This window comes from Lactuca saligna, chromosome 9 (genome assembly GCF_052625555.1).
Source record: "Lactuca saligna cultivar CGN05327 chromosome 9, ASM5262555v1, whole genome shotgun sequence".
NCBI lineage: Eukaryota > Viridiplantae > Streptophyta > Magnoliopsida > Asterales > Asteraceae > Lactuca > Lactuca saligna.
The window spans coordinates 10,135,244-10,207,332 of record NC_136425.1 but is presented as its reverse complement, the minus strand read 5'-3'; the positions used below and the strand labels follow the sequence as shown (position 1 = coordinate 10,207,332).

Below are 72,089 nucleotides of genomic sequence, written 5' to 3'. Positions count from 1 at the left end.
TATGAAAGAGGCGGGAGAAAGGAATATAGACAATGCAAAATGTGGGCGTATGATGTGTTGGTTGTGTAAAAATTAATAACAATAACAATATATAAAAAAAGATAAAATCTTGGTAAAACAGTCATTTTTTTAAAGATTTAACCTCTTATTTTTACCGAAATTAATTAGAGGTTGTGAATTTGTAACAAATGCAAACATAAGAACTAAACCGAAACAAATTCAAAATTTAGACTAAACTTATAATGTTATATAGGTGGTTGTAATCCGTGGAAATGATAGGTTGATAAAGTTATTATTATTATTATAAAAATTGAATATTAAATATCGGCGCTACATGGTAGCTAGTTGTTGATAACCTCCTCTAATTAGCACTCTGGAAGATACACTACAAAAGCAAGACAAATACTAGGTTAGAAAGTCATACCGAGGGATGAACCTCGGTACTTTTCTCTGATGTTTAAGTTATATGTCACTACAAGAAAAATGTGATTTTGTTAGGAAATGACGCGATGAAATGTATTTTCGTTATTAATCTGCAATGTATCGTACTATGTAATGTCGTTCCATAACATGGTTGCTATCATATAGTCTACGAAATTTATTTTCAGTAGCGAACATGGGACTTGCAAGGGAAAATGCTACAAACTCCATATCTGTTGGTATTATGCTACCAATATTTCTATGGAAAAAACATTCGTAGCAATTTTCCAACGAAATTTTTTACGAAATCACGTTTCGTTGTATTGCTGCTATGAAATTAATTATCTTGGTTACTAGAGATGCACAAGCCCGTGATCCGATCAGGTCAACAATCCGACCCGGCAAAATCCGATCCGGATCCGATCAAAATCCGATTCGAGTTAATTTTTAAAAATAAGGACTAAACGCGCAATTTGACCTTTCGACCACGGACGAAATGTGTAATTTACTCAAGAAAGATCAAAGTATAAGCATTTTTTTCTCAAATATAATGTATAAATAAATTTCAAAAATGGTCCTTGTGATTTCATTAGGGTAACATTGGTGGTCCCTAACGTTTCAAAATATAACACGTATGGTCCTTTAATTGTTAAAACTAACTTTTAACTATTTACGAATCGTCCTTCGTGCATATGCCAAAATACGCGTTTGGTCCCTATTTTAAAAAATTAACTCGGATAGTCCCTTATTTGATTAAAAGTTGTACATTTCATCCCTCGTTAGTTTAAATCTACACGCTTCATCCCTTGCGAGATTTGAAAAGACTATATTGCCCTTACTTATTTTCTTTTTGAATTTCTTTTTAATTGTTTAGTTTTTTTTATAAATTATAATATATAAAAAATAAACTAGCCCTTCACCATTACACACCCCGACCGCTATTTAGCTAGATAGTCTAAATCTTCCCTCTAATTTCTCTATCTTCATCTCAAAATCTCACCCCCTGTAAAGTCATAATCTGGCCACTGGAGTTGGATAATTGCATTTTACACTCCCACAACCCTTGAACTTTACCCTTACATCACCCATCCAATCTACACTCCTCTGTCTTCCTCTAGTCCTACTCATGTCTTCATATCCAACCACCCTAATTGCACATTTCACCTATGGTTCCCAAATATGAAACTTGTAACCCAAATGGTTTTAGAAATCAAGAAAGAAAGTGGGACAGGAAGAAGATAGGTGACGAAGGAGGAAGGATAGTAGCATAACTGTTGCTGGTTGTGGTGGTTTTATTCACCAATTTTATTCATCTGATCCAGTTGGTAATTTGTGGAGAATATGTGGTTACAATCGAATCGACACCTGTATTTCAAGCCACTATCTAGGGTTTAGACACAACTCCACCATCGCCATCGTTCACAAATCGTCTTCTGTGTGCCGTCATCACCAGCGTTACCTGTACGCCGCCTAGGGTCAAAACCCTAGATCTTATGTAGTGATCTTCATTTAGAGATAGAGAGAGATGGAGAGAAGAATGATGAGGATGCAAGTATGAGATCGGAAGACAAGAACTAGAAGACGAGAGTGAAATAGAAATTGAGGTTAGAGTCGATTGCCTCTGTTTGAAACCGAAGATGCCTGGTGATGGTGGATAACTGGATATGAGATGTATCAAAGAAGAAGAACCGAGAGAGGGGGGACAAGTTATCATATGTTATGGACTTTTTCTTTTTTAAAAAGAAATAATAATTATTTTTTTTATAATAAATAAATCAATAAATAATTAAGAAATAACAAATAAATAGAAAATAAATCAAAATTAAAATCAGTAAGGGCATAATGGTCTTTTTATGTGTAGAGGGATGAAGCGTGTTAGTTTTAAACTCACGAGGGACGGTGCGAGTTAATTTTTGAAAATAAGGACCAAACGTGCATTTTGACATATGTATGAGGGACGATTCGTGTAATTTACTCTTTTTTAAATGATAATTTTATACAAAAACTTTTTCTGTAACCCTATCTTTTATTATTATTATTATTATTATTATTATTATTATTATTTTTATTATTATTATTATTTACTTTTTACAACTACATTGTTGTATTATATCAAAATTATTTTTTAATAATTTAATAAAAATGGATTTTTAATAAAAAAATAAGTTTTTCTTTTATAGTTTAATACTTCAATATTTTTTTTTCAAAAAAAGTAGAATACATTAAGTTATTATTATTTATTATTATTATTATTATTATTATTATTATTATTATTATTATTTTCATGTTCTTATAACACATATGTTATGTTTCATGTGATTTAAGATCACAGTTATTATCGTTAGTAATTTGAAGTTGTGTATTTATCATTATTATTATTTGATTTTTTTTAATTTTTTTAGATAATTTTAGTTATTTATGATTTTTATAATGTTTTTATTTATTTTGATTCAAGTAAATTTAAAAAAAAAAAAAAAAAAAAAAAAAAAAAAAAAAAAAAAAAACTCAAAAACCAAAGTTTTAATATAATCTAATATATTTATATATTTTAAACTCTTTTTAAAATTTTTTTTAGTTTTTTAATTTTTTCATTACTTAATTTTTTTTTTTCATATTTTAATTTTTTCGTTTTATTTTTCATTAATTAATTTTTTTTTTCATATTTTAATTTTTTCATTACTTCAATTTTTTTTTCATATCGTAGAATATTATCTTCATTTGGAAAGCTTGTTCCATGGAATTTGGGAAGACCATGATTGTCATAACTAGACATCTACAAAACGGGAAAAAATTCAAGTTAAGTTGATTAGAATCCTTGATGTGACACCTAAATGAAACATCAAGGTAGGATCCAACACAATATTCCACAACTTGGGAGAGGGATGTCGTAACCCAAATTGCAAAACATTTGAAGGTAAGTGAATGACGATTCACTAATTTTCCACCATGAAAAACGAAAAAGAGATTAGGTTTTAAATGTATTGAAAAATTCCTAGATTCTTTGAGATCCATTGAACTTTTCAATGACATGTTTAAATCTCGATATGCCCCTCGATTTGTGACTGGGATGTCGAGGATCACAAAACAGGGTGTGAATAACCATGCAAACTTACATGGTGCCCCCAATGTTACAGTCACCTATTCGATGTGCCGGTTAACCACACATGCTCCACCGAACTATGACAAACATTGAGTCACCCTTTGCTACCTTTGCTTAGAACCATTTAGTGTGCCGGTTAACCACACACGCTCCACTAACATCTTCGCAAGGGCACAAAGTGTAATTTCATGGAATTGCATCAATTCACTTTTGCCTAAAGTAACTAAGATTGAGAATTTTGTAAAAACATTTAGTTACTTTATACTTCATTATACTTTTAATGGAAAGGGTTTGCCCTATCCTACCCGTTCGGCTAACGACCCTCCACCAATCAAGTAAGCGATGGGTGAGAGTGGACACCCATTAAACGGTCATTTTATAGGCCATAACCTTATACCCCCTTATAGATTGGTTTCGTGAATAAGGCATACTAACGGTAAGACTAGCAGTTTAAGTTATACATATATGATATTAGACTTTTAATGTTATATATAGTATAAGGTGTATTTTACACTTTTAAAATATTAGGTGGTCTAGTTTAATAAATTATACTTTTAATTTAATTAAATGTAAATTAAAAATTTATGGGTTTATTAAATCTATTTTAATTATACACTTTAATTAATTAATTAAACCATAAGGGTGTAATTTGAAATTTTCAAAATACAAGGGTTTTAGAATTTAACATTTCAAAATTATATTTTTTAATCAAACAATTTAAATTCCAAAACTTGAGGGAAAGTTTTGAAACTTTTCAAAACATAAGCAAGAACATTCTAGATCAAATTACAAATAATAATAGTTAACCAATTAATTAGTAATTATCTAAATATGACCTAATTCAATTTCTTGCAAGATAATCTATCTAATAAATCAAGTTTATCACATAAGTAAATGATTATCTAATTAATTTGATAATTATCTTTTATTTTGGTAAGGATATCCTTAAATCCCCTAGAATTTGAAATTAGGGGATGGGATAAATCAAAATCTTTAATTACCGAATTTAAACATTTAAAGGATAATTACAAGCTATGGCATTATCCAAATCCCTAAAATTTAGGATCTAATCTTGGGGACATATGATTTTTGAAAAACCCTAGGGTTACATACCCTAATTTCAAAAATATGGAGGCAAAGGAATGGGTTTAAAAACCCTATCAAAAATTCGCCAACTAGGGTTTTGCAACCCTAATTGCGAAAATTACCAAGCCCTAGGGTTTACTAGCTATAAACCCTAATATGTTAAGTTCATACATTTGAATAAAGCTAATTGAAAACAAAACCAATGGCTCCGATACCACTGATGGGTTTTATACAAACAATACTATGTGTGCATGCAACCCTAGAGTTAGATCTATGTTTTCACTATTAGTTATACAACTTTATGAACAAAAAAAGAAACCTGGCATGCTAGTATGATTTTCGAAATCCACATAGAAGAATAGAATACATACCTTTTGTTGTTATATAGTAATAACAACTAGTTCCTTGAATTTCCTTAGCTCTTGAAAGCAAGTACCACAAGTGTAGTACCTCTAATGGCTCACAAACACACTAGGTGAAAGGATGAATATGGGAGAGAGGAGAGAAGGGTATCTTGCCCTAGAATTCATCCCTTTTAGGGTTTCCCAAAGCTTTTTCGAAATCTTAGTGCCTTAGGGTGTTATTTATACTTAAGGCTAACTAGGGTTTCAAGGTGTAAACCCTAATCCCTTAGCTTAGGGCCTAAGCAAGTCCATGGACTCCTTTCCTTAAGCCCTTGGACGAAAACTCCTAGATTCTTCTAGGATTTTCGTTCAAGCCTTAATAAAGGTGATCCAATGGCCCAAAACCTCAACTATTGAATAATTACAACTTTCAGTTAGTTCCTTTAATCCCAAAATTAATTCTAAATTAATTTCTGATTAAATATTAATTAATAATATGATTCCAAATTAATATATTATTAATATAACATATTAACAAATCATATTATACCCTAATTTATTATTCTTAACAATAAACCAGCCTCTCTCCTCAACAATAATCCTATCTAGTCACCAGTGTGAAGGCAACCCAAAAGGATCATGCACAATTAGGTCAAGTACATACCAAAATAGTTATGGACTTAGACACTAATCCAACAAAAACATCTAACACAAGGGACTTAGTCTAAGGGACTTTCATCGGTGTGACAACACATGCTTCGGGGTTCCTCAACAATTCATGTCAAATAAGGCAACCATGTGGGGGATGGAGTACTACTGGTGAGCACACAGTTCAAATAAACACCTATATGTTGCGAGCCTGCTAGCGTTGTACTAGACTGTCTAGAATAGTCCGTGGTCGTCTTCTATACTCCGCTAGATGACTAGATCATCAATAAAATCTATATAGAGGTCATTATTTTATTTGGTCACACAACAACTATTACATTTGTAGATATAAAATACATATACAATTTAAATAATTTAAAATGTGTATAAAAATATTTTACCCAACATAGACAGTAAGTATTCAGACAATATACACACATAGCAGATAATTTATATTAAATACTTCATATCTATGTGTAAGATGAAAGGGACCATGCACTCACTTGATAAGGTGGTGACTCGGTAGTCGGACAGCGCTTCGTTTACTTTAAAATAATTTCATTCGACGAAACCTAGTATTATTACCACTAGAATTTATTATATTATTAGCCGAGACTAATTAATAGTCTAACTATTATTACTATTATATAAGCGTTAAACAATACTTATATAACCCATAATAATAGCCCAAGTACTTATTATAATTTTCTAATAACGTTACTATAATTAAATAAAAGCTATATTAAAAATGGTGTAGGTGTAGCTCACTTACAACGGTTTCTATAGAAAACTGGGCTTTGCTTGGAGCAGCGTTCCCGGTCCGAAAATCTCTTCTTCTCGGAGCCATCGAGCACTCAGGGGCTTCCGCCTCGTGCTAGGGAGGTTCCATAGGCTTTTCGGGGGGTTTCGGGGCTAGAGAGAGGTTTTAAAGAGAGAGAGTAAAGATAAGAAAGAATGGGAAAGGTGTGAAGAAAATGAGGATGAGATAGGTTCTATTTATAGGGTGAAAAATGGCTGAGCATGGTGCCACATGTCACCATCTAGTGGCAAGACTTGGGGAGAAAGCAATGACCAAGATTGTGCCACATCACTCATTTTCGCACAACACACTTCCGACTTCTAAAATCCGTAAATTTCACATACGACCTCCATTTTTGACGTTATTTATATCCACACGTAGGTAAAAATAATATCTACAACTTTCATTTTGACTCTGTCAGCTAATTTTCAACCGATCTTAAATTTAATTGTACGAGGAGATTATACTGTTAAATGTCCGCGTAAAATTCATAACTTCTACATACGGACTCCGTTTTCGTCTGTCTTTTTACCGTTGAGTTCCTATTAATGAGATATTCAAATTTCATTTAGGTCGCGTAGGCCAAAAACCGCTCGAACTAAAATTCGAGTTTCGGGTCGTGCACTGCTATGCCAAATGTTAGAAAATTCATAACTTCCTCATACGAAGTCAGATTTGGGCGTTCTTTTTATGGGCGCTCTCAGTTTAACATATTCTATGACTTTTGTTTAGATTACTAAGGCTAAAAAGTCCTCTATCGTAAATTCACTATTTATGTCTCCCGGTGTCGTGCCGGTTTTGCCGAAAAACTTCGACGGACCATAACTTCTTCGTTATAACTCGAATTTCAACATTCTTTATATATATAAAACCCTTGAGATGTATTATACAACTTAGTTAAGATTATTATTCTAATAATATTTTGTCAAAAAGTCGTTTTCGACCCCTATTATCTCTAAATTGACTAGCCCGAATCTGCGGGCATTACACCCTGCATACGCGATTCAAGTGTAGGAAGAGTCCGAATTAACACTTTATCCCTTATGACATTTTGTCCATAGTTCAGGTCTAGGGCCAAATTAACATCCTAAATCATAAAGTTTCCAACTTTATGATTTGCATGGCTAGGAAGAGTCCGAATCCAAAACCCTAACTTATCTTGAGATTCTAAGCTTCATAATATTAGTGTCTAAGCCCGTAACTATATTTGCTAAGTACTTGACCCAGTTGTGCATGGTCCTTTTGGGTTGTCTTCACCAGAGCAACATGATTGGATGATTTATAAATAAAGAGGTTATTATGGTTTATTAATATATTATATGATTAATACATTAAAGGAGAAATCATATAGTTTAATTAATATTAGACAAGAATTAATTATGTGGCTAAAAGAGATTAATTAAATAATGGGGACTGGAACTGTCAATTGTGTGATAGTTTGTGTTGGGCTGTGGATCCTTATGGGTCACGGGGTGGACGAAATCAAGGTGTATGGAATCCTTGAATTCGTCCAAGCCCTAATCTAGAAGGATCCTTGGACTGCTTAAGGCCTAAGTAATCTAATTAGGGTTTCAGGCTGTAACCCTAGCAGCTCAAGTATTTAAGGAACCTAGGGGCTACAAAAATCGGCTATCAGAAACCCTATGGAGTTCCTAGAGCCGATTTTGTGCCCATAATCTCTCTCAAAATCATCCTCTTGCCTCTTGGTATTTGTAAGCGATTAGAGGAGTGACAATTGTGACTCTAAGCTCCAAGGACAACAAGATTCAAGTTTCCAAGAAGAGGTAATCATCTAGATCTCTTTTATATTGTCAAATTTGAATATTATATCATAGATCTAGGGTTTGCAAGTCTTGGATGAAAGCATGTTCATTAGAGAAACCTAGATCTAAGCATTAGGCTTTGTATGTGCACATAGGAATGTTCTTATAGCTCAAACCCATCACATAACACATGCATAAATGGAAGGAAAAGATGAAGATTGCATATTTATGACTTAACATCCTCATATACACCTGGAAATGCACTTCACAAGATGTGGAACAACCCACACTCAAATGGACCATTTGTGGGACAAAAAGGACACAACTTTAACTCTTAAGCTAGATTTATCAATGTAGGCATAAAGGTACAAAATTTATATCTTCTAGAGATGAATGAGGGATGAGACTTCTAGATCCAAAGTTGCTTCAAGCTTCCAAGCACTATGACCATCTCTTTCTTCCTTCAAAGGCACCAAAAAGCACACTTTTCGCTCACAAGGCTCAAACTAGGGTTAGTGTTTCAAGGGAGGGCGTTGGAGAAATGGAGGCTGAGAATGGAAGAGGTTTAGAGGAGTTAAGGAGCTTAAATATGACTCAAAAGCCAAGATTTAGGGTTTGTGTTCTGATCGTATACACCATGCATACATTCTTGAAGGCGCGACTTTGAGATGCTGGTATGCCCAACGGCCAACGTACCACCCTCTTTCCAAATGTAACACACTTTTAAACTACCACAACTTCTTCGTTTCAACTTCGATTTTGGTGTTCATTATATGCACGGAAAGGTATTGAAGAGCCCCACAATATTATCTAGATATCTTGGACTAAAAACTTCTTTAAGTAAAACACGTAATTCATGCAAGAACCTGGTCTATGACTTTTCCCTTTTTTTACCCTTCAACCTAAAACACAATTAAAGGGTTTAGATCTCATAACCATCATTATCACCTCCTAAAGGGCCTAACTTTACCCCCTTTAAGGTTCAAAGCCTTCACACGAACGACTTTCGATCCACGAACCTGAATTAAGAAATAACCAAAAATAGGATGTTACATTAATTGTCACAATTCTTTGGGTTCTTTGTAGCCTATGAACTTTAATAAATCTGTTTCCCAACCTTACTTTTGATTTATAACATGAGTAAACAAAATATAAGAATTAAACTAAGTTGGTTGGTTGTAGATTTGTAGTCATATTCTAGTTATTTCCATTTTGTAATATGTTTCTTCTTCTAACATATTGGTAGTCTTTAACAAAAGATTAATCCTCCAAAACATACACACACTCAATTTGCATATTTCTTAAATTAGAGGCATCTACTTATTTGTGGAATCCATCGTCCACCCTCAAACGTAAAGAACATTACTTCGAAATAGCGCATAACTGACCTATTGGTAATTTCCTACAAAATAGCAACAAAATGCATAAAAGGGTAAACCATTATTTATTTTTTCCATTCTTCATGTAATTTTCAATGGAATTTAAAAGAAATAAATATATATTAATTAATTCTACTTATTTAGAAATTTTCCGGTGATTACCGATAGTACGGAAAAATAAACAAATGATTATTTTAAATATCATTTATTTGTTATTATTTACTATTATTATATTTTCATTATTATTAACATTATTTATAACATCATATTTATTATTATTATTATTATTATTATTAAGGTTTTTATTTTAATTAACAATATTTATCATTATTATTATTATTATTATTATTATTATGGCTTCGTTGTGTGGTGAATATTATAATGCGTGCAGATCCGGGCTAGTCAGTTTAGAGACAATAAGCGTTGAAAATGGTTTTCTGATAGAAGATTATTCAGAAGGAGCAATCTTAACTAAGTTGTAGTGGTCGTGAGAAGGATTTTGAATATATAAAGAATGTCAAAATCTGAGTTATAACAAAGAAGTTATGACCTGTCGAAGTTTTCGCAACAGAACCGGCACGACACAGCGCGACGTAAATAGTGAATTTACGATTGAGTGATATTTGGCCTTAGTGATCTAAACGGGAGTCGTAGAATACGTTAAACCAAGAGCGTGCATAAAAAGAACGTCTAAATCTGACTTCGTATGAGGAAGTTATGATTTTTTGAAGTTTCGACTTAGCGGTAGACAGCCAAAGTTTGAATATGAGATCGAGTGGTTTCTAGCCGAAATGATCTAAACGAGAATCGAAGATCTTGTTGATTGTAGTTTAACGGTAAAAAGACAGACGAAAACAAACGTCGGATGAAGAAGTTATGACTTTTTAATGGATTTTTCTTGTCCCGGCCTGTTAAAAATATATTATTAAAAATGAATTCAACATTAGCCGACGGAGTCTAAACGAAAGTTTTAGAGCATAGTCTCACCTACGCGTGGATATAAAGAACATCAAAACGGAGCTCGTATGAAAAAGATACGAGTTTCTGAAGTTTGGAAATTCGGTGTACGTCCAACGTACATGAGTACGCTCAGCGTACTCATGTTCACGGTCCGAGATTGGCCAGGTCGCCTATTCCTCGGAATCGACACATATCACACAAGTTTGAAACGTCCGATGCCACTCATCAAAGTACGCCCAACGTACTAAGTTGTACGCCCAACGTAATGGCAAAAAGAGCAGTACGCCCAACGTAGTGGCTATTAGAGCAGTACGCCCAACGTACTCATAATTTACGCCCAGCGTAATGGGTGTTTCAGCCACTATAAATAGAAAACAAAGCCTTCGGGTTTTTGTTTAGAAAATCTATTCCCTCACTCTCTACTCTCTTTTAAGCTACTTTTAACCGCCGAAGTCCCGGTATCATCCCTGACACCCGAAGCAAGTCCCGACGCCCCGAAGATCCCGAGAAAAAGAGTTTTCTAGCCGAAACACTGCCCGCGTAAAGCCCGGTTTTTGGGAAAACATCCCGGTTTATCGGGAACGATTGTTTTAAGAGACGAGGTGTTGTCCAATCGTTGTCTTATCATGTGAGTGTATAGTCACTTTCATCTTACACATAGATATGAATTATTTTATATAAAATATGTGCTATGTGTATATATGTTGTTTGTTTATTTGAGATTGATGTTGAAAGAATGTTTTATACAGGTTTTAAAGTGTATATGTATTTTATATCTACAAATATGTTGGGTAAAACGTGGGTAGATAAAGAATGAGGGATGAAAGATGATATAGATGTTATTTGCACTTGCGCCTAATACATAACATTTGCAGTTGTGCCCAATAGAAAATAAAAGATATTATTTGTATCTGCGCCTAATAAATAACAATTGCAATTGTGCCTAATAGAGAATAAATGACGTTATTGGCAGTTGCGCCTAATAAATAACATTGGCAGCTGCGACATAGGCAAAGATGAATTCGTGTCTATTCCTTAGGTTAATCCTTAGGAATAAATGAACGAGGAAAAGCTGATTTATTAGGGTGGATCCTTAAGAATAAAGAGGATAATGGGGGTGGGAAATTGAGTTGATTGTTTGATGTTTAAACATCATAAATTTATTATTTGTGGGTTGAAAACCCTATATGCTCACCAGGCTCCCAAGCCTGACCCACTCAGTTTATTTATGTCACAGGTGCCGATACGAAGCCACATTATACTGAGAGATTAAAGGAGATGTAAATCACTAATGTAAATGAATGTAAGTTCTGTTTATGCTTTTGGTCTGTATCGATGTGGGCATCCCAAGTTTTATAATGAAACGAAAATACATTTCCTTAATAAATGCTTTGATAAATGTTTAATTGTTTTGGGGAAAAATTCCGCAACACCTTTTGAAAGATTACTCTGATTTTATTTTAAAAAGCATAAATGAATTCGGTCTTTTCTGGCCGTGAAAATGGGGATGTCAAAAATGTTTTGTGCAATACTGATGCGTCGTTTTCTTCAAACTTTTCGTCTTGGTTTGCGGTAGTGAGTAACAGTGTTGTTGATATTTAGCATGTTTTTATTGTGAATACGTTTCTCAGTTTGATGATACAAATGGCGTAAATGTTGGTACGTGGTCTTCTGGATATGTAGTAGCTAATTTTTGACAACCTCTTCTAATGATATTAGATAAATACTTATATTTATATTATCAGAGGGTGTGTTATGTAAATGTGTCTACTATATATACACATGTATTATGTCGATTATGAGATATACAAGATAACCTTTTATTAAGTTTTATAAATGAGCACTCAAGAAGACACATTGCAAAAGCAAGATAAAAGCTAGGTTAGAAATCCATATTGAGGGATGGACCCTGATATTGCTCTCCGATGCCTAATTTAGATATCAGTTGAAGCTGTGAACACAAGTGCAAGGTTTTACATGTTGGCTTGCATTACTCGGGTAAAGACAGCTAAGTTGTTTGTATTGCTTTGTATTTTATTATTGCTAAGATTTGTACTTGTGAACGACTCCTAGGATATGTATTATTTCTCATCTTTTGATCAATGTATATTAGTGTTACTTTACTGGTTGATTATTCTGAACAGCTACGCTTTTGGCATTTATTTACCGATTTGGTGTGACCGGGTTAGTATTGATCTAATGGGACGGACCAAGTACACCATTAAATGTTAACATAAAAATATGTAATATATTTTGGATTGTAAGAAAACTTCAATTAGTGTGAAAAGTAAAATAAACATATACTTTAACAAAGATTTTGAAACACCTCTTTACATACAACATTGGATGTTTGTGTAACATACATGTTTTGAAATCATGTTTTATAATGAATAAAATTGTAAAATATTATGTGAAATTGAGTGTTGGGTTCTAATAGATAGTTTTTACTAGAAATGAAGTAAAACTATGTGTAGAATCACTCAGAAAATGTTGGAAGTCTTATGAGATTCCAATTAAAAGTCAAATAGTGAAATTTAGCAAAAATATAAATTTTGAAATAATTAAAATTTTATTATTGAAATTTGTAGATAATCTCTTTAGAAACATTTAGGCGAAAACCTCATCGAAATCCGAATTATAACGAAGAAGTTATGACCAATCGAAGATTCGCGACAAAACCAACACGACGCCGAATGACGTAAAAAGTGAGTTTTTGATAAACTAATTTTTAGCCTTACTAATCTAAATGAAACTCATAGTATTCGTTAAACCGAGAAGTTCGATAAAAAAGAACGCCAAAATCTGACTTCGTATGAGGAAGTTATGATTTTTCGAAGTTTCAACTTAGCTGTAGACAGCTAAAAACTCGAATTTTAGATCGAGTGGTTTTTAGCCGACACAACCTAAACGAGATTTGAAGGTCTCGTCATTAGTAGTACAATGGTAAAAAGTCTGACGAAAACGGATTTCGGATGAAGAAGTTATGAATTTTTAACGGATTTTCCTGTCCCGGTCTGTTAAAAATAATAATATTAAAATTAACATCAAAACTAGCCGACGAACTCTAAACGAAAGTTGTAGAGCATTATTTTAGCTACGCGTTTGTATAAAGAACGTCAAATACGGAGCTCGTATGTGAAAGTTATGGATTTTACAAGATTTGGCACAAAAATCGAGAAATTTCGCATGAATAGTGCTGCCATGTCGCATGAACAGTACCTGCCACCAAGACCAGCCACGTATCCGATGTCGATGAGTCATGCGCGCCACGTATCACCGGTCCCTCGCATTTCCGACGCGTGCTGCTTCCGGATTTGACCGACGTCGCGACCAGTAGCCTTCCGATGCACGCCTCGCATCGCTGGAGCCAGTCCGAGCCTCGCCGAAGCCGCCACCTGTTCCGAGCCTCGCCGAAGCCGCCACCTGTTCTGAGCCTCGCTGCTGACTTGCCTTCCCCTTCGCGTGTGCCTCTCCCTCGCTGCCACCGAGCTGCTTCGCTGAGTCACCCTTCTCGGTCGAACCTCGCATGCGAGCCATGTGCTTCCTTCTCCCTGCTTCAGATCTGAGGCTCGCTGCTATATAAGGCTGGGAGACCTCCCGAGTATTTTGAGAATCTTGGCATTTTTTCACCCTTTTTCAGTATTTTTAGTATTTTGACTTCCCCCGAAGCCCCAATACTGATTCCAAAGCCCGAAACACGCCCTGAGACTCCCGAGAAGCCCGAAAAAATTATCTTTTCGGTTTTGAAGCCCTACCTTCGCAGAACCTAATATTCAATTAAGCTTCCGGTTTTCAACATAGAAAGTCATATTTAAAGCCAAAGTGCTGCCCAAATTACTATTTTGACCCCCGGTTAATTCAAGGTGAGTTTAATATATAGAAACGATTATATGTTATGTTTTATATGTGCTTTTCAGTGTTATTATTCCGAGTTATTTTCCTGTGATATTTTATTCGCTATTTCTATAGCAAAAGTAATACCTTTGACCATGTGATCAGTGAAAGGACTTAGATTCACATTGGTACTGGTACGTAGCCTCTGGTCATGTAGAACATGTCTCCGTAAGAGAATGACTTCTATTCTATGGCATTGGCAAATGGTTAGACAGAGCTATAAGCCTGAAATCTACCAAGATATTAATCAGAAATCTGATGTCTTCTGTGCCATTTGGTCCAAAGTTTTATTGATGTATATCAAGTATGGAAATTGTTATGTCTCATTGATTGTATACCTCTGAATCAAGTCATTTTTTGATATGGAAAGCTTAACACGTGATTCATATATGCCTTTGTTTCTCCTTGATTCTCTTTGCTTCTGCCATATTTAAGTATATATATGACATAACATTATATTGTATCTATTATTGAACTAACTAAGCGTCACCGCTTACCCTATCAATGTTTAACAATTGCAGGTGATAAGTAACCAGTATAATCATATATTGTTGAAAGAATTAGAATAGTTTGTAATAATACTTTCGTACTTCAGTTTATGTTTGTATAAATTACAATATCCTAGGTAGTTATGTAATATATAACACTTTGTAATAGTCGGTTTGTATCTAATAGGTTGTAACCACTTTATCAATGTAAAATATTGCTTTTATGAATATGCAAGTAGCATGTTTTGGAGTAATAATATTGTGAAGTATGAAAGTTTGGGTCTTTCAGAAGTACGAAAGTTGGAGTCTTTCAGTTTGATTGGTAAAATTGCCATATATATCTAAAATCAACAACTTCAAACCTTCTCTGCTCTTTATTCTGGATAAAGAAACATATAATTATCCATGTATTAAAATTGGTTCTCGCAAAAACAAACCAACATGTGACAATGACTGGTTTTGGCTTTTATTTATGGTCATAACAAAATAAACAAACATGAGAAAATATCTTTTTTTGAATTTGAATGGAATTTTTGTTTGAAAGTGCATCGCTATAATTCATAAAAATTAGAGTAGGTTGATGTTATTTACATATAATATAAATGGTATCTATTATTAACATATATCGGGAAAACATAAAGATAATATGGTCTTTGTTATTATAACAATCCTAAAATTTGAGAGTAGATTCTTAAATTTATAAAGTAAATAAACTAAAGATGATTAATATAATTAATCATCAAGGAATAAATAATCATAAATTGATACGAAGTTTAGAAAGTAAGAAGTGAAACTAGTAAAATTCTAAAAGTTAAAGGGCCCAAAAGTGTCAAGTTGGCAAAGTGAGTTTTACCAAAGGTTTGGTCCGCTTAATGAAAGACGAACCACCAAGTTTATAAAATGTAACTTATATGTCAAAATGTAAGTTAAAATCATAAATACTGAGGTTTGATGGGTTTTTTAGCAAAAACAAGTAAACTTGAGGAACTAAATGTGAAAAAGTGGGGAAATAAGATGCACGCACTCCTCCTATCTCTTTCAAACATGTTTTTCATCCAAGGAAACCATCTCATGGTGATTTATCCATCTCATTCCATCTAGGGTTTGAATCAAACAAGTTTTGAATCATCTAAGCAAAATGGGAAGCAATCAAAGGCTAATAAGGTATAAATCCTTCTTCTCTGACTCGATTTTTTCGAGTTTATCATTGGTATTGAACCCCAATGTATATTTTGTCTTAAATTGATGATTAGAGTTTGGTTTTCTAGTCTCCCTTGAGTGGTTTGCGTGGTTCTAGTCTCAATCTAATCATCCCATTGATGGATTTAATGATTTGGGTAAAACCCTCTATGAACCCTAGAAATCTATTTTTGGGATTTTGTATCTATAAGATATTATGTAATGGATTTAATGACGTAGATGATGTTTTATTATAGTGAAATTGGAATTCTCAAACACATCCATGATGGTAAAATGTTGCGTAAACATGGATTTTAAGTGGTTTTGGGGAAATTATGATAAAAACAATGGAATCCTTTGTATGTAAGTGCATAAAATGAAGACTTGAATGATCTTTAGTTAACTTTATGAAATATTTTGCCATAAGGGCATTTTTGAAATTATTATAGAATTGGACAATCCCTTTATTGTTAAGAGATTGGTATGGGATTGGATTAAGTTACGACATGTTTTATATAGTTGAAAACACCTAATGATGTATTAAATGATTTGGGAATAAGTGATATTAGTTTAAGAGTGTTATTGAGCTCTTAACCCTTTCAATTGATTGAGTTACACCATGTTTTATACGGATCCCCTTGTAGCAGACTCTGATTGTGTATTTGGTTGCATTAAATCTTTCCCTAAAGGAACTTCATACGGGAGAGATGACTTGAGGGCTCAACACATCCTGGATGCCCTTTGTAGAGAAGGGTCTGCTATAGCCATAGATCTCATACGTGCTATCACTTCAGTGATTAATTTATGGTTAGCAGGAAGATGCCCGTCCATTTTGGCAGAGTTTATTGGATCTGCTCCTCTCACGCCTCTGATTAAACCTAACAACAGGATCCGTCCGATTGTAGTAGACACTATATGAAGACGTCTGGTTTCCAAGGTTTCCATGAAATGTGTGGGTAAAGAAATGGTCAAGGACCTTTATGATTTTCAGTTTGGGGTTGGTGTGTCTGGAGGTGTTGAGGTTGTGTTACACTGTGCCAATAGGGTGTTGAGTGAACACCACACTGATGGGTCTCTTGCAATGCTTATAGTGGATTTCTTGAATGCCTTTAACCTGGTGGATAGATCAGCCTTGCTCCATGAGGTTGGGAGGATGTGCCTTTTATTTCTTTGTGGGCGAATTTCTTATACAGGCAAGCAGCGAGACTTTATATAGGAGACTGGCATATATGGTCTGCCACTGGGGTGCAGCAAGGCGGCCCCTTAGGTCCACTTTGTTTTTTTCCCTCGTTTTGCACCTGCTTGTACTCAAGATTAGAGACAATTGTAAGATCCTTCTCCATGCTTGGTATCTAGATGATGGGACTATCATTGGGGATTCAGAAGAGGTGGCAAAAGTGTTGAACATTATTCGAGTAAATGGTCCAGGCTTGGGTCTTGAGTTGAACATCAAGAAAATGGAAATTTTTTGGCCCTCCTGTGATGGTAGGAAGCTTCGTGCCAATTTATTCCCAACGGATATAGGGAGACCTTCTTTAGGGGTGAATCTCCTTGGGGGGGGGGGGGGCATTTAGCACAGATGCAGGGTTTATTATCGGGTTGGCCATGAAGAGAGCAATCAATGTTATTGATCTGATGGGTCTTCTTCCACAACTATGTGACCCACAAAGTGAGATCCTTTTGCTTCGATCATGTATGGACATTGCAAAACTTTTCTTTGGTTTAAGGACATGTCAGCCAGTGCACATAGAAGAGGCAGTTTGTTCTTTGACAAAGGATTGCATGAGTCTGTCGAGGATATGGTGGTATGTGGAGGCCCTTTCTTTGGAGACATCCAGTGGCGTCTGGCTTCCTTACCTATTCGTTTTGATTGTTTGGGTTTGTACTCAACATACGGGGTTTCCTCCTACGCATTTGTAGCCTCGAGGGCCCAATCTTGGACATTACAAGACCACATCTTACGTGAAAGTGGCATATATGGTATGGACTCTGATTACGTATGTGTTTTGACTTATCTTCGCGATATGATTAAATAATTAGACTGTAGCGGTTTCACTAATAAGGACACCCCCCCCCCTAAATCCCAAAAAGCATTGGCGTGTGCCCTTTTTAGAAAAATCGTCAAAGATATGGAAGTCGACTTCGACACGACTGTTAGATAGAAAGTAGTTTTTGAGTGTCTTCGAGCACCCCATGCTCAGGATTTTCTGCTAACTATCCCTATTGATGGCCTTGGCCAGCATATGTCTCCTGTGGAGTACCGAACTATCCTTCGTTACCGCCTCAGGATTCCTCTATTCCCAATTGACGAGATATGTTGAGTTTGCCGCAAGTCATGTTAGGACACTTTTAGGGAGCATGAGGTTGATTGTAGAGAGCTCCCTGATTTCAAGTACCGACATGATGTGGTTAGGGATGTTCTCTTTGATGTTTTTCGGCGTGTTGGTATTTTTGTGAAGAAAGAAGCGCCACTGAACTTTTTGACGGACCCGCAGGATGGAAGATCCACACTCACGCCGACTGACATTTTGGTCTTTGGATGGGTAAGAGGGAAGCATGCTTGTATTGATCTTACTGGGTTCTCTCCTATCATTGGTTTGAGGAGTGGGATTTCACACCAGGGCATGCCGCTTTGAAAGCCGTTGCATGCAAAGTGGCAAAGCACAAGAAGGCATTTATAGAAAATCAACATGCATTTGTTCCTTTTGCATTTGATACATTTGGTTTTCTCGCACCATAGGCGGTGAAGCTCCTCAACAGACTCCAATGGGTCATACATTCTAATGATATATCTCCTATATCCACAAATATTGTTTTCAAAAGATTAGTTTTGCCACCTAGAATGGGCTAGAGGCACAGTTTGTTGCCCGTTTGCCTTCCATCGATATGTATTGAACTATATTTTATATATTAAAAAAAAGTCATTATTTTTTTTATTGAGTGTCTATAAACATTTAGAGTGTAAAATTGGAATTGAGGGTTCTATAGTTAAATTAAGCGCTTACAATGGGGTTGGTTGTGGTTTTATGTACTTGACAACATTTATATAAGTGTTCAATAAGTTGGGAAAATGTTTTTTGAGTTTTAGAATGTTCAACTGAATAATAGACAACTTAACCCGTGTTGTGGAATTTGAGATCTATCAATATATTCTTAAAAGGTTTTAATAAGAACTTAATGAATTAATTGGAGTGTTATTTATTTATTAAACACCTTTTAATCATGTGTGAGAACCTATACAAATGATGCAAAGGTGATTGGAAAGGGCCTTCAAGAACTATGCAAAGTAATGTGCCATTTTGAGGAAAAAAATGAGACTTATGTGTTTATGCAACCTTGAAAACATGATTGTGTTTTTTAACACATAGAAACATGATCGTGTTTCCTTCTGAGAAAGGATTAGGTAGCCACACACATTCCTAACTTGAGTTTGGCTTATTTGTTTGACCTAATTCTGATTGCATTAGTTAGAAATGTTGAAAATGATGTTTAGAAGAGTTTATAGTTTTCATGACCCTCAAGGGTATTTCGATCATTTTGTTGACCTTCACCTATACGTTATATATGTGGTGTCTAAGAGTGTTGCTCTAAGGTAAAGAATTAGAAGAGGACTAGTTAGCCTTCTTGTGATTGAGGTGAGTATGTGTTGCCATTTTCCCACTTTCGGGTACATGACAAAATGATTTTATAAAAATGAAATACCAATGATTTGATATACGATACATTTTGAAATAAAAGTGTTAAATATTTTTTAAAAGAAAATTTTGAAACAATGCGTTGAAAGCAAGAATGTTTTTGAAATCAAAAAATAGTTTGGAAGAACGAATGTTTTGATATGTAAAATGTGTCTTTTCAAAGTATATCTTTCTACTAACTTATGCAATTATAAGTGATGATATGAGTACTGATAATAAGGAATCTGCAAGCTAAAAAGAATGTAAAAAAGGCACAATGAAAATTGTTCAGACCATGATACCTCATAAGAGGCCTTGGAGGAATCTATTGGGATGGTACCTTCCCTTCGCGAAGTAGATGTCCTGAGAAAAATGATACCTTGGTGCATTGATTTGTTCTTTTCGCCTAGGCACTAGACTTGGAAAAGAATCCAATGGAATGATATAATATGATAAGTTATGTTACTTATGAAATGATAAAATATGATATGTTATATTATGCATGAAATGATTTTCATATAAATGCTTTGAAAAAGTTTGGGTCACAAACTCGCGTATCTCACGAGACCTTATTGTCTTATGTATATTTTTTTAATGTCGTGTATCTCGAGTTGTACTTAAGGAGAAAAGATGATAGATGAAAGTTGGAAGTTAAGAGATAGAGAACGGAGTGGAGCTTGTCAAGTTCCTTATTAATGGTATTGATGTAATTCGTATTTGCTTGTTATGGTTATATTAATGCTTAATGGTAACACTTAATGTTTTTTGTGGGATCGAGTTTTTTTATTAAATGTGACTTAATCCCCGAAATGATTTTATAACCATAACATTTTAATTTTTTAAAAATTTAGGGTGTTATAGTTATCTAATTGGAAATAAATTTGACCTTTTTACAAATTATAGCAATGTGCATTTGAAAGTACATTATAAAATGGTTAAAATGGTCTTTTAAAGATATATATGAAATACAATTGAATGAAAAGGGTGAAATAGTCATGTAATGAAAAAAATCAATTTTAAAGATTATAGCAATGTACTTTGAAAGTACTTCGCTTTAATTCATAAAAATAAAGCAAGACGATGTTATTAACATACAATTCAAATGGTATTATTATTAACATATATTGGAAAAATATAATGCTACACAAATGTAGTCTTTGTTATATAACTGGAAATAAACTTCACCTTTTTTACAAATTATAGCAATGTATATTTGAAATTACATTGCTATAAAACATAATTTAAATGGTATTTGTTATTGACATATATCTAACTGAAGTATGTTGATGTTACTTATATATGATTCAAATGATATCCGTTATTAACATATTGCAAAAACATAAAGATACACAAATGATCTTTGTTATTTAATTCCGAAAGAAAAATTAACCTTTTTACAAATTATAGCAATACACATTTGAAAGTACATTGCTATAAGACATATACTGAAAAAAATCATTTAAAAAAAAATTATAACAATTTAATTTTAAAGTACATTGCCATAATTCGTAAAATTGAAGTATGTTGATGTTATTAACATAAAGGTGTAATGGTATTTTATGCAGATAAATATTAAAGAAATCGACGCACTAAGACAAAAAAAATGGTAATCTATTTTATGATGTTTTTAATAAATTGTCTACAATACAAAAAGGCATGATGTATGTGTAGAATGTAAATGTGATGTAAGATGTGTAAGTAAAACTAAAATCGTGATATTAGAAGAAGAACGATGTTGGTATATTTATGGGAAAATAACTCTTGAGGGTAACTAACTGTTGCGTTTGTTTTCATTTGATCTCTTTCCTTTTTTGTACTCAATATACCATCGAACTTGTAGTTTGTATTCACCACAACCCTTTTAACTGGCTTTTGACCTGTGATAGCCGGTCAAAGGGTTATGGTGAACACAAACAACAAGTTCGATGGTATATTGAGTACAAAAAAAAAAGACCAAATGCAACAATTGGTTACCCTCATCTCCTGCTAATATTAATGACTTTATGAGATTCATTCTTGCTTCTCTTCAAAACATAACCCACGAAAGAACATTATTCATACATGTACAACTTTGTAATGCACTTGAATATTTATTGGGGGAATCTTGACTAAGCAGGTGCATTTCATGACTACATTTACATTTCCAATCAAATGATTTATCGTGTCATAGATTCTAGACAAGTCTACAAACGAATGGAATTACAAGTGTTGTGATTTTTTAGTTTATTTAGCTTTAAGATCGAATTCATGGGATAAGATACAACATCAATATGTATAATATCATGCAGCTTTTGTAGACACATCACCATAATATACCTTGAAGTAAACGTTTATGTTGATGAATATAGTTCTCATACACATGCATATCATTTTGCAGAGAGGTGTTGACAGCTAACCACAATAAGCATAACATAGAACATGTATTAACGAAGTTACCCCTCCGAAACGCTCTTCATATACGTTATAGCCAAAGAAGGTTGTAGTCTTTGATAATTTTGCAACTTTAATTTCATTTAACTTTTCTGGGAAAATGACTCAGGATGGTAACCAACTATTGAGTTTGTTCTCATTTGGTCAAATTCCTTTTTTTTGTACTCAAAATACCATCGAACTTGTTGTTTGTGTTCACCATAACCCTTTGATCGGCTATCATAGGTCAAAAGCCGGTCAAAATGGCTATGGTGAACACAAACAACAAATTTGATGGTATATTGAGTACAAAAAAGGAAATGGGCTAAATGAAAACAAACGCAACAGTTAGTTACCCTCAAGAGTCATTTTCCCTATAATTATTGACAGACAATATGCGGTTTGGAGGTATAAATGTAAGTACGATTATGAAGGCCCGATTTTTTGGGATTTATATTCAATTATACATATGCAAATAAGGAGAATTGACTAGATAAGAATGGTAATTTAAATTTCATTTAAAGGTAAGATATTTGGTAATTAGTATAGATTTAAATTTCAATTAAAATGAATTAAAACCAGATACTCATTGATTTAGGCGGGGAGGAAAACGGATGCATGTTTAGTAGAGTTGTGGAAGGGGATGTGTATTGAAAAATGAATTAAAGCTAGATACTTATTGATTTAGGCGGGGAAGAAAAAGTATGCATGTTTAGTAGAGTTGTGGAAGGGATGACAAGTTAGGTTTTGTTTATTATCTTCCTTAATAAATGAAGGTTTTTTTTTTCTAAATATCAATCTCTCATGAGTTTTTGATACTTGTCATTTTGTGGTATTTTTGAAATAAATATTATCCACTTGTAGTTTTTGATTTGTTTCAATTTTTAAAATTAAAGTCATATATACTTATATATGTAAAGTATTAAATATCATATATTTGATATTAAATTGTAATAAAAACGTTTTTTTTCTTATTTTAAAGTTGTATATTAAAAATATTTTATATTTACATTTTAATTTAATGTTTAATCTTTTTTTAAATCAACTCGTATAATACACGGGTCTCACATTTAGTAAAATATATATATATATATATATATATATATATATATATATATATATATATATATATATATATATATATATATATATATATATATATATATATATATATATATATATATATATGGGTAAAGTGAATATATCTAACAACCTTATATAAGCTTAGGTACCTAACCACATTATACTACATGGTTTGGCATTATATATATATATATATATATATATATATATATATATATATATATATATATATATATATATATATATATATATATATATATGCCTCAATTTGTAATTTGTAATTTATTCAATTTTCTTAAAACCAAATAAGTGCTCCGTTATGCTAATAAATTAATTGTTATGCTAATAAATTAATTGAAATTGAGATACGCATATCTATGTACAGCAAGCATCCGGTGTGAATTTGTTTAATTTATAACATTACCGTAGACTAAATAAATGAATATTATATACGAAACGTGACAATACGTGGGCATACAACATAGGTGTAATTATTATTTTCCAAAACGTGTTTGAACAAAAAAATTAGTTATGACCGTATATACTTATATTTATATTATCATAATAAGATATAGGTTAACTTGCATGTAAAAGAACCTACTTTAAGGACTATTTTTAAAATCAACATCTAACGTCAATATTATAATTTTAGAATTATTCAGATTTTATTATCAAATAAAATTGTGATATTTTTAATCTGATTCGATACGCCTTTAAAAATCAGTCATTTTGACGCATTATCATACTTGTTTTAAACATCCTTGATTAAACAAAAGATAGACCTCGTGTAAGAGACTAGTTATTCATAAGCAAATTCCTGTTCTAGGTAACTGCTCCTTTATTTATTATAAACTTATAATATAATATTGGTTTTTAAACATTGATTATGCAAAATAAATAAATAAATAATCTAAAATCTAAAATACAAATAAAATGAAAGTGAGTCTCATTTACCTATCGAAATTGTTCGAAATTTGATATTCAAGTTTCTCCTCAATTATAGTTAACTGTTAATCATGTAAATATTTACATCTTTTCCTTTTTATGAGCATCAACCGCTAAAAAAATGGTAGAGAAACGTGAGGATCTCCCTTCATCGTTATATGAAGAGCAAAGTACACCTAAAAATGACTGTTTGTATTTGTTTTCCATCTCTCGAGATTAATCATGCAATTGTTTTTTTTGTCTCTTAGACAGCATCGGCCATGAGGAGGTGTCGGGTGTGTGACCAAAAAGGACCCGTGCCATGAAGTTATAATTTTTTGATAATCTGTCCTAATATGTTGTTATTCCATTGTCAATCTGTCGTTAATATGTTTCAAATATGTTGCTTATTCATTGCTATCTATCTTATTCATCGCTAATCCGTCGTATCCATAGTTAATCTGAGAATTTTAGGGGCTCTTTTCCTTAAAATTAACGGACCCTGCTCTTAGACATTAATCATGAGAGTGTTAGATCACACAACTTTGTATGAAAATGCGTTGTATGAAATAATATAATCTTTGTATGTAATTAAAGTAGCAATGACTTACAAATTCATGGCTAATTTTCAAGTATTTAGTTGCTAATTGAAGGAATTGGGCAACCTAAATGCATCAAATACAATCAGCATGAATCTCGTTGCTATTTTTTAATCACCGCCTAGTCAACCACAACATGTTTTACTTGGAACGGCACTACTCCAACCACAAGTCCACAACTTGAGATTAACAAGATTGATCTTTGTGTAAGAAGTCAATTCATTCCTAACATGTCAATATATATATATATATATATATATATATATATATATATATATATATATATATATATATATATATATATATATATATATATATATATATATATATATATATATAAGGTTAGGTTAATGTGAGACGACCTATTTGTGAGACCGTGAGACGCATTTTTTTATTTTTTTTAGTTAATTCAAGTTCCGAAAATAATATTTAAAAAAAAAATAGATTTTTTCATTTATTTTGCATTTTAAAATTATTTTTTAAAATATGTCAGTGTAATATTCTATTAAAATATTTCACGTATTTTTCAAAAAAAAACGGGATTTTTTTTTTTTTTTTTTTAGTTAATTCAAGTTCCGAAAATAATATTTAATTTTTTTTTTTTTTGGATTTTTCCATTTATTTTGCATTTTAAAATTATTTTTAGATTTGATATCACGGTCTCACAAAATTATAATGATCTCAAATGAGCCTAAACCTATATATATATATATATATATATATATATATATATATATATATATATATATATATATATATATATATATATATATATATATATATATATATATATATAGGAGTATGATTAAATGAGAACACCTAAAAGGTTGAGAACGCGAGAACAGATCTGGGCCATTTAAATACTTAAATCTAAGGTCATTATTGAAAGGGGGATTTATGAAAAGTTCTTAAATTGTTGGCATTAAAATGTAACTTTTAAATTGTCAGAAGGACATAATAGGAATTTCAACTTTACTTGTATCCTATAATTTCTCACCCACTCACATATTTCCTTTCATCTTCTCGTATATATATTTCCACCTCTCTCTTTTTAGGGTTTCATAAAACTTAGGCCATCATCGATTTGGGCATCACCTACAACCCACCACGAAGATATGTTCCCCATCTTCATCTTACACCACAACCATCATCATCGCACACAACTCCAATCAAGAGTCTTCTTACTAAAGCATAAAGAGCCGGGCAAAATGCTAATTTTTTATAGATTTCCGGGCACCAATCCCGACTTCACCCGCCGCCGACAGATGTCCCATGCCACGTTTCGTGAACAGCTACGGCCGAAGATGATTGTGACAATAGGCAATGGTGAAGATGATTGTGGCAATTGGCAATGGCGAAGATGACTGTGAAAATTGGAGATGGTGAAGCAGCGACGTTTGAGGCATATTGTGGTGGTACTCGGGTGGCCCAACGAGCAGACCACAACCAGTAAACCACAGTGCTGGTGTTCGTGTCAGTCTACAGGTTTGCTACCATTGATTCGTAGGTTGATTCTTTCTCACCTGAAGTCGGGTAGATTTAGTGGATGGAAAGGGACGCATAGTTCACAGGTATGCTCTTTGAAATTTTATTATCCAAATACAAATATCTTAACACATGGCTACCCAGATTTGGTATTTAATCGAAAACAAGGATCACTCTCAACAATTGTACATTTTTGTTTAGAAATTGGCAATGGTCTTTAATTTGTTGAATGAATGGGAACCAATGGGGCCAAGAGGGTCTGTTCGTAAAGAAGGGATGATCTGTGCACATAAGGTGCTCGATAAAATGTCTGTGAGAGCATTTTCGATCGGAATGATGGAAGGGGTCTCGATGGGGTAGTTGATTCGATCGGTAATGATTATCTTCTCTTTTATTTTTATTTTGACTGTAAATCAATGTAGTTTAATCAACTACATTTCTTTACTTGTATTTCTTTCTATTCATACATGAATCTAGCTTTGGAATTAAGTTTTATGATCCACAAGATCTTATCGTGAAAACGTCTACTCAAAACCACAAGGTTTCTGCTAATTTGGTGTTCGGAGACTCCACTTCTAATCCTAGAAACAACAATTACATTCTGACCCCTTCCAGGGACAATTTCCCACCTTATGGGAGAGATTTTGCAAACCAAAAAGTGACAACGAGGTGTACCAATGGAAAGAAACACAATCCTAATTTTCGAATTTTTTGGTAATAATTTCTTGAAGGGGGTGCGTGAATGGATGTATTTATTTATGAATAACACGTGTATTCATTTATGAATAACATTGTAGTTATGTGTGAATAATTGTATTCATTTATTAATAGCACGTGTATTCATTTATGATAGAATGTGTATTAATTTATAAATAACAGTGTATTCATTTCTGAATTGTAATGTATTCATGTGTGAATGATTGTATTTATTTATGAATATTAGTGTATTCATGTAAATGAGTGTATTTATTTATGATTAGAGGTATTCATTTTATGAAAAAATGATAATTTTTACATTTTTTTTTTATTTTCAATTTGTAACAACGCAAATTTTCAAATAAATTTTTCATTTAAAATAAAGTGATTTCATTCAACCAATAGTATTTATTCCATGTTTCATATCAATTACATATATAAAATCCCCAAGATCTCAAATAGCAGCAGTGTGTATGCATCATGCCGGCGCCTTCCCACGGTCCTCGCTAGTACCTGAAACACATACATAACAACTTGTAAGCATAAATGCTTAGTGAGTTCCCCAGTATACTACTTACGCATATACGCCTTTCCAGGCCTTGAGATAATCGCCTTCCAGCCCATAACATATTGCCTTCCGGCCCATAACATATTGCCTTCCGGCCCGTACATATGCCTTCCGGCCCGTACATATTGCCTTCCGGCCCATAACATATTGCCTTCCGGCCCATAAACATACACAGCAATTAATACCTTAATTTTAACACATATAGCACATATATCATATATCATATCCGACCTTTCAGTCACATAACATATTGCCTTCCGGCCCGTATAAACATACATAGCACGCGTAGCAAATACCTTACCATTTATAGCACGTATAACACAAATCATATCCGACCTTCCGGTCACACAGTCAAACCCTTCCGGGTACAGTATAGTGAGAAGACTCACCTCGTGGTAATGAAAACTATCAACTCTTGAAATCACTCGCACTCGATCCGCCGATCTGCAGACTCCCTATAATACCATATACCCTTATTAATACTCTTATCATTCAAGACAACTGACCCTAAGAAATTATATGCAGGTCAACTTTGGTCAACGGTCAACTGGACCGGACTCGTCGAGTGCAAAGGTGACTCGACGAGTCGAGACGTCCTCTCCAACTTTCCCTGATGTTCCCTTTCTACTCGTCGAGTATCCCCCTTGACTCGACGAGATCCACGTGGAAGAATCGCGGGGCCACCCCGACTCCACTCGCCGAGTCTGAAGAACAACTCGGCGAGTCCCAGTGAATCTTCAAGCTACTCGCCGAGTCTGTTCATTGGACTCGGCGAGTCCATGCCATGCAGTCGATCAACTGCTTCCTGAAATACGTATGGTCCCGAAATACACAATCATGGGACTTTCTGGACCTCTAAACATCCTATTACTGGGGTATAAACGTTTGGGTAACAACATAATAATCCATCTAATCACCAAATGGGTTTCATAAACCCTAAATTCGTGTACACATCAAAATAACAGGAATGATCCGAAGTATTACCTGAAAAACGTACTCTCTGTGTCCCCAAACCTCAGAACTCGATCCCCTTGATCTTCCTTTGGCCAAAACCCTTCCTCTTCTTGCCTAACAAATTCTTCAAGGTTCCAATAGCCTTCACTCCTGCTCTAGATGTCCACAGACGCTTAGGTTCTTCTCAATCGGCCAAAAGACGGACAATGACGGCCTAAAAGGCGTTATATACGATCCAAAACCAAACGGCTAGGGTTTCCGCTGAACAGCGCAGACTCGCCGAGTCCATAATGGACTCGTCGAGTCCAGTCGCGAACCCGCGACCCAGTCTGTGGTCCTACTCAGCGAGTCTGACTCCAACTCGCCGAGTCCCTTCCTAAAACACCCCAAAAACAATATTATAAGAATACCTGAAATTCCAGGCTGTTACAACTCTCCCCTACTAGGACTAGACTTCGCCCTCGAAGTCTCATTCTGCAAATAACTCCGGATGTTGCTCCCGCATCTCACGCTCCGGCTCCCAAGTCATCTCCGATCCTTTCCGGTGTTGCCACTGAACCAACACCAGAGGTACCTCCTTGTTCCTCAGAACCTTGATCTTCCGATCCCTGATAGTTACCGGTCTCTCGGCGTAATTCAAGCTCGCATCCACCTGAATATCCTCTAACGGAACCACTGCCGATCATCGGCTATACACTTCCTCAACTGTGATACGTGAAAGGTATTGTGAATCTGTCCCAACTCTGCTGGCAACTCCAACCGATAAGCTACCCGGCCTACCCTTGCAATCACACGAAATGGACCTATGAACCGGGGCCCCAACTTGCCCCTCTTCCTGAACCGGATCACTCCTTTCCAAGGAGAAACCTTCAAGAGGACGAAGTCGCCAACCTGAAATTCAAGCTCGGACCGTCATCTGTCCGCATAACTCTTATGTCGGCTCTGGGCGGTCAATAACCTCTGTCTAACCTGTTGAATCTGTTATGTCGTCTGGAGTACGATCTCTGTACTGCCCATCACTCTCTGTCCCACCTCTCCCCAGCAAATGGGAGTCCGACACCTCCTACCATACAACAACTCAAAAGGTGGCATACCAATGCTCGAATGATGGCTGTTGTTGTAGGAAAACTCAGCCAAAGGCAAATGCGCATCCCAGCTACCCCGAAGTCTAACACACACGCTCTAAGCATGTCTTCCAATGTCTGAATCGTCCGCTCGCTCTGACCGTCTGTCTGGGGATGGTATGCGGTACTAAAATGCAGTTTAGTACCCAGCTCCTCATGGAATTTCTTCCAGAACCTGGAAGTGAAGCGTACATCACGGTCTGAAACAATCGAGATCGGCACTCCATGCCGAGATACTACCTCTCTCACGTATAACTCCGCCAACTTCTCCGCTGATGAACTCTCGCTAATGGCAAGGAAGTGTGCACTCTTCGTCAATCTATCCACAATCACCCAAATTGCATCGACTCCCCTAGCAGTTCTCGGCAATTTGGTGATGAAATCCATAGTAATCTGTTCCCACTTCCACTCAGGAATCTCCAAGGGCTACAACTTACCATGCGGTCTCTGGTGCTCGGCCTTAACCCTACGGCAGGTCAAGCACCTCTCAACGAACCATGCGACGTCTCTTTTCGTACAAGGCCACCAATATTCCTTCCTCAAGTCCAAATACATCTTCGTAGCACCGGGATGGATCGAGAATTTCGATCTATGAGCCTCCTCCATCAAAGTAGCACGCGTACCGCCCACGAATGGTACCCAAATCCGACCCTGAAACGTCAAAAGTCCTCGTCCATCCTTAACGAACTCTGAAATTAACCCAACGACCCGCTCTTTCTTCTGCATCTCGGATCTCACAACCTCGGCCTGTGCCCCACGAATAGCATCTAATACTGGAGACATCACCGTCAGTCTCAGACATACGTCTTGCAATGGAGTGCTCTCCGCCCTACGACTCAATGCATCGGCTACCACGTTAGCCTTGCCTGGGTGGTATAGGATCTCACAGTCATAATCCTTAACCACATCCAACCATCTCCTCTGACGCATATTTAGGTTGGGTTGATCCATCAAATACTTCAAACTCTTATGGTCCGTGTATATAGTACAACGAACCCCGTACAGGTAGTGACGCCAAATCTTGAGAGCGAACACTACTGCTCCCAACTCTAAGTCATGCGTGGGATATCTCGCCTCATGAGGCTTTAATTGCCTCGATGCATAAGCTATCACATGGCCTCTCTGCATCAACACTGCACCCAGTCCCGTAATCAATGCGTCGCAATATACGACAAAATCCTCCATCCCCTCCGGGAGGGCTAATACCGGGGCTTCGCACAGTCTCTGACGTAGTGTCTCGAAGGAAGTCTGTTGCTCGGGTCCCCATGAGAATGTAACACCCTTCCGGGTCAATCTGGTGAGCGGTACCGCGATCTTGGAGAAGTCCCTAATAAACCTCCGATAGTACCCCGCCAACCCAAGGAAACTCCTGATCTCGGAAGGTGACTTCGGTGCCTCCCAACTCATCACTGCTTCCACCTTGGCCGGATCGACCAATATTCCTGCCTGATTAACAACATGTCCAAGAAATTGGACCTCCCACAACCAGAAGCCACATTTGGAGAATTTTGCATATAGCTTCTCCGACCTCAATACCTCAAGGACCTCCCTCAAATGTCCCTCATGCTGCTCTCTAGTTCGCGAATACACTAGGATGTCGTCGATAAATACAATCACAGACCGATCCAGCATCGGCCTGCATACCCTGTTCATGAGGTCCATGAACACTGCCGGGGCATTGGTGAGCCCGAAAGGCATCACCACGAACTCGTAATGCCCATACTGCATCCTGAATGCGGTCTTCTGGACGTCCTCATCCCGCACTCTTACCTGATGGTACCCTGACCTCAAATCGATCTTGGAAAACCAAGATGCCCCTTGCAACTGATCGAATAGATCATCGATCCTAGGTAACGGATAGCGGTTCTTGACCGTCACCTTGTTCAACTCCCGGTAATCAATGCACATCCGGTGTGAACCATCCTTCTTCTTGACGAACAGAATCGGTGCTCCCCACGGCGAGCTACTCGGCCAAATAAATCCCTTCCCCAGCAACTCCGAAAATCTCTAGTACGCATCCTCGAAGAACCTCCGTGGCACAAACCACCCTCTCGGCCGCTATAGAAACGCTCAGAGGCCGACTTAACGGCTCACGACTAATGTTGATATGCTGACTAAAAGCTAAAGATACAAAGGATCTACTCGCACCCGAATCAAATAACACTAGAGCAGGCATAGAGTTCACAAGAAAAGTACCTACACATACATTAACATAAGCATAACATTTCGACTTTAAAGTAAATACGTGAATTACAGCATACCTGCCACAACATCGGGCGCAGCGCGGACCTCCTCCGCAGTCAGCTGAAAGGCTCTCCCGCGAGCCCTCGGGGCCTCGACCTTCGCCGGTCGGGTTTCAGTAGTCCTGGTAGTAGGTGTAGATCCCTGACGAAGCTGCGGGCACTCGGCCTTCCGATGGCCTGTCTGGTTGCAGTGAAAGCAAACCATGAACCCCTTAGGACAATCCCTGGCAATGTGTCCTTCCTTGCCACACTTGTAGCAACCACCAGCTCGACACGCCCCCTCATGACTTTTTCCGCACTTCCCGCAAGTGCGGCCCTTCTGACCTCCCATCCTCGAATCAGCGGACTTGATCCGCTTGGCTGCTGGCTGAGACTGAGCCGGTCGTCGGTCCACCTGCCGAGACTCGGCCTCCTCCCTGGCCTGAGTCTCCAACTCGATCTCGCGCTTCCTGGCGTTCGCTTGAAGCTCAGTGAAAGTACGATAGGTGGAGTTTGACACAAACTCCCGGATATCCCTCCTCAAAACGCCTAAATATCGGCTCATCCGTGACTGCTCTGTAGACACCAGCTCTGGGCAGAACATCGCCCTCTCGTGAAACTTCCGTGTGACCACTGCAATGGAATCAGTACCCTGCTTAAGGGTCAAGAACTCCTGAATCAATCGTTCCCTCTCCACTAGGGGAACGTACTCGTCCCTGAACATCTCAGTAAACCTCTCCCATGTCACCGCTGTAATCTCCGCCAGAGTGAAGTTCGCCGTCACGAACTTCCACCAATCCTTTGCTCCCAGACGGAGTTGGTTCAAGGCGAACCGTACCCTCAGGTGCTCCGGGCATGAGCAAGTGTAGAAGCACCCCTCAATGTCGGCGATCCACCTCATCGCAGCAATCGGATCCTGCATCCCATCGAACTCAGGGGGTTTCGTGTTGCTGAATTCCCGGAACAGCAACGAATCGCCCCCTTGCGGCCTGGCAGCGGCCACAGCTGCGGTAGCGGCAGCGGCTGCAGCCTCAGTCAGTGCGGCGTACCGCTCCTTAAACGTCTCCATCAGTGTGGTCTTAATAGACCCAAACATCTCCAGGATCTCAGCCCGGATCGCTGCAGCTACCTCCTCCTGAATCATCTGACGAATATCCTCGTCGCTCACACTGCTCGAACTCGCCCCATGACGTGTGGTAACCATGATGTCTCTGAAATACAACATAAAATTATCAGAGACTCCATGAAGTACAATTGTACTCGATAACGCAACCCTACTCAGTCTCCGATATCCAGGGATTCTTACTTGGGTCTTCCACCGACCCGGTGTCTTCGGTAGTACGGGCCCAATACTACCGACCACACCGTGTCAGTATTCGTCCCAAATCTTCCTCCCCAAACCCCGAATAGTGAGTACTCTACCTCTAGTATGCACTATCTACCTGCACGCTATCGAATATCTCATATAAGCAAACTCCCTAGACTAAGGCATCACAAAACAGGCCATTCTAGTCCTATCATGAATACCTAGTCTTCTAGCATGCATAACAATTCATAATTCAGTGCATAACATAACATTGTAAGGTATTCTGGGGGTCTTTACCGTTCGGGCGCTGGCTGATCGTACACACTGCTCCGTTCTTGTTTACCACTTTACCATTTATAAAAATTTATGTCTTTATTATTTTTAAAAGATTTTTCCTCAAATCCTCGGTTTGAGTTCAGTTACACCCGAAGGTACACCCGAATCCCTCAAACCAAGGCTCTGATACCAATTGTAACAACGCAAATTTTCAAATAAAATTTTCATTTAAAATAAAGTGATTTCATTCAACCAATAGTATTTATTCCATGTTTCATATCAATTACATATATAAAATCCCCAAGATCTCAAATAGCAGCAGTGTGTATGCATCATGCTGGCGCCTTCCCAAGGTCCTCGCTAGTACCTGAAACACATACACAACAACTTGTAAGCATAAATGCTTAGTGAGTTCCCCAGTATACTACTTACGCATATACGCCTTTCCAGGCCTTGAGATAATCGCCTTCCGGCCCATAACATATTGTCTTCTGGCCCATAACATAATGCCTTCCGGCCCGTACATATTGCCTTCCGGCCCGTACATATTGCCTTCCGGCCCATAACATATTGCCTTCCGGCCCATAAACATACACAACAATTAATACCTTAATTTTAACACATATAGCACATATATCATATATCATATCCGACCTTTCAGTCACATAACATATTGCCTTCCGGCCCGTATAAACATACATAGCACGCGTAGCAAATACCTTACCATTTATAGCACGTATAACACAAATCATATCCGACCTTCCGGTCACACAGTCAAACCCTTCCGGGTACAGTATAGTGAGAAGACTCACCTCGTGGTAATGAAAACTATCAACTCTTGAAATCACTCGCACTCGATCCGCCAATCTGCAGACTCCCTATAATACCATATACCCTTATTAATACTCTTATCATTCAAGACAACTGACCCTAAGAAATTATATGCAGGTCAACTCTGGTCAACGGTCAACTGCACCGGACTCGTCGAGTGCAAAGGTGACTCGACGAGTTGAGACGTCCTCTCCAACTTTCCCTGATGTTCCCTTTCTACTCGTCGAGTATCCCCCTTGACTCGACGAGATCCACGTGGAAGAATCGCGGGGCCACCCCGACTCCACTCGCCGAGTCTGAAGAACAACTCGGCGAGTCCCAGTGAATCTTCAAGCTACTCGTCGAGTCTGTTCATTGGACTCGGCGAGTCCATGCCATGCAGTCGATCAACTGCTTCCTGAAATACGTATGGTCCCGAAATACACAATCATGGGACTTTCTGGACCTCTAAACATCCTATTACTGGGGTATAAACGTTTGGGTAACAACATAATAATCCATCTAATCACCAAATGGGTTTCATAAACCCTAAATCCGTGTACACATCAAAATAACAGGGATGATCCGAAGTATTACCTGAAAAACGTACTCTCTGTGTCCCCAAACCTCAGAACTCGATCCCCTTGATCTTCCTTTGGCCAAAACCCTTCCTCTTCTTGCCTAACAAATTCTTCAAGGTTCCAATAGCCTTCACTCCTGCTCTAGATGTCCACAGACGCTTAGGTTCTTCTCAATCGGCCAAAAGACGGACAATGACGGCCTAAAAGGCGTTATATACGATCCAAAACCAAACGGCTAGGGTTTCCGCTGAACAGCGCAGACTCGCCGAGTCCATAATGGACTCGTCGAGTCCAGTCGCGAACCCGCGACCCAGTCTGTGGTCCTACTCGGCGAGTCTGACTCCAACTCGCCGAGTCCCTTCCTAAAACACCCCAAAAACAATATTATAAGAATACCTGAAATTCCAGGCTGTTACAACTCTCCCCCACTAGGACTAGACTTCGCCCTCGAAGTCTCATTCTGCAAATAACTCCGGATGTTGCTCCCGCATCTCACGCTCCGGCTCCCAAGTCATCTCCGATCCTTTCCAGTGTTGCCACTGAACCAACACCAAAGGTACCTCCTTGTTCCTCAGAACCTTGATCTTCCAATCCCTGATAGCTACCGGTCTCTCGGCGTAATTCAAGCTCGCATCCACCTGAATATCCTCTAACGGAACCACTGCCGATTCATCGGCTATACACTTCCTCAACTGTGATACGTGAAAGGTATTGTGAATCTGTCCCAACTCTACTGGCAACTCTAACCGATAAGCTACCCGGCCTACCCTTGCAATCACACGAAATGGACCTATGAACCGGGGCCCCAACTTGCCCCTCTTCCTGAACCGGATCACTCCTTTCCAAGGAGAAACCTTCAAGAGGACGAAGTCGCCAACCTGAAATTCAAGCTCGGACCGTCGTCTGTCCGCATAACTCTTCTGTTGGCTCTGGGCGGTCAATAACCTCTGTCTAACCTGCTGAATCTGTTCTGTCGTCTGGAGTACGATCTCTGTACTGCCCATCACTCTCTGTCCCACCTCTCCCCAGCAAATGGGAGTCCGACACCTCCTACCATACAACAACTCAAAAGGTGGCATACCAATGCTCGAATGATGGCTGTTGTTGTAGGAAAACTCAGCCAAAGGCAAATGCGCATCCTAGCTACCCCCGAAGTCTAACACACACGCTCTAAGCATGTCTTAATATCATATTTACCCTTCATAAACTTTCAAAATATCATATTTGCCCAAATCCTTTTTATAATGTTTTTAATATTTTATAATCATTTTTTATAACTTAAAATTATTATAATAATTAAAAATTTTAACAATATTATCATTAGTTCTATGATAATGAAATGTGAACTTCTAAATTGTTGGAATGTCGTCGTCTTGACAAACAAAAATATTCATCTTCAACCCTCTCTATGGAATGTATATTTTGATTGTTTAGTTGTTTTTGTTGATTATGTTGTAGATGAAGGATATTTTAGATATTACCATTGATATTTTGATGTTTAAAAAGTGTATATACGATATTTTGATATTTAAGAAGGGTATATATGATATTATGATGTTTAAAAAGGACATATATGATATTTTAAAATTTTATGAATGGTAAATATGATATTTAGAAATTTTATGAAGGGTAAATATGATATTTAGAAATTAAGTTGGGTAAATATGATATTTTGATGTTTAAGATGGGCATATATAAATTCTCTCTCTCTCTCTCTCTCTCTCTCTCTCTCTCTCTCTCTCTCTCTCTCTCTCTCTCTTTCTCTCTCTCTCTCTCTCTCTCTATATATATATATATATATATATATATATATATATATATATATATATATATATATATATATATATATATATATATATATATATATATATATATATATATATGGGTAAAGTGAATATACCTAACAACCTTATATAAGCTTAGGTACCTAACCTCATCAAACTAGGTCATTTTGCATTAAATTTTCATTGCAATCATGAAAGGTTCTTAAACTTTATCCATAAACTTGATTTACTTCAAAAAAATTTGGAAATTCATTATTATATTTCTCCTACATCATTTCATTTGTAACGGTAGGATATGAAGTCTATCAGGCGGTATTCGATACAAATACGTGATGTAAAAGAAATATATTGGTAAAAGTCCAAAGATTTTGGAAGTAATAAAGTTATGAGGTTGAAGTTTAAGAACCTTAGGCAATTACAATGTAAATATGATACAAATCGATGTGATATATATATATATATATATATATATATATATATATATATATATATATATATATATATATATATATATATATATATATATATATATATATATATATATATATATATATATATATATATATATATAAGTGTTGATATCCGATATATCAATCTATGTAAAGTTAATAACTATCCAGGAGATATTGTAGGACTAGATAATTTACAACTATAACATATAATACTATTTATCAATAATATGTTCAGAATTTTAGATTGATTAAAACAATTTGCAGGCAATATATACATAAACGAAATATAAACAATTTGTTACTAATGAATTCCAAACATATCCATAAACAGGCAATATATACATAAACGAAATATAAACAATTTGTTACTAATGAATTCCAAACATATCCATAAACGTATGTGTATATATGTTTACTAATTGTAAGACCCACGTATTATATGGGTTATTTTTTAAAAAAATAAAAACAAATATTAATGTTTAAATATTTGAAAACTCTAAATTTATAAAAAAAAAAAATTTAAAAATAATGAATTATTAAAATTAAAATATTTTTTATCTTTTAAATTTAAACAAATAATTTTAATAAATAAACAAAAAAATTAATAAACTTTAATTTGAAAATTTTAAAATTAGAAGGTAAATCTATTAATGAAATTGATATCCATTTATTACTATATCTATATTGTATGTGAAAAAAATTAATTCAAAATAACGAAAAAAATAACATTTTGTAAATTGCATGGGAGTATGACATGTGACAAAAATATTTTTTATTTATTAGAGAGGATGTTCTAGCATGAATTTACCAATGGACAGGCGATGACACATGACGTCAAAACTTCTAATGTCTCATTTTTATATATTTTATTATGTTAGTAGTAAAAAAAACATTGATATATCATGTATACTGGTTGAGTGGAAAAAAAAATTGGAGTCATAACAAAATGAGTGGAGATGATTAAGGGTGGTGAGATTCTTTTGGAATAATCATTCGATTTGGTTTCTCGCCACCATCAATCGAAAAGCTCTATTAGTAAATTCTGGCTTTTTCAACGGTAACATAAATATCAATTCATAATAAATCAATTCTAATATTTTTCATGCAACCTTTTAATTTCCGATTTCAAAATTTGTCTTCTAAGTTCTTATTCTAATTTTTCTTAATACACCGATTCTGATAATCTGATTTCTCGATCCTAAAAAACGATCATGTATTCATGTTATTATATTCGTGTTAATCTGATTTTAGACAGCTTCATGATTTCTGATTTTTTATTTATGATTCGTGTTAATTGTAAGATTTTGTTATTGGTTTTTACTTCTTTAATGTTAGTTTTCTGATAAAAATTAATTTATGTGTATTTTTTTTTTAATTTTTTATAGATAACTTGAAACATCAACATAATCAGTTTTGAATTCCTTATTGCTAGAAAATGATTGGACATCACAAGTTCACAACTAAAGGTTTTCATATTTTTATTGTTTTTTTCTCATTGGCATTTTTTATAAAAAAACAAAAATATAAAAATAGTCATTGTGGTATGTCGAAAATTGTGACTTTTATCCAAAAAAAATTTTGGACTAGTACCATTGATCAAAAACTTTAAATTTATTACGAGTTTGGTCCAATTTATTTTTAAAATACAAAAACTAAAGGATTTACCCATATTATTATTATTATTATTTTAAATTTTTCTTTAAGTACTACAATTAATAAAAGAAAGCAAAAAGAAAAATAAAGCTCACCCCAATCCTCCCCTTTTTATTCCCTTCTACTAGACCCATCTTCCTTATTCTTCACATTCTTTCCATCCGATAAACACCACCACCATCGGTCAACGTCGTTTCTGCAACCACCAGTCAACTCCACCATCACCACCGGTTAACTCCATTACCACCAGCACCACCACCGCCACCACTACCACCACCAAATTAACTCAAAAAAATTCCATATATGTAACTTAAACTCAAAAAGTATTAGATTTGTAATCTCCAACCATTTCTCACTTCCTCATTCATACACACAAATACTAGGATGAACATTATGAAGATCTAGAACCATATGAATATTTGGAACAGATACAACACACACACACATACAAGCATCACATTATTTTTACACCAATGATCTATCTCATCAAGATTTAACATAAAACCTAGAAATTCAGCCAAAGAAACATCAGATTACAACCAATCTCATTTTTTTAGAACAGATGAAGATCAAACCTAACACACAAATTAACGAAACCCATATCTAACAAGGTCTTCATAAATTGACACACACATACACTCCAGAAATTGATTCTCTTCTAGCATCGAAATCGCCGAAGTTAGGGATAGATATAGTCAGATACAAAGGGTTTTTAGCATCATCTTGCCTTAGCTTCGTCTTTCCATGAAGGGAATATTATGAATGGTGACTCCGATAAAGGGTCACCATCTTACTCTCCGATAAACACATCGTTATGGGTCTAAAAAATCCATGTCTTGCCCTTTGTTCTATTTGTCGTCAACGAGAAGGGTATTTTAGGGTTGTTGGAGTTAGGATTTGTAGACCTCATAGATTATATATATATATATATATATATATATATATATATATATATATATATATATATATATATATATAGAGAGAGAGAGAGAGAGAGAGGGAGAGAGAGATATTGAGGGAGGAATCTCAGTGGCAAGGGCTCCTACAATAAGGCTCTGGTGAGATGCGCAAGTGCTTCGATGATACGCGAGCGACGACTCCAATGATAGGAGGGTGGTAGCTTCAACGATAGGTGGATGATATCTAAAAATTATGTTCTTTTTTTTTATATATTGAAGGAGAGAGAAACAGAAGGGGGGGGGGGGGGGGGGGAAGAAATGGTAGGTGGTATTTTAGTTACGCTTTTCTTTGTAGTTATTATAATAAAAAGAAAAAAAAAACAAAAAAAAAAGGGTAAATTTATCATTTTAAGTCTTTTTTTAAAAAAAATTAGACTAAAACCACAATAAAAAAAGTTATTTTGTACATGTGATGCTAGTGCAAAAATATCTAGATCAAAGTGACAACGTTTTGGCTAAACAAATGGATATTTTTACACTTTTTGTCTTATAAAAATTATATATTTATAAATTTATAAATTACTTCTAATGTTCATAGTACTAATATCATGCAATTCATAACACTTCTAATGAAAATGAGAATGCCATTAATATTTTTTTCAGTTAATAAAATTTTCCAAAAGTGTCACCCTCCTTTAATATGATTTTTTATTATTAAATATCTTATTTTTTATTTAGGCCCCAAATTAAATCGGCTTAGACCAATATTATTGCAAAAAAAAAAAACCGAGTTTTTACGGCGTCAAATAACTTTTCAAATAAATTCGAAAATAATAAAGATTGCCTTAGTAATTTCCCGTACACTTTTTATTATTTTTTTCTTTTACATTTTCTTGATTTATTAACCAAACTACTGGATACTATGGGTGTGTTTGAGATGGTTTTTTGAACATAAACGTTTTTGTAAAAAAATTTTGTATAAAAGGTGGTGTTTAAAATGTGTTTGATTTGTTTTTTACGATTTTTAAGTGATAAAAGCTAAAAGTCACAAAATGATAGGAATTCCTATCTTTTCTCCAGCCAACTTTTCCTTCTTACTAAAAGTTGGTTTTAAAAGATCTTTTTAAATTGCCAAACAACTTTTATTAATTTTTAACTTTTTGAAAAAGTTAAAAGTAAAAAAGATAGATTAAAAAGAAATGCCGAACACCCTCTATGTAATTGTTTTTTTATAATGTTTGTATTTAATAGATCCTATATATATATGTAAGATTGACACATACATATATATATATATATATATATATATATATATATATATATATATATATATATATATATATTTATATTGTATCAATGTGTAACACAATTTTGTGATCAATTATTTTAAAAACTTCGATTAGATATTAGTAAATTAATAAATAAATCAATAATAATTAAATATAACTTAAAGCTGGAAATTAGGAAAGTTTCTCTCTTTCCCTCTCTCTCTCTTTCTCTCTACTCATCTGCTACAATAAATTCAATCAATCGCGCCTCCGTTAAACGCCGGTGGAGTTTTTCGCACCTCCGTTAAACGTCGGTGGGGTTTTTGGCAGTAATCGAAGAAGAAGAAGGAGGTCATCATCAGTGATTTTCAGGGGGGGCTGTTTGGTTGCCTTGTTTGACGGGAAGGGAAAAGCAGAAAATGAGAGGCTGCACCAATCAACTTACAGTTCCATCCCCACTCTCCTATTGCTATGTATGTAGCGATTCCTCCTTGGCGACTCCCCTAGCGAATGCTAATGGGTGGTGTTTTGTGTCCATAGCGAGGCTAACGAGCGGTGGAGAGGGCCACTCCGTTTAGCCTTAGCGAAACAATGTTTAGAAGAAAAAACCCATTAGCATACATTTAATCAAATCTTATTAAAAAATAGAAAAACTGAAATAGCATAAGTATTAGCAAAATTCATTTGCAAAAGAAACATCGAAGCAAATAGCAAAAAATCATGTCTGTCAGCCACCATTTGAATACTATAATAAAGATTCTTGTATTTACCTAACATAATCTTATTAATAATTAACAATACTCAAAGCTGAAAAGGATTGGAAGGCTAGAGTGAGACAAAAAATAAATCAAATAGCAAATAACCGAATAAAAATATTACAATTAATTCAAATAGTAACTACCAACGACAAAATAACAATAGCCAAAAATAACCCAATAAACAAAAACAAATCGACCCTAGTTAGCAACTATCAATTATTAAGAGGAGAGGGATTGAAAATATATGCCGAGACAAAAAAAAATCCAATTTCCAAGTACAATTTCAATTCCAGTTGGTGAATAGAGGTCCTGAAGAGTATACAACGCTTCTAGTTTCGATTTCACTTCCTATTGAGAGACACAACGAGAGTATGACATCTTAGAATCAAATCATTAATAAAAAAAAAAGGTATTTAACTTTTTATACCCGACTGGTTTGATGACATCTTGCAGTTATCAGACTACATACAACTCCTGATTTTGAACTAAAAAATCCAGTATATATTCGAACTGTTACTCCTAACAAGCCATAAAAAATCTACCTCCTGAAAGAAATTAATGAAATCAAAACAAATAAATATGAAATCAAAAATGCATATTTCGAACAAAAGATATTGAAATGCCTAGTTAACTAAAAGCTTTAAATGCAATCTCCAACTCATACAAATTTGGAATCACGAATCAGAATAGTGGTAAAAAAAAAAAGAGAATATGAGAAGTTAGAATTGGGAACCAAAAATAGAAGATTAAGAATCTAAACTCGTATTCGTCTCAAACGAATCGTCAAATCCGAACCATAATTTGGAGAATGGGAGAAATCAGATTTAGAAATTGGAATTCTGGCAATTTAAAGATAATATATGACTCTTCGATTTTCAATATCGTCCATTTTCTAGGCATCAATTGGAAATTGGCTAATCACGCCGATTACAGGTCTCAGGGTAAAGTGTTAAGTGGATTTGATTATTTCGCGCAATTGCGCTTTTTGTTACCTTCTGTGTCATCTTGTGTCGACAAAATCAATGTAATGGGCTAATGTTTTTGGGCTAGAGTAACATATATAAAACTGCTTACTGGACTAAACTGATGCCCTTTAATATTTACTACCTTGGGACTTAGCCCATCTCGCCCAGGTATGCAGGTGACATTGTTGTATATAGATTATTGTATCAATGTGTAACATATATATATATATATATATATATATATATATATATATATATATATATATATATATATGGCAAAGTTATAATGTGGATGAACAACTATTATGTGGATGTGTGGACAGTGCTATTCTACGAAAATTACTAAGAGAATAGGTTGTTTAGTAATGTGAATACGTTCAACCTCACACAACTATCATCATTTTCATGCACACTCACTAATTTTTATTCATTTTTTTCTCACGCATCGTTTTTCACTCATTTTCATTTTTACAGAATACGACTCAATAAACATTTGACAACATTCTGACAGAATGAGAATAATAATATATAAAAAATCTGTAATAACCTTATAGATGATTTAATTAGTGAGAATCTGTGATAATGACAATAATTATGTAAGATTGAACGTATTCACATTATCAAACAACATATTTTCTTTGTCATTCTCGTAGAACAACAATGTCCACACGTCAACACAATAACTATGCATCCTTTTTTTCTCCATTGATCAACACCCACCCCAGCTTGGAAATCGATTGCAGGTTCTCTCCCACTTTTCTCAACCTCTCAAATCAATCTTAACCCTCATTCTCACTTTAATTGATCGCATGCCCTCTTCTTCTTTTTCTCGAGTTTCACGTTCGATTGGAAAGAATACTGAAGAAGAGGCCAGGTGGTCGGAGATTGTGAAATGCATCGCACTAAGATTTTGTTTGTGCAAGTATATAGATTCATGGAGTATAGTGTTGAGAATAATGTTGATATCGTAAGTGAAAGAGGAGGAAAAAACAATGCATTAATCAAATGCATAAGTTTTTTTAAAAGCTTACTTTAAGGTATGTTTTAATCGAATTGCAATCTTATTTCTTCATAAAACCAACCCACTAATGCCCATTGTTTTACAAATAGCATGGATCAACTAACATCATGAGTCCATCCTCGATCATCAATCTGATGTCTGATAAGCATATCTGGAGCATTCTTCGAAATTGGATCGATACACTTTTTGAGAACCAATGGTGTCATCTCCGGTAAGAGGGTTTAAGTATAATTTGATTGATTTTGTGCTTTTGTTTCTGGGATTTTGACTTTTGTTGTACTTGCTCTAGTTTTCTGTTTGGTATGATGAAATACAATTCTATTGCAGACTGGTCCCGTGAAACAACACTCATAACTGGAGACATCAGTTCGCCAAATTAAAAAATTTACATTCGTTTTCCAAAAATTGGATGGACATAAGGGAATCAAGAACCCCAATAAATGAATTTTATAATACATAAATAAAAAATAACTTATAATTTATTTTGATTCGTCATTTATATGAAGTTTTGATGCCTCTTTAATGGTGTTTAGTATAATAGTGGAGACAAAGATCGCTCAAATATTTTACTAAAAGATCAAGACTCGTCTTTTTAACAATCTAATTGAGGTCCAACATCTTATTTATAAAAAAAAAAGTAATCATGTTATGAAGTATAAAGTAAATAGTTTTAGAATAGAACTAAAGTTAGTCTTGATTTAGAAATAAATCATCATTCATACAAATCTTTTCAACATATTATATTCTATTCTATTCAATATCATCAATGAAAAACTTTTTGCACAAAAAACCTCACATATGGTCAACCCATGTCATCATGAACACTACTACCAAAAAAACTTACCTCCACTGTGGCGGTATCTTATCCTCTTTACCATTTCCAATCTTTCCCTTCATATTATCATTCTCAATGGTGTCTTGAATAAGGCCAGAAGGTGTAGCAGCTGGATGCAGCTCAAGGCAACCTTTTGGACAACTTGTCTTATCTTCTTGTTTATTAGATTAATACAATTCTTTTGACTATTTTTCCATTTGAAATACAGAGATAGGTTTGCGTAATTTGGTTGTAGAATTACGAAGGCAAGAAACTCTTAGTTGGTTATGGATTTAAATGTATAAAACTTATAAGCATAGATTTTTTCCGCCCTCATTCTCTAACACTTTTTTGACATCGACACTACATGTATGAATGTATATGCATATGCTTAATCATATGTGTATAAATATGCATATGTCATATACTTATTCTTATGTATATGCATACAAGCATAATGATATGTATTTAATTGCCTTATGCATATACTTATTTTTATGCATATGCATACACTTATGAATAAATGCATATGCATATACTTATAAGTATACCTATACTTATTATTATTGTCACAACTAGCATTCTAGCTAGGAAATTCTGTACTCTTGTAAACATTATCTACTGTAAACTCATAACCCTAATTCATGTTATGCTTGAAGTTCAACCTATGGAAACACATTCAAACCTAGATTCATCAAGTAAAGTTGAAAAAAACCCTAGAAATCCCGGTTAAAGTCCTATATGGACTACGATTTCCTTATTGGGCCTAATGGACCAATAAGCTGCCAATTTGACTATTTTGGGCTTATAACTCTTAAATGGGCTCTCATTGGACCCACTCTCATGAGAATCAACCTTTTTGGGCCTTATAAGCCTAAAATGGACTAGTTTATCTTTAATGGGCCTTATTAGGCCATCACAAATCCAGTTATCTTTAACATACTCAAATCCATTCTCTTATACAAAGATTGGGTTGTGAGCTACCCTAAGGGACCAATGGGCCGTAAGTTCTCCTTATGGGCCTCATGAACTCAAGCCAAGGAAAGAATGGGCCAAAGTGATTTCTTCCTCCTTCCTTAGCCCATTTCAGCCCAAGTAAAACAAAAAAAATAAAAGAAAGGATGAGGGTTGACATTTGTGGTGCCACCTCATAAATATACATAGGATATCCATGCACCATTCTCATATCTCTATGCATGTCACCTCATCTCACTCTCTCCCCTCTCTTCTTCTACTCTCGGCCGAGGATCACCAAACACACACACACACACACACACACTTAATTCACTTCCAAATCCTCTAAAGAACACCTTCATTCCTCCAAAAATTTTTAGATTAAGGGCATTCAAGAAGGTTTTCATCCAAGAATCACTCCAAGATACATACTTGTGGTAAGATCTTGACAACATACTTGCTTTTTACAACTTAATCACTCTTCTTACCACCTTTTATTCTTAATCATACTCCAAGAAATCTTCTTGAGTTCGAGATCTACTCAAGGGAGTTGCTAGGGCTGAAAAATCACTTAATCTTTCCACATATGCTTCAAAAACCGAATCCACAAACTCAAGGTGAGTTTATACCCCTCTATTTTCGGTTTTCATATGATTTATGGGGGAGAATACAAGTAAATTTGTGAAGGTCGATGTGTATTTGTATGTTATGTGTGTTTTCTTGTGTTTATGTGGTAAATATGTGCTAAAAATGATATATCTTTCGAGATCTATAGTTCAAGAAGGAAAAATATGTGATCTAGGTTATATTTCACTTAACATGTCAACATAAACTACCATACAAGCTTTATAATAAACACACTACAACATAAAATTTGTTATTGGTCCATTTTTGATAAATAAACAAAAGTTGGGGAAAAAGATGTTATTCACGGTTTTTACAAGGATCAAAAGGTCAAAACAGCTAAAATAATAGTTTTTATAAATATTAGGCTTTCTAAAGGACTAAAAATGTAAATTTTAGTTTAATGGGCTAAAATTTGGGTTTTTCGGCAATTTAGGCCCAAAAATGCGAAAAACCAAATTTAAGGGGGCTGAAATGGAAAGTTTTTTCCAAAAAAAAGGGCTATAAACGTAAATAAACCTATTTTAGGGGTTAAAATGGCCTTATTTATAAAAAGGGACTAAAAATGCAAAGATTTTGGATTTTGGGTAAAAATTGTAAATATTGCGAAAAGTGTGGATTTAAAGGCAAATCTTTTAACTAAGGGGCTAAAACTGTCCTAAATAAAATTTTGGGCTTAAAACATCATTTAACTAAGTGTTTAGGTCAAAAATGTCAACAAAAATGGTTCAAGGACCTAATATGCCATTTTTCAAAAAAAGGGCTAAAAATTGCCAACTTTACCAAACTAAGGGGCTAAATTGGTCAAACTAATATTTTTAGTCAATTATGTTAATAATGAAATAATTGGGTCAAGATATATGAAATTTTATAACTTATGGGTTAAATAGAAAAATATCTATTTTTTTTTAAAATCTATGAATTGTTATAAAACAATTTGGTGATTATTACGACATATCGATTGAACAATTTCGAAACACTAATACTATACAAAACAAGTAAACATTCTAATTGATGGGCTTGAAAGATTCTAATCATGCTTACTGGGCCTTTGTGGCCCAGTGACATAACTTTTAGGCCTAACATAAATAATACATGTTATTGGGCTTCATGTGACCCAATTACATGCTTAAGGGACCCTCAATGATTTTACATGCTATTGGGCCTCATTGGCCCATTAGCATTGCTAGTAAGGTCCAAATAAATCTTATGCGAAATGGGCCAGCACATCTTTCGTATACTCGACAGCCTTAAATAACATACGTAATTAGTAGGGCCTAGTAGTCCTCTTCTCCTCGTCTGTTCAACTTACCTTCTATTCAAGTAAACAAAAAAAATCAGGTCGTTAATCAAGATTAATCAAATTCATTTGGAATAAGTGAGTAATAACGGGCGACACCAATAAGTGTCGGTCGTAGTCTGTAGTTATAATCAAAGTCTCCTGAAGGGAGAGTGAGAGTTTGTGTATAGATCTATACGGGGGTGACTCCCCATGCCTAAGTTGTTCGCTACAGTTAGACTCGTCCAGTCTAGGGTTACAAAATCTTAAGATCAATTCCGGTGTTCATTAGAATGCCAAGACAGACGAACTAGTCATTATCGTGCATGGTTATAACGACTCACATAGAGATCCAATTCCATCTAAGTAATCATGGGAAATCATATTCATACGTTGTGACGATACAATAATACAAAACAATCATAATACTCTATCGGAAAACATCGGGTTTTCCGGGGAAACCAATCTTATTCACTTGTACTTTCAATAACTATAATGCAAAACTTCTCATTTATACACGTTTTGAAATCATTCACGCATATACTTACACGATCATCATACAACATTTTCATGAAAAGTCTTATTACAGAAAATATCAGATTTTCTGGGTTATACAAACGACATAAACTATTTTACATCAAACATACTTATCAACTCACCAATATTATATATGTTGACCGTTTTCAAAATAACTTGTATTCTCAGGAAATCGTTAGAACGAGGAAGCATCCAGTGTGTTGAAAGTTTCTTTTGTAGTTGCTAATCATGAAACACTTTATATTTTGGGATCATGTAATGTAAACCATGTACTTTATGTAAACAATGTCAGTTGTACTATGTAATGTTTGGTGATTAATGTGTTATGTTTCATATATACTAATTGTGATGATATTTCAATTTAAGTCATGCGAGCCCTCGGACGTTTCCGCCGTTTGGTTCGGGGGTGTGACAATTATGCATATGCATATGAATCTGCACATGTCATATACTTCTTATTATGCATATGCATATAAATAAGCATAATCATATGTATTTAATTGCTTTATGTATATACTTATTTTTATGCATATGCATATACTTATGAATATGCATATTTATTCTTATACATATGCATATGGATACATTTATTCATATGCATGTACATATGCTTATTCTTATGCATATATATATATATATATATATATATATATATATATATATATATATATATATATATATATATATATATATGCATTAATTTTTTTTTTTAAAAACATGGATATACATATGCATCATATGCATATGTAAATTGCCATTATCTGATGCCTTTTTACACTTTTGGTTATTTCAAGTGGTATAAAAAGGAGCTAGCTGCAATTAAGAAGAGGGTAAGTCACTTCTTTCAAAATTTCTCATGTTTACATTGACTTCCCTTATTTCTCTGCTTTGATATTTCCGAATTTTTACTTTTTGAATAGCCAAAAAAGTAGCTTTCAATTTTCCTTTATTACACATTGATACAAAAAAAAAAATATGAAATATTTGTATATATATGAACATGTTATGATATTATAATTTTTAAGTGATGAATTTAGTCTCATAAAACATATTTGGTATTTTTTAGTTCCTTTTGACCAATCATTGGTTTTAGACTTGTAATATTCCAAGTAATATCTAAACATACAAATGTAAGGTTGCTCGCATTCCTTATCGAAATTCAAAGCTTACACGTCTCTTTCAATCTTCCCTTAGTAGCCACATACGAGTTTCTATAAGTTCAAATATTATCTTCTTATATGTTTCAGTAGCCTGGCAATCAACATGCTTCTTATTAGAGTAACTACAAAATGGTCCCTAGACATATGCTCAAGATATAGTTTTTTTTTTCACTTTCATCTGAGCATTTTTTTTGTTAGCTTATATGCATTGTGACGCCTTTCTCGAACACTATAGAAGAAACACATAATACCCTCAAGTTTGCACATCTTAGTAAGCATTTGGAAATAAAAGTTTTTCAGAATAAGGTGATACTAGACAATCAATCTTTCATGATATACTTTTTTTTGAAATTTTCTAGTTTTTACCATTATGTTCTTACCTCTCAATGTTTGAGTTCTAAATATTGATGATAAATCACTTATCAAGAAGTATCAGAAGTAAATTTCCAGTTTGAAATAAGAGCTTCAACAATTAAAATATGGTATGGGCATGGCACCAAACCAGGAGGATCTGGTTAACATGGAACTCCAGGTTTGTACTGTATAAAACAATTTATATATCCGATCAATTATATGCATATGTATGTATATGAACAATAAGGTACCATGCTTATATGAATAATTTTAAAAAAATGAATAATTACGTAACTTCTTTTACGATTAATTTAAAAGAATAACATGTCTTGTTTAAATGAACAACTAACTATGCATTTGATAAATGCAAAAAAAAAAAAAAAAAAAAAAAAAAATATCAGATATCGGTCTGGATTAATCTTCAATTTGAAGTAATTTGAGTTAACATTAACTTAAATAAAAATCGATTCAAATGATTAATTGAAGTAAAACAACATTAATTAACATAATTGAATTGAATGTCTCACGAATTCATTTTTTTTTCAAAATCTTCTATGCATTTGATAGATGCATAGTTTTATTCATCATATATTCGTTTGTTGGTTATGTGAAAAAAAAAAATTGAACGAGTAATCAAATGTAAATCAGAGTAAATCCAGTCATGATCAAGTAAAGACACACGGAGTAAATATGATCTCGTTTAAGCTTTGACTACTTTCAACTAAACTTGAGTACAAAAAAAGATAATACAAATTGTGAGAACTCTCTTATTTACACTCAAGTTTAGACCCTATTTATACGATACTAAAAGTACAAAAAATACTAAGGATTCAACATTAAGTTTCGACTGAACATGTGCCTTAGTATATACATACGAAATTACCATACAAATACTTCGACTCTTTACAACATTTCGACCCTGACATTATGTGAAAATGAATGACTTGCAATTAAAATGTATTTTTTGTTCTTGATCTACCATCAATTGCAATTAAAACGAATTTTAAAAAATTTAAATCTAATCTATTGAAATGTGTTGTTAATAAATTTGATGTTTTTGTGGTTCGTTGGTTTGCTAATTCAAAGTGGTTTGCCATTGATCCCCCCACCCCACCCCCACCCCACCCACACACACACACACACACACACACACATATATATATATATATATATATATATATATATATATATAAGAGTATCTAACATGGGAAGTGCTTCGTACACAACAGTTTTTTGCCGTACACAACAATTTATGCATTATAGAGTTGTACAATACAACACTTTAAAGCACAAATTATTGTGTATGGAAAAAAAGTGTTGTGTACGAATCAGTTCCCATCTAACAAATACATGTATAGATATTAAAAATGGTATATGATATAATTGAATAATAAATAATCTAAAATTTCTTTAAAATACTAATGAACTCAATAAATGTTGTGAGAAAGTAATAATTTTTTTTATTTTGGATATTACTGAGTTTATCAAATAAAGTATTTGAATTTTTTTAAGTTGCTAACAAGCGTACTTTATAGTGTAAAAAGATAATGAACTTAGAGTTTAAATATTTTTATATGTCAACAATTATACCGCGTGGGACCACTTCTCTTTGTTCTTATGATACATCCATTCTTGCATAATATTATAGACAATTGTCAATTGCAAGTTTCTTCTCCATGCATGGTACCTTGATGATGGCACAGTTATTAGAGATTTGGAGGAGGTGGCCAAAGCATTGGACATCATTAAGGTGATTGGTCCAAAATTAGGACTTTAGATGAATATCAAGAAAACCGAGCTCTTTTGGCCCTCGTGTGATGGTAAGAATCGTGAAGCGATATTCTTGGTTGACATCGGGAGGGCGCCATTGGGGTGAAACTTCTTATGGGAGCTGTTCGTAGAGACGCTAGTTTCATTAGTAGCTTAGCAATAAGAGAGCTGAAAATGTTGTGAATTTGATATGCCTTCTTCCATAATTTTCTGACCCCCAGAGTGAGATCCTTTCGCTTCGGTAATGTATAGGTATTGCTAAATTTTTATTTGGGATAAGGACGTGCCAACCCATTCACATGGAGGAGGCAACAATATTCTTTGACAAAGGATTGCGCGAGGTGACTGAGGACATTGTGGTTTGTGGTGACCCTTTCTTTGGTGACATACAATAGTGAATTGCTTACCTACCCATTAGGTGTGGTGATTTGGGTTTGTACTCTGCACTAGAGGCTATCTCATATGCATTTGTTTCCTCAAGGGCCCAATCTTGGGTGTTACAAGACCACAACTTACGAGATAGCGATATATGTGGTATGAATTCTGATTATGCTTGCTCATCGGCTTCTCTTCGTAACAAGCTTTCGAACATTGACTTTAGTAGTTTACTACCAAGGATAACCTCCTCTTAAGTACCATAATACACTAGCGAGTGCTTTTTTAGTAAAATTGTCCAAGATATAAAAGAGCATTTCGACATGACGGTTTGACAGAAAGCAGTTTTCTAGTGTTTACGAGCACCGCATGCTCAATATTTTCTTTTAGCTATCCCCATAGATAGGTTTGGTCAACATATTTCTCCTGTGAAGTATTGTACTATCCTTAAATATTGAGTTATGATCCCAATATTCTCAGCTGACGATATATGACTAGTGTGTCGCAATGCATGTTTGGACTCTTTTGGAGAGCATACAGTTCATTGTAAAGAACTCTTAGGGTTCAAATACAGGCATAATATGGTTATGGATGTTTTGTTTGACATATTTAAGTGTGTCGGGGTTTCCGCTAAGAAAGGGACACCTGTGAATTTCTTGATTGACCTGATAAAAAGAAGGTCAACCCTTAGACCGGCTAAAGTTTTGGTTTTTGGATGGATTGGAGGGAAACACACATGTGTAGACCTTATAGGGGTATCCAATCTCGTGGGCATGATGGCTTGGGGTTTCAAGGCGGGACAAGCTTCTTTAAAAGTTGCTACATGCAAGGTCACAAAACATGAGAAATTATGCATAGAAAATCATCACATGTTCATACCATTTACGTTTGATACATTTGGTTTCCTCGCGCCGAATGCGATGGAACTTCTTAATAGAGTACAACGGATCATGCATAACAATGTTATATCTCTAGATCTAAGGATGTAGTATTCAAAAGAATTGGTTTTACCATACAAAAAGGCTTAACGGTGCAACTTGTTGCCTGTTGCCTTTTCACTTGTTGTGTTGTGATCACTAAATTGTTTCTTCTAAAACAGAATAAAGTGAAAAAATATATATTTCAAACAACAAAAGTCTTAAAAATACCATTTTATTAGGTTGAGGGATATTGAATGTGTAATAGTACAAATTTCAAACTTTTTTTTTTCATTTTTAAATTCTCAAAACATAGTTCATAGCATCAACCCATGCCGAAATGTAATTGTCAAATACAAGTTATCATGAAACAAAGTCATAATACCCCCAAATCCTCAAATATCCCATCACCAAACGAATGTGTACAATCATGTCGGTGCCTTCCCGCGATCCTGAGATGTACCTGAAACACATTTACACTAACACTGTAAGCACGAAGCTTAGTGAGTTCTCCAAAATACCACATACACATATAATTAGCCTATCATGGCTTAGTCTCAATAAGGACCCTCCGGTCTCACATCTCGGTATGGACCCTCCGGTCATAACTCAATATACACATAGAATAATATAACAACATAGTCACAAAGATAGGATGCATAATAACACATATCTTAGCATAAACAAATAAGACCCTCTGGTCAATAATACAAATAAGACCCTCTGGTCAATACATGCATCACCACTCAGATAAGTATAGTGAGAAGACTCACCTTTCATAGAAAAGCAAGTAACCTCGCACCCAAACTGCTGGCCTGGACTCCTCTTAAACATGCCACATATAACTCTAATTAATAATAATATCAATAACCCCAAATTGCTAGACCAAGCCTCTCAGCTAAATCTCATAAGGGTAAAAGCCCATGCGATGAGGATTCTCCACCCTACGATGGGCGTAGCTGGGATTACTCTCAGTATCCCTTTTCTCACTTCTTTTAGTCTTAACTCGTTAAGACAAACATTCCAACCATGGATCTGGGCTAAATAAGACCTACTCCTTTATAAAGTTACGAACTTTAAGCCTTTGCATGACTAATCAAGACCCAATCCCAAAAACTCCATTTTTCTCACACAATAAGTCATACAACTCATGCATGGAAAGATAAAAACGTCCAAGCACTCATTTTTATGGACTAGAACATTCTAATAAACCTAAAAGGACAGAAGAATAGCCCATGAGCTCACCAAACTCACAAAATTCCAAACTTGGGACCTAAAACGCTAAAACGGACCCAAAACAAGAACTAGAACATACAATGAACAAGTTTTGAACTGGATACCTCTGGAAGATGCACAAACTGAGGTAGAGTTTAAACCCACAAGCTAGAAGCACAGGCTATCCTTCCTTCAAGGTTCCTTCTTCATCAAAAGCTTCATAACAACACTCAAATGAGCCACAAACACTCACACAAGCTATGGAAATGGGATTAGGGTTTGGAGGAGGTTGGAGGCTGATAATAGTGACTAGAAATGAGACCATCATGTTCTTTAAATAGGGACACAAAAAGATATTAGGGTTTCACTTTGAGCCTAGTACGCCCAGCATAGTAGGTGGCCTCTGCATCCATGATACATGCATGAGTACGCTGAGCGTATATATGCGTACGCCCTGCGTATTCAAAACCACCTTTTTCACAATAAGGGCTAAACTTGACAAACACATAAGGTTAGGAAGTTATACAAACAAAGAAATAATAAGTTAAAGTGAACTTTAAGATAAAACACAAGAAAAACATAGAACAACGATATGAGTTCCTGTAAATAAAATAAAAATAAAAAGATTAATGTGAACAATAAAGCAAAATTATAGAAAAAATAATAATAATAACAAATGAACGATCGGACAACGCCAAAACCAAACAAAACAAAACACTAGTAAGTACTCAAGATATGTTCAATTTGATTTTATTTTATTTTGAGTAAAGCCGTCAAGCCGAGTAAAATCCTTTGACAATTACTTAAGTACCCCCATCTTCTTCATCTTGGAAACAACGAACCAGAAAACCCTCCCCATCCGTCACAATCGGAGAAATTTTGTGTGGACGTTGACGTGGGAGAGAAGAGCAACTATGTTATCGAAAGGAGCACCAGCGGTGGCGACGACGTACAATGCCTCCGGCAAAGACATCAATTTTGCCCTAACTCGTTCCCGATCCATCGGTTTCATCTCAAACCATAGACAATACAACGTCTTTTTATGCAATTCATCGGTGAGGAGAGTTTCTCCGTTACTGGCCGTAACAACTGGGGAGCATTCGAACAACGTTGCTAGTTTACATGAGGCGGAGAAGGAAAAGAGCCTGGGGAATCAGCTCCGGCTGGGGAGCTTGACGGAGGATGGATTATCGTATAAGGAGAAGTTCGTTATTAGGTGTTATGAAGTTGGAATTAACAAAACTGCTACCATTGAAACAATTGCCAATCTGTTGCAGGTTAGGTTTTACTCTAGCCACTAGTATAAAACTATAAATCATAAATCGATTTGTAATTTCGCCCCAATTATCTTGCTTGTCACACCTATTGAATTAGTCAATGCATGTCGCTCCATATTAGACTTGTGGAAGCTTGTTAATTAGAGGTACTTGTAGTACTCTGTGTACTAGTATCATTTCAGTGCAGTATATCAGCATTGATTTGAAGATGCTAAATTGGATCATATTGTAGATTTAATTGATGAGTGTATTCTACTCTTTTTCATATACCTGAGTGCTAAATCGAAGCTCTTCTCTTATTGTTGCTTGTTTGTTCCATACCTGAAACCCTGCACAGTAGGCTACTGCCACCAGTTATACCCTCCAGGCTCCATGCAAACTTGCTCTTCGAACATGAATATTCATATAATATGTAGACACTGCCGTTTGATGTTACTCTAACAGCCTTTCCTACAAATTCCAATTAATTTTCAGGAGGTTGGAGGTAATCATGCTCAGAGTGTTGGGTTTTCTACTGATGGATTTGCCACCACAACTACTATGAGGAAGTTGCATCTCATATGGGTTACTTTACGAATGCATATTGAAGTATACAGATACCCTGCTTGGTAAATCTGTCACCAAACTCTTTCATCATAACTTTCACAGTTTGACCTTATTATTGTCATTTGAAGTTTTATTTATGTGTAACAGGAGTGACGTGATTGAAATTGAGACTTGGGTTCAAGGTGATGGAAGAATGGGGACCAGACGTGATTGGATCCTCAAAGACTATTCCAATGGTGAGATCATTGGAAGGGCTACAAGGTGTGTGTGTGTGTGTGTTTTAAACTTCTTTCCTTCTCTACCTCCTTCATCTCATATGTTTCTTTATTACCTAAATCTAAATGATTAAATCTGCAGCAAATGGGTGATGATGAATGAGGATACTAGAAGAATGCAGAAAGTCAGTGATGATGTCAAAGAAGAATACTTAGTTTTTTGCCCAAGGACACTCAGGTATTCATAGCCTTCATTTTTGCCATTATTTCAGTTAAAAAAATCTATAAAAATGGTGTTACATTTTTGAGCTTATGGCTTCCAGATTAGCATTTCCTGAAGAGAACAATAACAGTCTGAAGAAAATAGCAAAACTTGAAGATCCTGCTGAATATTCAAGACTAGGACTTGTTGTAAGTTCCACAATTTATAAGCTCTATTCTTGTGGTGACTATTTTATATATTAACAACATTCATCTAATTAATTATATTATATTATATATACACAACAGCCAAGGAGATCTGATCTTGATATGAACAAACATGTTAACAATGTTACCTACATTGGATGGGCTCTTGAGGTTAGTGATTTTATATGAACCTGAGACAATATTTTCTCATTTTCATGAATCTTGATACCTTTTTTTTTTGTTATTGAAAAGAGCATTCCACCAGAGATCATTGACACACATGAACTGCAAGCTATTACTTTGGATTACAGACGTGAATGCCAACAAGATGACATAGTTGATTCACTCACCAGCTATGAATCACCTGATGATGAACAACACCTTACAGAAACCAATGGATCTGTTGTTGTTTCCTCTGAAACTCAAAGAAATGGACAAGAAGATTTGAGCCGATTCTTGCATCTATTAAGATCTTCAGGTACTGGTCTTGAAATAAACAGGTGTCGCACTGAATGGAGAAAGAAGCCGGAGAAAAGATAAGCATATTTACCATTTGTTTTGTTTTACCTTTTTACCCTTTTCCATTGGTGTTCAATATCTGTCTTTTGTATGTGATTTTCTGGATATATGTTATTATGTGCTCTATCTGATATGATGTTATGTGTGTAGAGTGATATTTATATATTTATCGATAATCTGTTGTGGGAAAATAATGTTTCAGGGTAGAAGGATTTGTGTTTTTATCAGTTTTTGGTTATTATATATATTTTGTATTATGAATTTTGAGTTACATGATCAAATCAAATGATATGGAGTATTGTGCTGTGACTTGTGAGTTGAATTATCCAAATATTATAAAATCACTGACATAACATAAAATAACCTCTGTTTATTTATTCATGTTGTAACTTCACTGCACAAGGTACAAGTCACCATAGCAGCCAAACTAGAACAAACCTCACTAGACAAACTCTTCTAAAACACAATAGGAGCTGATATTATTCATTTGACCTAATAATAAGACAGGGATTCAATCATGTGGATTGACTCTTTTGCCCTTCTTCACCTCCTCAGCTTGACCTCCATATCCAGGGTATCCTCCACCACCTCCACGACCACCATCACCACCAGGTTTGTTACCTGGCCCTCCACTGCCATAACCGCCTGGATTCCCGCCATCGCCGCCTGGATAAGGATAACCGCCATAACCTCCTGGAAATCCACCATAACCGCCACCTGGAAACAACCCCCCTCTGAAACCTAGTGGAAACCCAAAAAGGCCACGAGGGAAGCCGAAAATGCCACGAGGGAATCCAAAGATGCCACCTGGAAAGGGGTACCCAAAGTAACCTTGTGGGGGCCCACCGTAATAGAGAGCCCCATTTAGGCCATGAATCATCTTCTCATCATCTTTATCACCTTCATCCATCTCCTGAAAATCATCGCCAAAAGCGTAAGGATATGGAATCCTTGCTTGATCTTTTTCAGCTTTTACATGAACATGAAGGTCGCCTTTTTTGACACGTTTTGCATTTTGATTCTTGAAATTTGGTGTTTGGGGATTGGTTGAGGTTGTGAGAATGAAAGAAGCAATGAGAAGGATAAGAAGCAAGAGAAGTGATGTATGAACTTTCTCCATTGGCTTAAAGAAAACGATAGATAGTGTTTGTTTTGTTTTCAGTGACAAATTATGTTTTCCAAGCCTGTCTTTTTATAGTGCATTTTGAGGAGACAATACTGAATACACATAGTAATACACACACAGAGACACACAGTATTTGATGTACAACTAAGCAACCAGATTCATTGATCGAATTTATCTGGTTTACTAATTACAGGGTCTCATAAAGTGCGTCTCTGCATGGGAATTTTTTCTCTGTTTGGAGTGTAGTTATCGGATATTAATGACACCAAATTGTATGTATGTCTACAAGTCATGAGGGAATTTTTCTCAATTTGGCAAACCTAATGAATGAGGCATTTGTAAATATGTTCTGTTTTTAGGTTATATCGTGTGAAAAGTATTTGTTGAAATTAAATTGTGCAGTTGTCGATTTCTAATGTAAAATTAAAATTTATTAATAGTTTGCAGTACAACTTACTTTTATTTATGTGACTACTAATGAATGATATAAATGTTTAAAAAATCACGTTTTTTTATTAAACTTCTATTTTTTTTTTTTTTCTAAAAAATATCTATCATATCTATGTTAATTATACTTTTATTTAAGATTTTTGAGCTGTAACAAGTTTTTATAATGCTTAATTTGTAAATAAAAAAAATATTCGGTACAATTAAATGACATACATACACGGGAGGGAAATAAGAAAATATCTATTACATAATCCAAGTAAAAATGATATTTTGTTAATCAAAATCATCATCTATGAGATCAACTTCTTCTAAGTTCTACCCCATCCAATAGCGTGACCAAAGATCGCGTTCGCATGTAGACTTTATTATGTTTTATTTTTTTAATAGAAAAACTAATGAAAATTAAAGTGTAATCCCGCTATCTTTTTTAGTTCGATTTTTTACCAATAGATCACCTTTTTTTTTTTTTTTTTTTTGCTGAATCTTGTTAATATAACTTGAATTGAAGATAAGAGCTGAGTGCCATTTGATGAGTAACTAATAACTAACAACAAATGAGAGGGATTATCAATATGGTTTTGCGACTATACTCTCCGTTTTTTTAGGTTTCCCATGCATTGAAGAAATTAGCCAAGGATATTAAATCTGGATTGAAAGATACACATAGATAGCCTAATCAAGAGGATTAGGCATGAGCATACAAAATCAATATAATATCAGAAAAGATAGATACGAAATCTACACAAAAAAGATAGAGCTATGATCAGAAATCTGAATTCTGAAATATAATTATACATCAATATGAAAGATGAATGCTAGAAGGGGAACTGGGGTGTTTAAACATGTAGTTATCATTTCTACATATATTTATAAACACTGTTTAACAAAATACTAGTCGATGAAAAAAAAGTACGGCCTAATTACACTCAAAATTGTATACAGGATCCACATTGCGAAACTTTGTCAAAACCAAAAACTTTTTATTAATATTTTATAAATTCAAACTATTTCTTCATTTTCACTGAACAAGATACAAGTCACCATAGCAGTTACACTAGCACAAACCTCACTAGAACCTGAAACACAACTCTTCAAAAACACAAGAAAACCGAAATCTTCTCTAATTTATAAAACTAGGAGCTGATATTATTCATTTAATCTAATAATATATATAACAAAAGAGCTCAATTACGTGGATTGACTCTTTTGCCCTTCACCTCCTTAGCTTGACCTCCATAACCAGGGTACCCTCCACCACTTCCATGATCACCAGGTTTGTTACCTGGCCCTCCACCGCCATAACCACCTGGATTTCCGCCATCGCCACCTGGATATCCACCATAGCTTCCTGGATATGGATAACCGCCATAACCTCCTGGAAATCCACCATAACCACCTGGAAGCAACCCCCCTCCGAAACCTAGTGGATACCCAAAAATGCCACGAGGGAACCCGAAAATACTACGAGGGTATCCAAAGATGCCACCTGGAAAGGGGTACCCAAAGTAACCTTGTGGGGGCCCATCGTAATAGAGAGCCCCATTTAGGCCATGAACCATCTTCTCATCATCTTTCTCACCTTCTTCCATCTCCTGAAAACCATCAGCAGAAGCATAAGCTGGATACGGAATCCTTGCTTGATCTTTTTCACCTTTTGCATGAACACGAACCTCGCCCTTTTTGACACGTTTTGCATTTTGATTCTTGAAATTTGGTGTTTGGTGATTGGGATTGTTTATTGAGGTTGTGAGAATGAAGGAAGCAAAGAGAAGGGTAAGAAGCAAGAGCAGTGAATGTGATGTATGAACTTTCTCCATTGGCTTAAAGAAAACGATAGATAGTGTTTATTTTCTTTTCAGTGACAAATTATTTGTTAGAAGCTTCGTCTTTTTATACTGGATTTTCAGGAGATATCACTGATCGAATACACATAGTAATACACACACATTACACATGGTACAACTAAGCAATAATCAGATTTAGTGATCGAATTCTTCTAGTTTACCACTTTTGGTGCATCATAAAGAGCGTCTGTGCAGACTGCATGGGGAATTTTGGTGTGTTTATAGTGTATTTAATGACTTGAAACTGTATCTGTATGTCTACAACTCATGCCACCCTGTGTCAAACACTCACACACTCGTATGGATGGATAATGGATTTGGCAAACTTAATGAATGTGATATGGGTATAAATGTTCCGTTAAAGATGTAGAACAGTAGAAGGGAAGTGGATTCCTTATTGATATCCAACTAGTTTATAAATTATAACCCATGAATCAGAACAGAAAAAAAAAATCATTTTAAAAACACAATCCACAAGCTCAAAAGTTACCAAAACATTGTTTACAAGTCATAATAAATCAAAATATCGAATCAAAGTATCAATCAACATAAACTGCGGGATAATGTGTACAATCACGCATTCGCCTTTCCCCGCTTATCAGAAGTACCTGAAACATTGAAATTCAAAACGTAAGCCAAAGCTTAATAAGCTTCCCATAATACAAACAATTATAAATATAATACAAGCATACATACACGGTTTGTTAGTCCTTGACTTCAACCCAATCATATCGGGTTTGTTGGTTTATAACACAGAGCAGTAACACCTCAACCCTATCATCCAGGGTTTGTTGGCACGTGACCTCAACCCAACTATTCCAGGTTTGTTAGCACGTGGCCTTAACCTCACAATACCGGGTATGTTGACTTCCAGTCTCAACCCAACCACCCATATGACGACATATATAAGACAATCACACATATAAATATCATAACAATCCTACATCCTAGGATACATAAACACAATAAATGGGCCGGCCTTGATGTCTTAGACCTATTGGCATAGTGAGAGAACTCACCTCTCGATCCAAACACAATCTGGAATAAGTCTCGACACTCTGAATACAAGCTTTACCCGTCACCTATTATGGAAATCATTGCCCAACCTTAATTAATACAAAATCACCCAAAATACCCTTAGGTCAACATTGGTCAATCTCAATAAATCAGCTGAGTCAACCCAACGGAATCAACTCAGCTGAGTCGACCCATCCTCGTACACGGGCCGTACGGAGGGCATACTCGGTCGCGACCAGAAAACGGGGGCCTAACCACGTACGTAGGGCGTACTCGGTCGCGACCAAAAAACGGGGGCCTAACCACGTACGTGCGACGTACCATCTGGTACACCCAATATATGCAACTGAAACTCCTCAACCCATTAAGTGCTTAATACATAAGTCTTTTTCAACCAAATTAAAGATCCAAGTCTCAAATGTTGTCCTTGACCATAAAGTTTCAAACTTTATGGTATTTCATGGCCTTAAAGTGCTTAACACTAAAAACCCCAACATCTTAAGCCATTAAGACAACCAAACTCATGCATAGCGAAGAACTAAGGGCCAATAACATATTTTTATCACTCTAAGCCTAGAAAAACGTCCAAAAGGACAACCCATTTGCACTATAGCATGTCATGCAATAGAAGCCCATATTTGGGACACAAGTTCATAATATCATCATATACACAAGATCTAACAAGCTAATCGCCAATGTATGAACTGTATACCTTTTGGAGATGTATGAACGGTATACCTTTTGGAGAGAGAGGTTAAACTACACAATTATCAACAATTTGAATGAAATAAAAACTTGATCTTAGTTATGAAATCAATTCAATCCATATCTTGTATCCTTTAATCTTCGATCAGTTTCTTCGTTTGTTTATATGTATGAGCAATTGGTTATATATATATATATATATATATATATATATATATATATATATATATATATATATATTGCGGTACGGTTTGAACCACGGTTTTAGATTTAAAAACTGTAAACTGCACCGCATAGTGCGGTTTAAAAAAATTAGAAACCACAAACTACATCGTGAATGTTCCAAACCGCGTTATACAGTGCGGTGTGGTACTGTGGTGAGTGGTTTATGCGGTTTTCTGCACACCCCTACCAAATATAGTATTGTACTTTGAAAATGGTATGACAATAACATATTTTATGGCAAAGCCGAAACTACCAAAACACAAGATTATTTTAACAATACATTATACTTCAAAGTATCTATCAATTATAACATAGAAATTTTTTCAAAGAGATAGTACATTGCTATAGTAAGCTATAATGGAAACATAGAAAATAACATACTTTATCACAAAATGGAAACATGAAATCATAACATATATACAATCGTTAAGATTTCTTAGAATTTTTTTTTTTTTGAAAAAAACGAAAATAAAATTAAAAAACTATAGGTTGAAGGAAACCTAAGGTGTACAACCATTTAATACACAAAATGTGAATTAAGTGATTGTACACCGTAGGTTTCCAAAAAAAAACTTACGGTTTCATTTTTTTTTCCAAAAAAAAAAAAAAAAATCATGGAATCAACAATATATACAATTGTTTATTGGTTATAGCATTTTTTTTTAAACCCGAAAAAAAAATATAAAAAAAACTCTAGGTTTAAGGAAATCTACGGTGTACAACCTTTTAATGCACAAATTATGCATTAATTGATTGTACACCGTAAGTTTCCAAAAAACCTACGGTTGCATTAATCTTTTTTTAAGATTTTTGAAAAAAAAAATTTATGAAATCATAACACACACACACACATACACACACACACACACACACACATATATATATATATATATATATATATATATATATATATATATATATATATATATATATATATATATATATATATATATAGAAGTAAGTTCATGCGAAAATATACATATCCTGCGAAAACGCGAAAACAGCTTTTATCTTATGAAAATTAGATACATGTACTATAAAAAAATAATTTTATTAGCAATAAATTAAAGATAGTAAGTTTACATTAGATGGTGTTATGATAATATAGATTTAAAGACGGTTTTTATAATTATATTTTTTTCACGTCCTTAATCATTTTTAAATTCATGTTTTCATAATAAAAATGTTAAAAATCATACTTTACTAATATGAAATAGTCTATCATCTATCATCGATTATCATCATGTATTTCAAAGTTTGGATGAATTATTTTCAAAAATATAATGTTGAGGTGACATAATATCATATGGTTTTCTTGTTTTCGCGTTTTCGCAAATTATTTGTATTTTCGCATGAACCCTCCCCTATATATATATATATATATATATATATATATATATATATATATATATATATATATATATCTTAATTACCTTATAAAGCATTTTTGGTCAAATGCTGAATTTTAAGTCGTACAAATATACAATGCATTTGTACAATCAATTTATGCATTAAAAAAAGAGTAGAGTACATATGGTCAACAGTTGAAAATGTCAAATCTCTTATCTCCTATTTTTAGGCTATTTTGACCCGGTTCATTCCTTATCTCCGTATTTCCCCAAATCTCACAATTTCTGCTCACAAATCTTGGATATATATCGCTGACGTTTCCATTTCTAGTATTTAATTCATCTTTCAGCATCCAACCACCATTGTCACACCCGTCGCTTGGCGCGGGAAAACGGCTAGTTAATATATATATATATATATATATATATATATATATATATATATATATATATATATATATATATATATATATATATATTATATATATAAAATTGCTTACAGGTTAAAACAAATTTTTAAAAAAATGAAGAAAAAAAAAAATCCGTAGGGTTCATATGATACTTACGGTGTACAAGTCCACACTACACAATCTGTGTATTGTGGACTTGTATATCGTAGGTTTCGTATGAAGTCTACGGTTTTAATATATTTTTTTTTTCATTTTTTTTTTAAGTTATCAACATATACAAAAATTACTCCTAATCAAGAATGCGGTAAAATTTTGATAAAAATGAACATATCTCGTTGTTCTTCGGGTGCTTCATTGAGAGAAAAAAGTAGGCAAACCAAGAAAACAGTAGTTAAAAGTAACCTAATTTGAAAAATTATATACATATATTATGGGTCAATGGGTCATGAAAGAGTAGATGGGCTTGAAAGAGTAGATGGGCTGGGAAACATTAGCTCATTACCATAAAAGAGTAATTTTCAGCCGTGGTTAATCCTAGTCAATCTATTCTTTTGTGGTTATTTTTGGCTAATGTGTTTTTTTGCTATTTTTTAATAGGTAATTAATGTTTTAGACTAGATTAGTAATTTTCTTTTATTATTATATCTTGTTTGATTTGTTTTGTTTTTTTTTAATAAAAGTTTGATTTAAACCGTAAACTTAACTGAAGTATTGCGATTTTATCAGAAGTTTATTTAGTTTTAATTGTTATTATTATTGTTGTTTTAATTAATTACGTAATTTTGTTTTTAATTATTAGTGTTTTAGAAAATATTCTTTAGATATAAATATAATTGTATCTTTATTTTTTACATGGTACTATTTTTGTGCATCTTTCTGAGTATGTCTTTCATTTTTTTCGTTCAAAATCAGATGCCTTTTTATTGGGAAAATAATCCGATTTTATTATCATTTTATCCAGTTACATCAAATCTAAATCATCTTCATCAGATACTCTACACAATGCCGTTCAAAAAAAAAAAAATACAAACCTAAGACCAGTGTTGCCCGGATACTATCCTTAAAAAAACACCTACATCGCATTTGAACGGAATCAACAATTTCTTCTTTAAATCCATATAAATAGGGTCCAGGTTTTCCAGAATCTACTCGGTTCATATACAACAATGTGTATTAATCAATCAAAGCTCTTAACCAAAGATCTTTAAAGCAATTTTATCAGAAACGCCCAAGTCCAACAACACGTTTATTGTTTTCCTAACATTGTTGCGAAACTTGTGGGATTTTAACTTGACAACATTAGAATTCGTAATTCAGTAACCTTTGGCAATTAATGAGATATAACAGAAACCGATTTCATATCAATACCCATAAATCGAATTTCCACTAAATTTAGTTAAAAACAGAACCAATTAACTGCACAGATTACCAGCTAAGAAGAAGAAGAAGAAGAAGAAGAAGAAAAATTCAGACACAAGGAGATCAAATAGAACTCAAGTGTGGTTCAGAAACACATTTGAGAAGTTGACATTCCTACCCCTTCCTCAACACAACACAACACAAAAGAACAGAAACTAAAATACCCAGGAACAATTCTTCTACTTTCTCTTTCTCACTCATTACCTGTTTAACTCCACCATCTCCTTTACATATCCATAGACAGACACCATTAATATACCTGCAACTCACTTTGCAGTGGGTAGGTAAACCCTAAAAATATCTTTGTTTGTGACTTTCCGCCTACATGTAGGACATTTAGACTGAGCCTTAATTGCAGCCTTGATACATGCCTTGCAGAAAATATGACCACATTTTGTTGTCACCTCCTCAACTAATGATCCCATGCAAACAGGACAGCTGAAGGTCGGCTCCGGTGGCGGCGGTGGTGGTGGTGGTGGTGGCGGTGCTCTCACTCTCTGCAATGAATCATACAAGAGTCAACAAAAGTTGTATAGAAAAGTACAATGCTATTAGAAAAAAATTAAGTACAATGCTATTTATTACCATAGAACCACTGCTTCCTCCTTCCAAATTGACATACATCTCACAATTGATAACTGGTGGAACTCCAGCACCTCTTTTCCGTTTGTTTCCATGGTTGTTATTATGACCATTGACCCTAGCAGAAACCTCTTCTGTGAAATGATGTACATCAGATTAAGTAATAAACTAAGAATAGAACAAAAAGAATTGAAGAAAATTTTATGCATTTGTTGATGGTGATGTTAGTAGTAGGATATACCAGATTCCACATCAACCACCAAAGGCCTTTTTCGAATTCTTTGTGATTTCTTTTTAGCCTGAGGATGAAGTAGAATTTTGAGAATATGAATTTGGTTTTATGTGAACAAAATAAAAGATAGAAAAGGAGGTGTACTTCTTCAAATGCTCGAGGGGAGGATATAACAACATCATCATCAAATTCCTCAACATCAATGGGGGTGGGGGCAGGTAGTGCTGATCCTGGAATAGTTGGAGCAGTAGCTATGGAAGTCTGAGATACTGAAACAGTTGGCCCTCCTGCTTGTTCTTGGTTTTCATTTGGAGGAGGAACATTCAGATCCAGTCCTCCTTTCCTTTGTCTACCACCACCTCTTGCATACTTCACAAATGGCGCCTTAGTGCTCATGCTTTCTTATCTACAGAACAGTAATGAAAAATTTAACTTCACTACAAGTGTTTACCATGCCTGGACATTCAACCACCATACTCACACAGAGATGAAAAAGGAAAAGACGAATCCATGAATCACTTACTAGTAAACAAAATTTTAACATTCATGTACTTTACTATGCCCCAACTGACCCCCACACACATACATGAACTCTTGGTTTTTAGTCTAAATTCCGGATTGAGATCCAAAGCAAATCAAACAGTTTGATTAACATATATAAGTAAAATGATAAGTTTTCTAACATAACCCCCAAAAACCAAAAACTTTGTGATCGATCACTGATGCAAAATTAACGATACACATGTAAGACGGAAGAGAAAAACTAAAGAAACCGTAAGAGAACAGGATAACCACAGGAACTCATCCCCAAGGTTTAAAGAAAAGAAATTCAAAAATCAAGTGATTGATTACAATGAGGATCGAAAACTTGAATAAACTTGATAAATGGGACGAAATTAAAACTTACCTTTTGCGATTACGGACCGATCGAGAAGCTAAAGTGATTGTAAGATGGGATAGAGAAAGATAGAAAGAGGATTTTGAGTTCTGTAGCAAGTCTAGGGTTTGCAAAGAAGGGGAATTGGTGTGGAGGATGATATATGAAGAATAAAACCTAAGCGGTTACCTCCGGACAAACCAAACGGGTCGGTTCGGTGGATGTTCAAAAGAAATACACGCCTCTCTTCGCATGAGCACCATTCATCACTGCAAGCTTCCAAATGTGCTTTTCTACGGGCCCAATTTAGCGCGTGGATTTCAACTTTCAACCCAAAAAGAATAGTCTAAAAAACCCGCAATATTAATCGTTGTTTGAAAAACAAGAATATTTATATCATAACTTTTCGATAAGTATTGTTTTAGATCGGTAAAATATATGTATCTTTTTTTTTTTAAATTAACTAATAAGTTAATTATATTAATGGATTAATACATCTTAGTTATCATCGTACATCGAATAAGAAAGACAAACAAACAACAAGTTGTGTCACATCCTCCTTAATAAATGAAGGTTTTTTTGATACTTGTCAATCTCTCATGAGTTTTGATACTTGTCAATTTGTGATAATTTTGAAATAAATATTATCTACTTGTCAATTTTTGGTTTGTTTTTATTTTTAATTAAAGTCATATACTTATATATGTAAAGTATTAAACATGTTTTATGTAAAGTATTAAACATGTTTTATCTACATGGGGGTTGGAAGTACTACAACATCCCTAAAAAAATTGTTTTATGTATATAAAATTATCTGTAAACATGTTGTATGTTATTGTATCTGCAGCTGAAAAGATTATATTATGTTTTTTAATGTCTCGGATATTATAACTACATATAATATTTATTGATAATGTTTGTACCCCGTATAATTTTTTTGGCTCCGTCACTGTGTGTAATATATATATATATATATATATACAGAGAGAGAGAGAGAGAGAGAAGTTGAAAATATAACCAAATAACATTGCATAACTTTTTTGGTTAAAGTTACATAAGTGACACTCAACCAAATTGTGTGAGAGATTGTGATGTTCAGGGTAAAGCAAATACAAGATGATGGTCAAAGTGATATAAGTGGTTTACAAGGAAAGCCTTTACTCCTTGCTAGGATCTGATGGGTTTTGGTCATAAGACATCCTATGTGCTCATACAAACCCTAATGCTTGGATCTAGGTTTCTCTATTGTACATGCTTTGAATCCAAGACTATAAACCCTAATTCTAACATATGGAAATCGACATTAACATATAATTAGGTTTAAGAACATACCTTGATTGTTATATAGCAATAACAATCATAACTCCACCTTGGATTGACTTTGGAATGCTTAGAGTCACAAGTGTCACTCCTCTAATGGCTTACAAACACCATAAGCAAATGGAGAAGGTATAAAGAGAGAGGTGAGAGGTTAGAATTCGTATCTAGGACCTCTTGGGAAGGGATACACGAATTCATGAGCCAAGGGGTGTTTATATAGGTGTAGAGATAGGGTTTCAGTCATTATCCTTATCTAGTTGCTTATCCACAAAGCAACCCATAAGATAATCCTTGAATCCTTATCATAGTCAAATTCTAAGGCCTTATCACCTCAAATTCGTTCACCCTATATTTAAGATAATCCTTACCTTATTTTGTAACTATCACATAATTACAAATCAGCCCCTCTAGTTTAATTAATTACACTTGATCACAAAATTAATTCATAATTAATTATTGACCCATATTAATTAAACAAATATGATTTCTCCTTTAATATATTATTCTTATAACATATTAATAAATCATATTATCCTCTCTCTCTATATATTTCTCCAATCAAGTTGCTTTGGTGAAGGCAACCCAAAAGGACCATGCACCATCGGGTCAAGTACATACCAAAATAGTTATGGACTTAGACACTAATCCAACAGGATCTCCAGCACAAAACTTGGAAGGTGATAATGATCATCCGCATTGATGATTTTATTGATTGAAAATGTTAATTACAGAGATGAATGTGTAAATATAAGTACAAGTATCGTAAATGAGATAATCGTGTGTGTAATGTGATGAATACAAGTGTTATTTATAGTTTAATGTTAATAACAAGAAGTACGATAATTTCGGGATCCTCCGAGATTAGCTTATAGACATTATTTGATTTGATATTCTTGGTCTTTTGCCTGGTTAAGATGATTCTTTATTGAGAATAAGTTTTTAGCTGTCTATTTCTGCACAATTGAGAAAAATAAAGAAGCATATAGCCGTTATAAATGTTAGGAAAATAAATGATAATAATCAGGATCCTGAAGTATGTTTAAGGATCTTGAGGCTTTGAGGATCCTAAATGTGATTATGGGATCCCGACCCTAACAATTGCCCCCAAATTATTCCTATGAAATATTGAGGTTAGTTATCCGATATTTAAAGGGATAATTTAGGTAAATTAATATTAATTAAGAGAAAGAGATAGGAAAATTGAATTTCAAATCTTAAGTGGATAGGATTTATCCGATCAAGGGTAGTTATTGCTTATTCAAATCATATTTTTTTCTTTTGTGGCTAGGTTAAGTAGGGTAAGGAACCGTCATTTTCTTTTACCTTCTTTATCATTCCCTCCGATCATCCATAATCTCTTTCAGAGATAATTCCCTTTTTCCTTGTATTTCTTTGTTTTTTCTGCAATCGTTCATGTGAAAAAAGTTGACTCGTTCGTGTGCCAACATTATTGCTCCGTCGAAGAGCGATTTCTTGAACCAGGAGATCATGACCTACAATAAGATATGTTCCTTTGATGACAAGGACATGTAATACCTTAAGTTTATAGGAGCTTTCCCTTCCGACATTGGTTTCAAACCTTTCGATGCCTCTATTCAACCTGATTTTGCATCTTCTTCATAGGTATGTTTTTCGAAATACCCTTTTCCATTGATTTAAGGTATCCGTTTTCCGGCATTGTCTCCAAGTTCTTACAAGCTACTGAACTTTCATTTTGTTCAAACCATGCATGTAATTTGGAGGATTTTGTCGTGGATTAACCGAGTAAATCTTTCACATAATCAAGAGATAGGTCTTCCTGAGTTAGCCTTCATTTATGAGCTTTCTACCTTTTGGAAATTCTCGTTTCTTACTCAAGGTCAAGCCCAACTGGTACCCTTTGATTTTGAAATCAAAACACAATGATGGAGCCTGGAAGGAGAAGTATTTCTTTGTGAGGCGTGACTCTATTGTCGGCGGAGAGTTTTTGCCTAAAACTTGGGCTAAAAAGGGTAGGGTTCGTTTGTTGGTTTTGAAAATCCTAAATTTTACCCTTCTTATTTTGTTTGTTTGAATGCGGGTTTGAAGTTTGCAGAAGCTTTTTTTGAAGCTGAAGATACCGAGGCAAAGGTTTCAGGCTCTACCAGCGGGTGTTAGGACGTTCAAGTTTGATTGTGCGAATCTTCAGGAAGGTTCATCCACGACTGCTTCCATGGCTACCGATTGGGATACTTTTCTGTTTATTTACTTCAATATTAGGATCGTGAATTTACAAGGATCCTTCATGGTTTGCAAGATCCAAAACTACTCGTCCTAGTGCTCGCTTTGCTTTGGCTGATCTTGAGGATGACATGTTTAGTGGTCTGCTCTATGTAAAGAAGGAAAAGATCCCACCTTCTGCTCCCACCAAGAATACCCAGCTTGACCTTACTGTGAAGCCTTCTTCATCTCGCAAGAAAAGATCTTCCGATTTTTGGGATCTTGAGAATTTAGGAACAGGCGAAGCATTAAGGAAGGTGATTTCTTTCTCCCAGTCTGTAAGTGCTTTTGTGTTCCCCTTATTCAAATTCAATTTTCTACTTATTGTTGCTTTTTACAGGTGGTTGATCATGTCTCTCATTCTTATGAGGATTCCAAGGCAAAGTTGACTTAAACAAAGCGTGCCTTGAGAGGGCAAGAGGAGATTAACAAGGAGCTTCTGCAGAGGGTGGAGATGTTGTTCAAGGAAAAAATTGATAAGGAGGAGGATCATGCGGCTGAGATAATTAAGGTCATAGCTGAGGTGAAAGCTAGTGTTGCAGTGGCTATTTAGGAAATAAAGATCAAGCTTGCAGATGATCTGGAGAATGTGGGATCCTGGAATGTGATCGGATGGTGTGAGGCCCTTACCAAGTTGTTTGGCAAGCCTGTAAAAGCTAGTCATGATCTTACATTGTAGCTGAAGAAGGGAAAAGAGAAAGGGCAAGACAGAGGTGGTTCTGAGTGGTGGCGATCGATCTATGTTTTAACATTTATTTGGTTTTTCTAAAAACAATTTGAATGAATTTAGGTTTGTAAGACAATATTACTATTTTCCGTTTTTTTGTGGGGTTGGTGGGCAACCCTTTCAATGTTATGGTTGTTTATATTTCTTTTCATGCTTGATTGAATTGCGTGGTTTTAATAGTAGGATTTTCGAGGATCCTTATAATCAGGATCTTAGAGAGTTCGGGATTTGCAAGAACTCTCAGGATCTGAGTAACCTGAAAATAGTAAGTAGCCAACTTAGGATCTCAAATAGTTGAGATCCTTTTGGGATGATAAATCTTCAACAATGCAAAAAAATGATAGATAGAACCTAATTATCCTTAGGTTTTTTAGCTTTTAGACTTAAGAGAAGTGTAAAATTACGATTCACTTAGTTCCATAGGATCCTGAAGTTCGTATATGAAAGGGACCTTACTTTAACAGTTCATCAAGGAGGATCCTTGATTGTCTTCGACTTAGTAAACTTCAAGGAGGATCCCACCTTAGGAATCAATTGGAAATGAGTCCAATTTGGAAAATAACTTAGGGAACTTTTGTTTTGCAACATGATAGTGCTACAAGTCTTGCATATTTTTTGGGGAGTATCCCGTCTTGAAGCAATACATTAGTATCGTAATTCTTGAAAAACCTTAGGAGAAAATCCCAATCTTAGCAAATCACTGGAGAAGATCCCAAATTGTATGATAACATGAAAATATTGTAAACCTTACTTGTTTTTTTTGGGAATATCCCAACTTGAGATAACATGAAAATGTTATGAACCTTGTGTATTTTTTGGGGAAGATCCTGACTTAAGATAATATGAAAATGTTATGAACCTTCTATTTTAACTTTATGATCTTAGCTTATGTTCATAAATAAGAGGGTCGCCAAGTCACTACAGCATGAAATGATCCCCATATCCACATCCCGTAGTTAGATAATGTGCATCCAAGGAAGGTGTAGAAACCTTAACTCGTATGAAAGAGGTAATTAACTCTTTAAACCTCATA

At 34.7% G+C, this 72,089-nt stretch overlaps 2 protein-coding genes and 1 long non-coding RNA gene across 4 annotated transcripts; 2 read left to right on the top strand and 1 right to left on the bottom strand.

Annotated features, from left to right (window-relative positions):
* Window positions 1–54,342: 54,342 nt before the first annotated feature.
* LOC145015341 (oleoyl-acyl carrier protein thioesterase, chloroplastic-like) lies at window positions 54,343–56,802 on the top strand. Its single transcript, XM_078973805.1, has 7 exons — window positions 54,343–54,847; window positions 55,322–55,455; window positions 55,541–55,654; window positions 55,751–55,846; window positions 55,932–56,019; window positions 56,119–56,187; window positions 56,269–56,802. The coding sequence occupies exons 1-7, from the start codon at window positions 54,485–54,487 to the stop codon at window positions 56,554–56,556; spliced, it is 1,152 nt and encodes a 383-aa protein (XP_078829931.1). The 5' UTR covers window positions 54,343–54,484; the 3' UTR covers window positions 56,557–56,802.
* An 8,325-nt stretch (window positions 56,803–65,127) lies between these two features.
* Window positions 65,128–67,014, bottom strand: LOC145018189 (uncharacterized). The gene is made up of 5 exons (XM_078976094.1): window positions 66,802–67,014; window positions 66,039–66,300; window positions 65,904–65,961; window positions 65,666–65,796; window positions 65,128–65,577 (listed from the first exon to the last, which is right to left on the bottom strand). The coding sequence occupies exons 2-5, from the start codon at window positions 66,288–66,290 to the stop codon at window positions 65,347–65,349; spliced, it is 672 nt and encodes a 223-aa protein (XP_078832220.1). The 5' UTR covers window positions 66,291–66,300; window positions 66,802–67,014; the 3' UTR covers window positions 65,128–65,346.
* Window positions 67,015–69,397: 2,383 nt separating this feature from the next.
* Window positions 69,398–71,207, top strand: LOC145014232 (uncharacterized). Of its 2 annotated transcripts, XR_013665454.1 has the most exons (4): window positions 69,398–69,714; window positions 69,834–70,082; window positions 70,159–70,586; window positions 70,670–71,207. It is a non-coding gene; the product is annotated as an uncharacterized LOC145014232 (long non-coding RNA). The 2 variants fall into 2 exon arrangements; XR_013665453.1 differs by having other exon boundaries at window positions 69,399–70,082.
* Window positions 71,208–72,089: the final 882 nt, after the last annotated feature.

What these genes read in the sequence shown, in the direction of transcription:
- LOC145018189 (XM_078976094.1), bottom strand. Translation starts at nt 66,290, where the DNA reads ATGAGCACTAAGGCGCCATTTGTGAAGTATGCAAGAGGTGGTGGTAGA. An exon ending in GGTGGTTGATGTGGAATCTG is followed by an intron (nt 65,797 to 65,903) that starts GTATATCCTACT and finishes ATCATTTCACAG; the next exon opens with AAGAGGTTTCTGCTAGGGTC. An exon ending in GAGGAAGCAGTGGTTCTATG is followed by an intron (nt 65,578 to 65,665) that starts GTAATAAATAGC and finishes GATTCATTGCAG; the next exon opens with AGAGTGAGAGCACCGCCACC.
- LOC145015341 (XM_078973805.1), top strand. Translation starts at nt 54,485, where the DNA reads ATGTTATCGAAAGGAGCACCAGCGGTGGCGACGACGTACAATGCCTCC. An exon ending in GTATACAGATACCCTGCTTG is followed by an intron (nt 55,456 to 55,540) that starts GTAAATCTGTCA and finishes TATGTGTAACAG; the next exon opens with GAGTGACGTGATTGAAATTG. An exon ending in ACATTGGATGGGCTCTTGAG is followed by an intron (nt 56,188 to 56,268) that starts GTTAGTGATTTT and finishes GTTATTGAAAAG; the next exon opens with AGCATTCCACCAGAGATCAT.